Raw genomic sequence first — 72,089 nt, forward strand, 5'->3', positions numbered from 1 at the left:
CATGTGAACATACACCATCAACACCAAAGTGGGTGCAATCAGCCTATCTCATTTGTGTCCCAAATGTAACATAACATAAAAATTGAAAAAATCCCCCAAACCAGTTCATGCACTGAAATTTTGATGTTTTTAGCATTATGCTTAATTTTTTTCCCACCAATACAGATTGTGCGTCATGTTTTTCGATGCACAGGAGTGAAAATTAGGCCGCATACCAATAATTGTAAAGACTATTTACTATTATTTGGATGCGGCCTAATTTTCACTCCTGTGCGTCAAAAAATATAACGCACATTCTGTATGCGTGAAAAAATATGACACATAACAATAAAAACGGCGGCCATTTTATGCAGGATGTGATGTAATAGGATATCCTGTTTACAGATTATGTACAGTGGGTGTACTTTCACTTTCACTTTGCAGTCTGTGAATCTTCTAGACTGTGTGGCTGTGTTCAGAGTGTTGTCCAGTGATTTTGTGCTTTGGTGTCCTGTGTGCTATCTTACTTGTTACTTTGTGAAATAAATATTGTTGTTATATACTGTCTGAGTGTGTTTTGTTTACAATTGTCCAGTATTGTAGTGTATTTGTTGTTTGTGGGAGTCTGTTGTGGGTAGTGCTAGTGTGGGGATAGTTGGGCTCTTTTAGTTGTTAAGTTTACTTTTTTTTTCGTACTCCTACTTTCCCCCTTTTCTCCTTTCTTCTTCTTTCTCCCCTATTCCCCTTTTCAGTGCCGAGATGTTGGGTAGGCCACGTCTTGGCAGGATGGGTGAGGAGGAGTTGGGGGGGGGTTTATATGGCAGGCGTGCCATTTCCTCCCACTCATGATCGAGGCAGGGGGCAGGGTGATACAGAGGTATCACACTGAGGCTCGAAGAATCCGGTGGGGAAAGGTGCTGCATCACTTGCAGCGCGTGTATGGGAGCCAGAGGAATGACCACCAGCTGACGCACCGCTGGGCTGACCTCATCACCAGGGAGCAGGATCTGCTGGACCACCTGGGAATAGTGATTGGTGGCCCTGTTGGTGAGTACAAATCATGTAACTGTGCACGATTAAATACTCTGTAGTGACCTCAGATGCTTTGTACAATATCTGCCAGCTAAGTTGCTGACTGTGTGTAATGCTGCGGAAACATACAGGGTAATTGATGCACTATGTGAAGGATCACAATTGCTAGCTGTCAGGAAGCACATGCTCTGCAAACTTACAGGATACTTTTGCTTAATGTAATTTGGTGCCGCCTTTGTGTCAGACAACAAAACAAAATAGGAGCCATCATGTCTATATAGGTCACATTTGCCAGTGAAGTATAGATGTACTAAAATATTGGCAAACTTTGTTGACGCAATAGCTAGACTGACTTTAGAAACACTACATGATGCAGAAAATGAGTGCTGGCGTCACGTCAATTGGTGATAGCAATGTGGCCCAGACTTATGTTTCATGTGAGTCTGGTGAGTGTGTAAGGAAAGCGTTCACGGAAGTTCTATGAATGTTAGGTATTATTGTGGTCCTTCATCTTTTTGGATACATGTCAGATCTCGATTTGAAAACTTCGGGAAAAGGTGTAAGGTGCCCTCAGCTAACATCTTAGACTGGTTTTTGGAGTTTGTTGTGCCACATTCCAGTTAGGGATGGCAGTCTAAAGGAATGCACATGGGTCCATATCTCTATGTTTGGTGCTAATCACCATTGCTGGGCCACATCAAAAGAAGAAACTGCCACAACATGAGGGCTTACAAAAGTCCCTGTCCCTCTGTACATTGTACCTATGTGTAATAAATGTGTCATGGCCACATAGGCTGTTTGACTGGTAATGCAGACCTCAAGTAACCAGGCTTTTGATGTCTCTCTTGGATGCACATGATGAGACGATTGCACACCATTATTATTTCTGCTCACTAATGTAGGAGCATGTTTGCCACCACATGATAGTTAGGGCCACTGCTTGAGTATAGATATGTGTGTAACCTTCACAGGAGACCCATGCTATGTACATGTTGGCCGTGATATATCAGATGCAGTATCATCATGTCTGAATGGCTTTCATTACTTTTGTCAGCTTACACATTGTTTTTGTCTTTGAAATTATTGGTCAGTGCACACATTCTGAGCACATTTCTTCCTTCCATGCCTTACAGATGGACCGGCACCCTACACTGTGGGAGAGGTGGCTACATTTGAGGACCCTGACCACTCCAGTAAGTGTTGATATGTCTGTTATGTGTTGTGTTTGCTGGTGATGTGTGATGGACTCCTGTGTGTTTAACACATAGCAAGGTGTAATGCGCTGGCCAATCATTTGTCTTGTTCCATGAGTGGGATTTCAGTTTCTCAAAATTTGTGAGTTGGCCAATGCTTATCCTATTGTATTATCTAGGGATTGTAGGTCATTGCTGTAGACCCGCAATGAGAACTGGGGTGAGTCATGTGGATAACACTTGTATCAACAAGAGTCGCACTGGAACTCATCTCAGATTTAGTCAGCCTGTCAGACCCACATTCTCCCAGGTACTGCAAATCACTTTCCAACAAACTTCTGCTTCCCTATTCACCAAAGTACTTATTAAACTGTAGGTAGAACTTCCTAGCAGCATGTACTTCCACATGTGTTGCTACAAGTATGTGGAACTTGAGTGCAATGGCCTAGGGGTGCATGCTTATCATGATCATGGGTGTTCTTGCAACTCTGTGTCTGTTGTAAGTCATGCCTTACTGGAAGTATATGATGTGGACCAAGGTCTGCATTTCCTGACATGTGTGGCGCTATGATTGGTCAAGGGTTTACAGATTCCTAATTGTTGATAGACCTTGCCTGTGGTGTGTTTGTAGAGCCATACACGTGTTGAGCTTTCTATACACTTCTGGGTGTCCATGTTGTTTGGAATTGTTTGTTGTTTCTCCACCCCCCCTCAAAAACAGGCATGGGTTTGTGAATAGGGTACCTAGGACTGATGCTACCAGTATGTTACACATACATGTGAATAAGTGAATGTTTGGTGGGAACCTAATATACACACTCAGGTATAGCACATGAGTGCTATACTATCAAGTCCATTTACAACTTGCAGATCATGTGGCCTTAGATTTCCATCCCGTACACTGACATCTGTAGCCCAGGCATTGGCGGAGGATGTGCAGCATGATTGTTAGCTGACAACTGGCAGAACTCAGATGGCAAGTGTAGGAGGCTGGACTGGTTTGTAGTGAGTACCAAGGGGTACTTGCACCTTGTACTAGGCCCAGTTATCCCTTATTAGTGTATAGGGTGTCTAGCAGCTTAGGCTGATAGATAATGGAAGCTTAGCAGAGCAGCTTAGGCTGAACTAGGAGACGTGTGAAGCTACTACAGTACCACTTAGTGTCATATGCACAATATCATAAGAAAACACAATACACAGTTATACTAAAAATAAAGGTACTTTATTTTTATGACAATATGCCAAAGTATCTTAGAGGGTACCCTCAGTGAGAGGATAGGAAATATACACAAGATATATATACACAATAGCAAAAATATGCAGTATAGTCTTAGAAAACAGTGCAAACAATGTATAGTTACAATAGGATGCAATGGGGAAACATAGGGATAGGGGCAACACAAACCATATACTCCAAAAGTGGAATGCGAACCACGAATGGACCCCAAACCTATGTGACCTTGTAGAGGGTCGCTGGGACTATTAGAAAATAGTGAGAGTTAGAAAAATAACCCTCCCCAAGACCCTGAAAAGTGAGTGCAAAGTGCACTAAAGTTCCCCTAAGGACAAAATAGTCGTGTTAGAGGGATAATGCAGGAAAGACTCAAACCAGCAATGCAACAACTGTGGATTTCCAATCTAGGGTACCTGTGGAACAAGGGGACCAAGTCCAAAAGTCACAAGCAAGTCGGAGATGGGCAGATGCCCAGGAAATGCCAGCTGCGGGTGCAAAGAAGCTTCGACTGGACAGAAGAAGCTGAGGTTTCTGCAGGAACGGAAAGGGCTAGAGACTTCCCCTTTGGTGGACGGATCCCTCTCGCCTTGGAGAGTCGTGCAGAAGTGTTTTCCCGCCGGAAAGACGCCAACAAGCCTTGCTACATGCAAATAGTGCCTTTGGCGTTTTTGGACGCTGCTGGGGTCCAGGAGGGACCAGGAGGTCGCAAATTGGACCTGAAGAGAGAGGGGACGTCGAGCAAGACAAAGAGCTCTCACTGAAGCAGGTAGCACCCGGAGAAGTGCCAGAAACAGGCACTACAAGGATGCGTGAAACGGTGCTCGCCGAAGTTGCACAAAGGAGTCCCACGTCGCCGGAGACCAACTTAGAAAGTCGTGCAATGCAGGTTAGAGTGCCGTGGACCCAGGCTTGGCTGTACACAAAGGATTTCTGCCGGAAGTGCACAGGGGCCGGAGTAGCTGCAAAGTCGCGGTTCCCAGCAATGCAGCCCAGCGAGGTGAGGCAAGGACTTACCTCCACCAAACTTGGGCTGAAGAGTCACTGGACTGTGGGGGTCACTTGGACAGCGTCGCTGGATTCGAGGGACCTCGCTCGTCGTGCTGAGAGGAGACCCAAGGGACCGGTAATGCAGCTTTTTGGTGCCTGCGGTTGCAGAGGGAAGATTCCGTCGACCCACGGGAGATTTCTTCGGAGCTTCTGGTGCAGAGAGGAGGCAGGCTACCCCCACAGCATGCACAAGCAGGAAAACAGTCGAGAAGGCGGCAGGATCAGCGTTACAGAGTTGCAGTAGTCGTCTTTGCTACTGTGTTGCAGGTTTGCAGGCTTCCAGCGCGGTCAGCGGTCGTTTCCTTATCAGAAGGTGAAGAGAGAGATGCAGAGGAACTCGGCTGAGCTCATGCATTCGTTATCTAAAGTTTCCCCAGAGACAGAGACCCTAAATAGCCAGAAAAGAGGGTTTGGCTACCTAGGAGAGAGGAAAGGCTACTAACACCTGAAGGAGCCTATCAGCAGGAGTCTCTGACGTCACCTGGTGGCACTGGCCACTCAGAGCAGTCCAGTGTGCCAGCAGCACCTCTGTTTCCAAGATGGCAGAGGTCTGGAGCACACTGGAGGAGCTCTGGACACCTCCCAGGGGAGGTGCAGGTCAGGGGAGTGGTCACTCCCCTTTCCTTTGTCCAGTTTCACGCCAGAGCAGGGGCTAAGGGGTCCCTGAACCGGTGTAGACTGGCTTATGCAGAATTGGGCACATCTGTGCCCAACAAAGCATTTCCAAAGGCTGGGGGAGGCTACTCCTCCCCTGCCTTCACACCATTTTACAAAGGGAGAGGGTGTCACACCCTCTCTCAGAGGAAGTTATTTGTTCTGCCATCCTGGGCCAGGCCTGGCTGGACCCCAGGAGGGCAGCTGCCTGTCTGAGGGGTTGGCAGCAGCAGCAGCTGCAGTGAAACCCCAGGAAGGGCAGTTTGGCAGTACCAGGGTCTGTGCTACAGACCACTGGGATCATGGGATTGTGCCAACTATGCCAGGATGGTATAGAGGGGGCAATTCCATGATCATAGACATGTTACATGGCCATATTCGGAGTTACCATGGTGAAGCTAAATATAGGTAGTGACCTATATGTAGTGCACGCGTGTAATGGTGTCCCCGCACTCACAAAGTTCAGGGAATTGGCTCTGAACAATGTGGGGGCACCTTGGCTAGTGCCAGGGTGCCCTCACACAAAGTAACTTTGCACCTAACCTTTACCAGGTAAAGGTTAGACATATAGGTGACTTATAAGTTACTTAAGTGCAGTGTAAAAATGGCTGTGAAATAACGTGGACGTTATTTCACTCAGGCTGCAGTGGCAGGCCTGTGTAAGAATTGTCAGAGCTCCCTATGGGTGGCAAACGAAATGCTGCAGCCCATAGGGATCTCCTGGAACCCCAATACCCTGGGTACCTCAGTACCATATACTAGGGAATTATAAGGGTGTTCCAGTAAGCCAATGTAAATTGGTAAAAATGGTCACTAGCCTGTTAGTGACAATTTGGAAAGAAATGAGAGAGCATAACCACTGAGGTTCTGATTAGCAGAGCCTCAGTGAGACAGTTAGTCACTACACAGGTAACACATTCAGGCACACTTATGAGCACTGGGGCCCTGGGTTACCAGGGTCCCAGTGACACATACAACTAAAACAACATATATACAGTGAGAAATGGGGGTAACATGCCAGGCAAGATTTGGTGTCCTGTGTGCTATCTTACTTGTTACTTTGTGAAATAAATATTGTTGTTATATACTGTCTGAGTGTGTTTTGTTTACAATTGTCCAGTATTGTAGTGTATTTGTTGTTTGTGGGAGTCTGTTGTGGGTAGTGCTAGTGTGGGGATAGTTGGGCTCTTTTAGTTGTTAAGTTTACTTTTTTTTCGTACTCCTACTTTCCCCCTTTTCTCCTTTCTTCTTCTTTCTCCCCTATTCCCCTTTTCAGTGCCGAGATGTTGGGTAGGCCACGTCTTGGCAGGATGGGTGAGGAGGAGTTGGGGGGGGGTTTATATGGCAGGCGTGCCATTTCCTCCCACTCATGATCGAGGCAGGGGGCAGGGTGATACAGAGGTATCACACTGAGGCTCGAAGAATCCGGTGGGGAAAGGTGCTGCATCACTTGCAGCGCGTGTATGGGAGCCAGAGGAATGACCACCAGCTGACGCACCGCTGGGCTGACCTCATCACCAGGGAGCAGGATCTGCTGGACCACCTGGGAATAGTGATTGATGGCCCTGTTGGTGAGTACAAATCATGTAACTGTGCACGATTAAATACTCTGTAGTGACCTCAGATGCTTTGTACAATATCTGCCAGCTAAGTTGCTGACTGTGTGTAATGCTGCGGAAACATACAGGGTAATTGATGCACTATGTGAAGGATCACAATTGCTATCTGTCAGGAAGCACATGCTCTGCAAACTTACAGGATACTTTTGCTTAATGTAATTTGGTGCCGCCTTTGTGTCAGACAACAAAACAAAATAGGAGCCAATCATGTCTATATAGGTCATATTTGCCAGTGAAGTATAGATGTACTAAAATATTGGCAAACTTTGTTGACGCAATAGCTAGACTGACTTTAGAAACACTACATGATGCAGAAAATGAGTGCTGGCGTCACGTCAATTGATGATAGCAATGTGGCCCAGACTTATGTTTCATGTGAGTCTGGTGAGTGTGTAAGGAAAGCGTTCACGGAAGTTCTATGAATGTTAGGTATTATTGTGGTCCTTCATCTTTTTGGATACATGTCAGATCTCGATTTGAAAACTTCGGGAAAAGGTGTAAGGTGCCCTCAGCTAACATCTTAGACTGGTTTTTGGAGTTTGTTGTGCCACATTCCAGTTAGGGATGGCAGTCTAAAGGAATGCACATGGGTCCATATCTCTATGTTTGGTGCTAATCACCATTGCTGGGCCACATCAAAAGAAGAAACTGCAACAACATGAGGGCTTACAAAAGTCCCTGTCCCTCTGTACATTGTACCTATGTGTAATAAATGTGTCATGGCCACATAGGCTGTTTGACTGGTAATGCAGACCTCAAGTAACCAGGCTTTTGATGTCTCTCTTGGATGCACATGATGAGACGATTGCACACCATTATTATTTCTGCTCACTAATGTAGGAGCATGTTTGCCACCACATGATAGTTAGGGCCACTGCTTGAGTATAGATATGTGTGTAACCTTCACAGGAGACCCATGCTATGTACATGTTGGCCGTGATATATCAGATGCAGTATCATCATGTCTGAATGGCTTTCATTACTTTTGTCAGCTTACACATTGTTTTTGTCTTTGAAATTATTGGTCAGTGCACACATTCTGAGCACATTTCTTCCTTCCATGCCTTACAGGTGGACCGGCACCCTACACTGTGGGAGAGGTGGCTACATTTGAGGACCCTGACCACTCCAGTAAGTGTTGATATGTCTGTTATGTGTTGTGTTTGCTGGTGATGTGTGATGGACTCCTGTGTGTTTAACACATAGCAAGGTGTAATGCGCTGGCCAATCATTTGTCTTGTTCCATGAGTGGGATTTCAGTTTCTCAAAATTTGTGAGTTGGCCAATGCTTATCCTATTGTATTATCTAGGGATTGTAGGTCATTCCTGTAGACCCGCAATGAGAACTGGGGTGAGTCATGTGGATAACACTTGTATCAACAAGAGTCGCACTGGAACTCATCTCAGATTTAGTCAGCCTGTCAGACCCACATTCTCCCAGGTACTGCAAATCACTTTCCAACAAACTTCTGCTTCCCTATTCACCAAAGTACTTATTAAACTGTAGGTAGAACTTCCTAGCAGCATGTACTTCCACATGTGTTGCTACAAGTATGTGGAACTTGAGTGCAATGGCCTAGGGGTGCATGCTTATCATGATCATGGGTGTTCTTGCAACTCTGTGTCTGTTGTAAGTCATGCCTTACTGGAAGTATATGATGTGGACCAAGGTCTGCATTTCCTGACATGTGTGGCGCTATGATTGGTCAAGGGTTTACAGATTCCTAATTGTTGATAGACCTTGCCTGTGGTGTGTTTGTAGAGCCATACACGTGTTGAGCTTTCTATACACTTCTGGGTGTCCATGTTGTTTGGAATTGTTTGTTGTTTCTCCACCCCCCCTCAAACACAGGCATGGGTTTGTGAATAGGGTACCTAGGACTGATGCTACCAGTATGTTACACATACATGTGAAAAAGTGAATGTTTGGTGGGAACCTAATATACACACTCAGGTATAGCACATGAGTGCTATACTATCAAGTCCATTTACAACTTGCAGATCATGTGGCCTTAGATTTCCATCCCGTACACTGACATCTGTAGCCCAGGCACTGGCGGAGGATGTGCAGCATGATTGTTAGCTGACAACTGGCAGAACTCAGATGGCAAGTTAATGCCAGTTGTTACCCATCTTGTAGGTTTTGGATGTGCTATGTGTGATATGACCTTTGTAGGCTGGCCTGCCATGTACTTCCTCAGGGACATTCAATGATCTGTATGGTGATATGAGCTGTTACAAGTACAGTAGATGTATTGTCTGATTTACGTCTTGTGCCATTTCAGACAATGCAGTTCCTAATGTAAATTGTTTGCCTTTGTCTTCACAGCTGCAAACATGACACCCATCCAGGTCTGTGAGTTCCAGAGGTGGGCCATGAGATACCAACATATCCTGCTGGTAGAGTCGGGTTCAGGAGGATGGCCCGTAGATACTGGAATGAACGGGCCTCCGGAGCATGGAGGGATTTCCCACAGGGTGGCCCTACTTTGCCCACCACAGCCACAATCAGCACAACCACCAGTTCCACCCAGTTGGCACCACCCACAGCTGGGACTGTTGTCCCAATGTCTCCAGTTGTTCCAGGCCCCAGCAGTGCAACACCTTCAGGGCAGCCCACAGGCATTGGCTCTACACACCCACAATCCTCCTCCGCCGGTACCCAGACTGCCCCAGCTGCTACAGTTGACCCTGCAGCTTTCCAGGCAATGGAACGTGTGCTAAGGAAAATTAGTAATCTGAGCCGGGATGTTCGCCATATGAACAGGTGTGTGCAGTCCATAAAGCGGACCCTCCGGAGAGCCAACCTCTAGACTTTGGTATTTGGCCATGATTCCCTCCCCTCCCTCCTCTTTCCTTGTTCTCATACTTAGTGGGCTTAGGGGGCTTAGTGTTAGGTTAGTATAGGCTGTTAGTTTAGTTAGTGTTAGTGGGTGGGGGGTGGGAGCTCCTGAATCTTTCTATTTTTACTTATTAAGTGTGTGGGTGGGTGGGTGGGTGTATTATGTTGGGGTTCTTGTGCGTTTAAAAAATATATATATATCAAAAAATAAAAAAATATATATATTTGTTTAGGATAGTATAGTGTGTGTTTTGGTTAGTATCTGTTTTCCTCCATGTGTCCCGTCTCATAAGAGGGGTGGGGGGTTGATGTTTAGAATGTTTTGTGACATGTGATAAGTAAGTTTAGGTTAGGTTAGTTAGGGACAGTTGTGGGTAATGAGTAGTCAGGGTAGGTTAGGGTAGGTAAGACTTTTCCCTCAGTTTCCTCTTCTGTGATTACCATTTAATAAATATATAGTGAACCGTTTAGAGTATGTGTTAAATGCTTGTTGATCATGGCCTTGGCATTAGTGTACATGAATTTTGTACTATTACATTTGTGTCCTATGGTACAAACAAATCCCAACTGAGCTGTAAGATTGGCAGCTACCCTAGAGCTACCTTGCAAAGATTTCACCATTCGTTGCAACCACCAATCACAGTTATAATGTATCCCAACCTGTTTTTGTCAATAAGTATGTTTTCTAAGTCACAAACAGTGCTTCCAGATTTGGTATTGGGGGAACAGTTTTAGGTCTGACTGCAGTGTGATGTTCAAGGACACCCTTATAAGGTGAGTTGTCGTAAGCACTCTTGTAGTATTGTCTCCATGACTCACATAGATCATTTGTGACACTGTTCAGCATGATTACCTATTTGGATGTAAACTCAGACACCTTTATTCATGCAGTTTTTGGAGTGTTTGCTTAGATTTGTGTGCACTGTTATAAGTGTTAGTATTGCATGGTGACAACATTTTGCTGCCACTATTTTATGACTTAAAAACAGTTGCACCTGCAACACCAAAAGAATGCTACGACTGAGGACCTATACATGGCAGTGACAGAAATGCAATCCTCATACAGCAATCCTCAATGGAACATGCTACCCATATCACTGTACATTACCTACAAACAACGTCTGTAGTGCTGCATCTGCAATTGCCATAAATGGGAATTGAGTTAAGCCACTGCATGCATCAGACACAGAGATCAACATTCACATCTTCACCATGTGATACTCTCCCACTTAATTCACACGTACCCCTGCCACTGCCACAATGGAAAGGATGCCAGAGACAGCCAGCCCTCCCTAGGATGATGGCCCCAGTGACGACAACGCTACAGGATCTTTAGACATAGACGACTTACCATGCTCATCCGGGACACCTTGTCTGTCCACCACTCCCAGCCTCAGCCTGCCCACATCCAACCCTTCAACCTTTGGCATGTACATCTCAGCCAAATCCTGCTCCCCAAACCTGTGTCCCAAGGACTGGTCAATCAACAGTGTGCCCCACAGACAAGTGACCTGAGTCGACCTCTCACACCCAAGACAATGACGGTCCTGGGGTAACTGGGAGTGGGCACACCGTGCCAGGGGCACAGGGGTTAAGGGGCTGTGGGAGAGCACCTGTAGGCCAGGGGATGGGGCCACCAAAGGACGCAACTGGCCAGGAAACCATCTCCCAAGTCCTGGGAGCATACCAGCAATCCCAGGGCAAGATGGGCCAAATACTCACCATACTGGAGGAAAACCAAAGGCTGCAGAGACAATTCCACCTGGAGGCCATGCAGCAGTGGCAGGCCCACAGTGTCACCATGGCCTCCATTGAAGGGGTGTTCGAGGAGCTCACAAGCATCCTGCACGCTACCTCAACCCACCAGCAGGCCCCTTCCACTAGCCAGACACCAAGTGAGCCATCAACATCAGCCTCAGCCAGTGGAATGGAGGTCCTGCCAGAGGAACTGCAGGCCACTGGCATCTCACCCTCTGCAGCTGAGGAACCCCCCCTGGAAATGTGGTTGTCCATCCAGACATCCTGCAGGAGCTAATTCCAAGACCAAACCCACTGCCAGGAAGTGACCCTCTTCTGGACATTCTCCCTCGTGTGCCACTGAGTTACCCTGTTGGCTGTTCAATGTCATTACTCCATTTTCACATGGCCCTTAGATACTGGACCTGTACTGGCTACAGCTAGGCCACCTATTCTGATGTTTACTTCAACCATGACCACACTCATCAACTCTTCCACACTTTGTGCACAATAAACACCATAGAATAAAGGAACTGCCTCTGTGTCTTTATACTCACACGTACGAATGTCAATCCTAGTGAAATGTAATGTGTGGTAATTCCCCCTCACCAAAAGTATGTCACTCGGACAGCATAGGGATCCATTTCCTGCAGGTGACACCCTACCCCAGACAGGGTCCAAATTCCAGTTGCAAGGGAGTCACTAACCCAGCCACACACAGGAATAGATCAACAAATCCAACCTGCAAATAGACCAAGACAGGGACTCACATCAAGATAGTAGGCAAGGTGGGAGCCACAGCACACATGTAGTACATTGTTGTCATGCACAGTGTGGATTTGTAACTACAGAGGGGAAAACAGAAGACAATGTCACACCCACAAGATCAGGAATCACATGACTATTACACAGTAGATCACAGCTAAAATAGTTACATTACTTCACTTAGGGCCACATGTAGCAAGCTTTTTGCATGTCGCAAACAGCGAATTTCGCTGTTTGCGACATGCAAAAAGCACATCGCAATGCACAAACCCCATTTTGGGATTCGGTAACCTGGTTACCAAATCGCAAAACGGGTTTGTGATTCGCAATTAGGAAGGGGTGTTCCCTTCCTAATTGCGATTCGCAGTGCAATGTAGGATTGGTTTGTGACTGAGAACGCGGTCGCAATCCAATCGCATTTTGCACCTGTTTCAAATGGGTGGTAAGCCATTCGCAAAAGGGAAGGGGTCCCCATGGGACCCCCTCCCCATTGTGAATGGCACTGTCAATATTTTTTCAGAGCAGGCAGTGGTCCGTACTGCATTACAAAAAGAAAAACTGCTTTATTGAAAAGCAGTCACAGACATGGTGGTCTGCTGTCCGCCATTTGCAAGGGGGTCGTAAATTGCGACCCACATCATGATTATTCATGAGGTGGGCATTTGCGACCCCCTTGCGAATTGTAGATGGTGTCAGGGTCGCAAATTGGAAAGTTGCTACACGTGGCCCATAGTACTGTTAACAAAGGACAATGTCCATGAATGCCACAGCGAACAGTTGTGATAGGGAGTAAGAAACACTACACAATCTTCATTTGTAAAAGGATCTGCACAGGACCTTGCAGGACAAATGACACATCACATGCCTGTACATAGGAATTGTCAACCTACTAATCTGCATTCACCACACGTCAGTGAGATTTCATCAGTAATAAAGCTCCTGGTTGTCTCCCACCACAAGTCACACCGAGGAATAGATACACTGAACACCTCAAATGATGTACCTGACCATGAGCAGCACTGTCATGAGGCAATTTGTAAATAATCCACCTAACAACACACACACAACATACCTGTATGTTACTGGAAGTAATGAGTGATCAGCTCAGTCCTACATTCAGCTTGACTTTCCTCATCAGTATCCTCATCACTTTCCATGTCTCCAGCATCAGCCACTGGTCCAGCTTCCTCATCCTCATTAGCCAGTAATGGAATCTGTTGTGTCAGGGCCAGATTGTGTAGCATGCAGCAGGCAAATTTGATCTGGCATACCTGGAGGGGACTGTAGAGGAGGGCACCTCCAGAGATGTGGAGGCACCTGAATCTGGCTTTCAGGAGCCCAAATGTTCTTTCCATAACACTCCTCGTAGTCATGTGGGCCTCACTGAAATGGTGTTCCCGGTCTGTGGTAGGGTACCTCTCTGGTGCCAAAAGCCAGAAAAGGTTAGGATAGCCAGAGTCACCTATGTGCACAAAGGTAGGACCTGTCACCTTACTGGTAGAGGCACAGGGCTGAATGGGATGACAGTTGACATTACAGTGACACACATCCTTTTGCAAACATACCTATGAGCCACGATCTATCTCTCTGTAGTTGTGCCATCAAGTGTGGGGCATAGCTGTTCCTCAGAATGAAGGAGTCATGCACAGATCCTGGATACTTGGCCGTCACTTGGGAGATGTACTGGTGCTCGAGACACACATTGATGGAGTAGTAGTTTTTCCTGTTCCTGTAGAGTTGTTCATTGGCCCTGGGAGGGACCAAAGCAATGTGGGTGCCATCTATGGCCCCAATCATGTGGGGAATGTGCCCAATATGATAGAAGTCAGCCTTAACAGTAGGAAAATCCACATGTTGCGGGAACCTGTTGTAGCTGTCCATGTGTTTCAGTAAAGCAGACATACACCTGTCAACACAAGACTGAACATGGGCTGTGACATCCCTGCTGCTAAACCCACTGTAATCTGGAAAGAGTCAGAGGCAAGGAAGTGTAGCACAGACACTACCTGTACTGTGGGAGGGATGGCATAGTGATTACGTATAGCAGGCAAAAGATCTAGCTCCAACTGGTTACATAGTTCCGTTATGCTCTTACGATTCAGACGATAGGTCTGGATCATGTGTCGCTCCTCCAGGATTGAAAGGCCCACTAGGAGGTTGTACATTGGTGCATGTCTCCTTCTCCCAATACCAGGTATCTGGGATAGAAAAGAGAGAAAGTACAACTTGATGACCACTCAACACATGGTAGATAACAAGACCCTTGTTGAACACAACATACACTTGTGACAGACCCCAATAGTGGCCAAACCAATATGGCCAAGTACAGAGCCCATGCAGACTAACCTAGCTGTCCGTTACAGGGCCTGGACAACAGCATGTCGCACACATCATATGTCCAGTGGTCCATGTAAAAGCTGCATATTAGTCCAGCACGTTCCACGTATTTACAAATGCCACTGCATCATATGGTTACACTGCCTATGAGGTACCGAGCCGCTGGTCATGCCCTGAATTTGAGACCCACCCATCCTACACCACTGTGGCATGAGAAGCGCATTCATGAGCCCAGCCATGCTGGTTGAACATAGGCCTACAGTGCCTTTGGTACATATGTCTAGCATGACACACTTATTATTACTTTACAAACTATCATATGTGCCTAAATTGGCAGTAGCCTGTCCTGCATGCACTGTACAAATGGAAGTGACCTGTTTCCGCCAGCGTATGTCTTCATGGCAGCAGGCGGTCTTAACCGCCTTGCAACTCCTCATTGGATCACATTGCTGCCTATGGAGGACTGGGGCCAATGATGATCACCGCCGGAGTTGACGGTCATGTACACTGTGGCGGTAACCGCCATTTTCTACCACCTAGCTCACTTGACTCATGACACTCGTGCAAGTAAGACCTCCACTACATGAGCTGCTGTTTACTGTCTCTGGGGGTCACCATGCCACGTCCTGCAGGGGATGGGGCCCCTGCCTTCACCCAGGAGGAGCTGGAGAAACTTGTGGACGGGGTCCTACCCCTATATGGACAGTTGTATGGGGCAATAGAAGAGCAGGTAAGCCCAATTCTGTTGGCCTGTGTGGGAGGGGTGAGTGAGGCTGTTTAAGGCGTTTCCATGCCGCACCTGGAGGGATGCATGTAGGGTCCCTGGCGGTGGTGGTCCTATATGGGACCAGCCCAGTACCATCCTTGTCTGCCACCCCACTTACCAGCACCTCCCTCTCTATTGCTCCCCACCCAGTTGCCTGTGCCCACTCACCCAGGAGGGTGGGCGTCTCCTTCGCCACAGGCACCTCTGCCCCTGCCCCAGTCAGCCCTGCTGCCCTCGGTGAGAAGGCTATTGACCTCCTGAGGACCATCTCTGTGGGTCAGACAACCATTGTGAATGTAATCCAGGGACTGGCAGCTCAGGTACAGCAGAGCAATGCATCCTTTCAGGCTCTGGTCTCCTCTTTGATGGCAGCCAATGTCCCTTTTTCTTCTGTCCCCTCTCTAGCTACCTCTCCCCAATCCCATACCCCTCTCCCCACACCCATCCAGAGCACACAGTCAGACTGCCATTCTTCCACCTCAACAGACATGGTTCGCAGTGACAAACACAAGCACCACAAAACCCACCACTGGCATGCACACAGGCAACACCCACCTGCACACACAACAACATCCACTCCCTACACTGACCCCCACACCACCCCCTCCTTCACAGACACTACACCACTCACACCTGCTGGCACAACACCAACACTCCCTGAACCAGCCACTAGTCCCATCATACCCACAGTCACCACACTTCAGACCTGCATACATCTACCACATTCACCACATGCACACTCACCACAACTACCAACACCCCCACATGCAGCATACCCACCTTATCTGTAGGCACCACCCCAATAGACAGTCACCCATCCACGATGGCATCTCCCTGCACCTCCTCCCAAGACACCTACACGCCCGCAGTCACACACCCAACAGACACCCAGCACACATATGCCTTCCAACCACGCACCTTCACCCAAGACACCTACACAAACACACCTCACAACCATCAAACGTTTTTCCCATGACCACCTTTGTGTCCCTAAGAAAAGGTTCCTATATGAGTTTTCTCTCTACCCTACCACTCTCCCACCCCATGATTCCCCAAAGCATGCTGTGTCCCTCCCTGACCCCAGCCCTTACACCTCCCAGTCCTCCCTTGCCCTCCTTGGTGCTGCCCATGCCCCTCCCCCTGCCAATAAATCAACCCCCCCAAACCCAAACTCCCCCCTCCCAAGGACAAACCTAAGGAGCCACAAACAAAGGTGAAAGCCAAGCCCGACCACCACCCCATCACCCCTGAGGTGCCTGCCTGCCCCGTTGATGGCCGATATGGAGGCCACTTTGCAGTCAGGAGTCATGCTGGGGCATTCACAAGTGCCAAATGTGCGTGGTGGTATATGGACTATTTGGACTGGCCAGTTGGCCCTACTTGTACTTGTTTGATATTTTTATATCTTTATTTATGATAGATGTGGGCCAACCGCCTGTTGGTCTCGATGGAGACATACTTGTCCTGCCTTTCCTTCATGATGGATGTGTTGTATTAATGCGATTTGGTTTGTGTTTGTTTTGTGTATGCGATGAGATTGTGTTGCAGCATGTGTTGCGTGGTGTACTTGTGCATTATACTCAGTGTGATGTGTTGTGTGGCATTGTGTGGTTGTTGTGTGTGCATGTGTGTGGAGATGGATTTCTCATGTGCGTTGTGTGATGTGTGGACGTGGTGTGACATCTGACACAATGAGTGGCAGTTTTTTGGTATGAGCTGGTTGTATGTTACGTGTTTTCATGTGGAGGTGTGCAGTGTTGTTTCTTACCAATGGCTTTGTGTGTTTGTGGTAGGGATGTTGTTGTGTATGTCTGAGGCCTTGTGTATGTTTAGTTTAGACATTGGTGGTGATGTGTGTGTGTGTGGTGGTGTGTGGATGGCACATGTATGTTGACCATGGTGTGTGCAGTTTGTATGTGCGTGTGTTTGCGTGTTTGACCTTCGCTCGCCATACCGTATGGGTGCATACTAATGCCTTTCCCTCCAGTGTGTGGTAGGTGGGTGTACTTACAGTTGTTGTCTTCATCTCCGACACTGGTTCTAGAGTCGTAGGGCGATCAGGAGCAGTGGGAAAAATTCAAGTTCAGGTTTCATGGCGGCTCTTCCGTGTCTGTGTTCCTGAAGGGGTGTGTCTCCTTTTATGCTGGTCATTTCTGCCAGGGTTCAAGTGGTGGTCCGACTGCACAAGATATCCTGGCGGTGTTTAACCTGGTAATATGCTCGGTGGTAACATGGTCCCAGCCGGACTGGAGATGCCTGCTGCGGTGGTCCATCCTCACTGGAGGTACTGACAGTCTTCTCCGCTGGGCCTGCGGTGGTGCGACTGCTACCTCCACCATGGCAGTCCTCAGCCCGCCAAACTCATAATGAGGACCCCAGTCTCCCTTTTGTGTGACTTTCTGGGGAAATACACAAAGGCCAACTGCCAAATACTCCTAGTTATGTGACCCAGGAAACAGGCTGCAGACACTAAATGGTTAAAACAGGGAAATGACAACTTTCTAAAAGTGCATTTCAGAATTGTGACTTAAAATCCAACTTTACTATTACAGAGGGTTCTAAATACTATTCCTTAGACACCAAACATGACATGCCTACTTGTACCAAAACAAGAGTTATCACTCATTAAATGTAATAAGGTAAACCAATGCTATCATGTGGGAGAGGGAGTCCTGTGAAAATACATTGTAAGTTTTTCATTGCCAAGGCGTTTGCTACTTAAAATATGTGGTCAACTTCTTAAATACAATGCACATTGTCTTATGGGCTGTTTAGGGCCTATACCATGGGTGATATATATGTATTGAAAAGAGAGTTTTAGGTTTACCAAAAGTGTTTATGTTGCCAGATCAAATTGGTAGCTTAAAAGTGCACACATGCTCCAAAGGCAGGTCTGAGTCATGTTTTCAGGGGCTACTTTAGTGCTTCCATACCGCCAGCCCCACCCGACTAACGTAATTTGTTTTTTTTTACACTAGCCTACCCTTTGCACCGGCTTGCACCATTCCATAAATATGGTGCGCGGCTGGTGCACAGAAATGGGGCACAGAAATGGTGCAAGCCAGTGCTAAACTTTTCGGTGCAAAACTGCGTTAGTGCAGTTTTGCACCAAAAAGTATAAATCAGGGCCATAGTGTGTTGTACAATTTATCCACACCACACTCTAGTCCTAAATTCCATTCCTTCATTCTGGTGTATTATAGTCCACGAAGTTCCTTCTATTGTTAAACCTTGCTGGGTGGGTAGCTCTGGTTAATATCATGTTCCTTATCTCCTTTTCTGACCCCCATATACATGATTTTGGGACTTTTCTCTCTGTCAGATCTGAATCGTACTATCTTTTTCCCTTTTACTGGATTATGACTTCTTGAGCCTTTCCTTCTCCAGACTTTTCTTCTCCAAGTGCCACTGCAGCTGTCCCTCCACAACTGGATTCCTGTATAGTAACACCTGGTTATTATTCACGACTGTCTCTTTCCCTTCACATATCCTCCTACCCTAAGCTTCAAGCTATTTTTTTCTTTTAAGCTAAGCGCTTCCTTTATCGCAACTGTCTTTATTGATGAGATCCTGCGTGAACTGGTGCTCACTTGCTACTTTGCTTCCCATTATGCATGTTGCTAGTTTTGCTTCTCTGTCACTGTTCCTTGTTGTTCCACCCCCCTCTGTCCCCTTTGTCCTTTCTGTATTCCAGTGTTTTAATTCAGTCTGCATTCTAGGTGTCCCGTCCTTGTTTATGTGCAGGTTCTTGTCTTTTGTTCCATTGTTCTTAGTTCAGTCTGAATACATCTTGTCTTGTCCAGTGTTCTAGCTCCATGTATAGATTTCCAGACCCGCCTTAGTTTGTGGGCAGATTCCTTGTCTTGTATTTCGGTGTGCTGTAATCTGTGCTCCTCCAGTCCAATCCTTTTAACGCTTATTATACTCTGGCACTGCTTTTCCCTGAACTCTGCTTATGTATTCAACCAACTTTTTCCTTTTCTCCTTTCCCTTTGCCCTCATCTGAGTTTATGATGCAGCATAGATATGGCTGCTAATTTGTTGTCATGATACAGAAATTAACGTGATCACATTTGCATTTAAATGTATTAATATCTATCAAGTAAAATGTAAAGTGTTGCAATAAAAGACCATGTGCATTCACTGTGAAATATGGATAATGAAATGATGTGGTAAAGTCCTAAATGTTTAAGTTTAATAATTTGTTTTGATTCTATCTGTTTCTTTCTTTATTATGTTAATTAACAGATTTTACTAAAACAATAATGTAGTTCTATGCCACACCGACAGATATGATTTTACAAGTTATATTTTCCTTCCAAATGTACTGTGACATGGATCCTGATTAAGATTCACTAATGACAAGTTATGAATTTTGATGCTACATGTGTTTAATGTCTTATGAATAAAATGTTTCATTTAACTCTAATTGCTCAGGATAGCCATAGTGATTTATTAGGCCTCTGACTTTGATGAAAAAGTGAGAATCTTCCTTTCTTTGTGCAAATGTGACATTTCTTTCAGGCTTCGTTAACATGAAATGTTAGTTTATTTCTTGTAAATTCTGTTCACACAGATTGTTAGTTTGGAAAGAAGATGTCCTACACTTTGAGAGCCTGAGAAATTACCCTTGGACTTGGTACATGGAGGAACATAAATGATATACAGTTGTTTCAGAGTCGAACAGGAGCAGATGGATGCCTGAATGTTGCAGATGCCTAACGTGACAAATCCTGTTTGGTTAATGAAATCTTTCGATCTCAACCTATGAACCTCTAACCAAATCAGAACTTTTTGTGGATTTTTTTTTTTTTATAACCAACTTTATTATTTTGGATGAGAACACATAAAGTAGTACAAGCACATTAAACATGTCAAGCAATTGCTTTATACAAAAGTTCCGCACACCAGCGTAGATCCGTGCATTATGGTACATTTGTAAGAAGGGCTGAAGCTCAATATGGCCCGTAGTTGCATATGAAATGAACAAGATAACATCTTTTACTTTTCATAACTGATACCTCATACCTGGTACATTGTTCATTATACATCATACATTTTATTATGTAGTCCTCAATCATTGAGACCAGATTTTGTCAAATTTCTTCGGGCAGCCCCTTGCCAAGTAGACTGATCATTCCATTGTGGCGCACCAGTCCAGTCCCCTCCTCCATTGTGTCAGGGAGGGAGGAGTGCTCCACGTCCAGTGTGTAGCAGTGTCTCTCATGGCTATAAGCAGTGCTATGCCTAGGAATGTTTTTTGTGCCCTTGTGCCATCAGCTCCCTCCATCACCCCCAGGAGAATCATTAACGGGTAGGGTTCGAGGGCAAGCCCCAACACTCCTGAGAGCTCCCCCAAGATTTGCAACCAGTAGCGTACAATGATAGGGCATGACCAGGCTATGTGAAAGAAGTCTGCAGGCGAGTGTGTGCACCTATTGCATTTAGAATTGGCACGCAATCCTGCTCAGTGGAGCTTGGTAGTTGTTAGGTATGCTTGATGTAGGTAATATGTTTGAATTAATTGTAGTCTGGTAGACAGGATGAGGGTATGTGGAGCGATTAGGGCATACCTCCAATCCTCATTGTCCATCAGCCAAATCCATGTCTCCCAGCGAGAATGCAGGGGTTGAGGAGAGACAGAGTGGCATCTGGGGAGCCTGTGGTCAGGAGCATCTGTGCATGGTCTGAGATGCCCCGCGCAAGTTTCTGCACCCGCGTGGGGAAATGAAGGTCAGTGGCCGGCATATTAAGCATGTCTATGCGTGCGTTTGTGTGGTGGGCCGTGGAGGTATGTGTATACTGCAGAAAAGGGGGATGCGGAGTGCGCCGAGTGTTGCATAGTCCCAGGTTACGTAACCATTTTTTTAGGAGAGCAGAACGACTATGTCTGGATTGTGGGGGGAGACCGTAATTTCTAGATATAGGTCAAGAATGGCATTCATGTCGCCCCTATGATGGTTGGGCCAATGGGCATCTGGACGATTATATTTGTTAGTGTGGTGAGGAATGTTTCCAACCCCGTAGGAGGGGCGTATATACTAAGAAGGTTGATGGGCTGCCCTTCCACCATTCCCGTTAGGGCGATAAACCGCCCGCAGCAATCAGGCACGTTCGGTGTACCACCATCGGGTAGCTGTGATGGAGGAGTATCGCAACTCCTCTGGCTCCACCTGTGAAGCCCACATGATGAACACTGTTGAAGCCGTACCGGGTAAGGAATGGGCAGTTAGTCCCCATCAGGTGCGTTTCTTGAAGGAGTAGAATCAAAGGACGTATACGTTGGGAGTATCATAGAACAGCAGCCCATTCGATTTTATCGAGAAGCCCGTTGACGTTCCATGATATTATGGTGTGTGGAGCCATGGGACTAGGGAATAGAAGAGTAAAGCCCAGGTGAGCCCTTGAATGAAGAGGCCCCGGGGCCTAGTGACGGGACCTATTGCATAAGTATGAGCTTGTGCCTGGATCCTGTGTGTGTGTGTTTGAGGGTTTGGTACCACATGACAACAATATAATAAACAAAAGATATTTAACTGTGCATCCCCCAACAGAGTCACCCTCCCCACACTTCCCTCCCCAACCGGAAAAGCATCGGTCACCCTTTGATAACTGCTAAAAACTCCCCTCTTCCCCAGGATCTTTACGGCTATTCCATCTGCTGACCCCAGCAGTTGTTATCTCAAGCCCCCAAAGTCATTCAGATTAATGGTGACTGGCTTAGTCTCCCCCCTCAAGCAGAGGGGACTGGGTCGGCCGGGTCGAGCTACGAGGCGTTTCAGCCCAGTGTGGATCTGGGGAACCAGGGCCCTGTGATTTAGACAGATGCTGCGAGTTCCACCCTCTGCAGTGGGATTGAGTGCAGGAGCATTTGGGGTGAACATCCTCTCTTGTAGTCGCCCCATGTCCAGGTGGCTCCAGCGGTAGTGGTCATGGAGTCCTTCGCTGTCCTGGTCTAGGCAAAGTGGAAAGACTCTGGCCCATATTTATACTTCTTGATGCAAATCAGCACTAGCACAGATTTGCGTCAAAAAGTTTACCACCGGCTAACGCCATTCCAACGCACCAGCCAGGCGCCTTATTTATGGAATTACGTTAGCCGCCGCTGCGGCCTGGTTAGCGTCAAATTAAATGACTCTAACCGGGCAGCGGAGGCGTAGGGAAGAATGGGGGTTGTGCGTCAAAGAATGGTGCAAGTCAGGTTAGAGTCAAAAATATTGACTCAAACCTGACTAGCGTCATTTTTTGATGCACAACCCCCATGGAAATGACTCCAGTCTTAGCAAAGACAGGAGTCATGTCCCCCTGCCCAATGGCCCATCAGGCCCAATGGCATGTAGGGGGGTCCAAGTTAGGCCCTCTATGCCACTTTAAAAAATAAAAAAAAGAATACTTACCTCTACTTACAGTAGATCGGTCCCCCCATCCATGGGTGTCCTCCAGGGGTGGGCAAGGGGTGTCCCTTGAGGCAGGGAAGGGCACCTGTGGACTGCTTCCATGGTCGGAGACCATGGAAATGAGCCCACAGGTCCCTTAATGCCTGCCCTGACCTAGGCATTAAAAAATTACTCTAAACTGGTTTATTTTAAGGCCCTCCTCCTCCCGTGCGCAATTTTTGCATGGGAGTATAAATAAAGCGCAATGGCCTTAGAGTCATTTTTTGCCCTAGAACGCCTACCTTGCATCTCATTAACGAAGTAAAAGAATGACTCAAACTCCATGAATTTGGTGCTAGAAGGGTCTATCGCCAAAGTATAAAAAATGATGCAAATCTGGTGCAAACAGAGTATAAATATACCCCTCTGAGTGTACCACCCCCACCTCAAGGGCACCACAGTCCAGTGTATCCCCTGTGACGGATGGGCCACCAAGTAGGCCCACTGGGTGTCTCCGTATCCCGCGGTCACCGATTTACCTCCTGTGTGAGTCTTCTATCTAAGTATCTCGTCACCTCAGTGTCCCGGTCCCCCCTGAAATAATTTTATGCATAATCATTTGTTATTAGATAGAACTGTCTCTCTAATCAGAACTATTGTTACTGCTGATACCAGGTCGGATACTGTTGTTTTGGTACACCGTACTTCTGTTCTTCCTAGGTCAATGGGTTACGTCCATGGTTACTTATACATTTATACAAAAGAAAGCTGTGGCATGAGGCTGCATTAGAAAACAGAGCGGTTAAGCCCTTCATTTGATATGAAACCTCGGAGCAAAGGAGCACCCCATAAGCCCAAGAGTGGGGCTAGAAATGTGCGGGTTTGGTCCTTGTGGTGCCCCTGGTAGGGCAAGGGCCCAGCAATTTTGTTTGTATCGAATTTGGGTGCCTACTAGAGAAGCAGCAGCTCTCCAGAAGGTGCCCCAAAAGGTTCACCCTGCCACCGGGGGAGGTTTGTCACTATTTCAAACATTCCCAGAGTTGCTGCATTTGAGCAAATGTTCTGGATGTGGGGGGGCATGTTTATTGGCCCTAAAAGCCGCAGTGGCAGCACAGCAGAACTGAAAATAGGAGTCTTGCACACGTAATAATATATTTTAATAAAGGCATGTGTAGAAAATAATAAATATTAAAACATGCAAATCTCATTATTGATAATACGGTGATCAACAATGAAAAGTTGTATGTTTTAATGGATAATATTCAATGTTATTATTACTATTGATTTCAATAGTGTTTATTGGTTTATTATGCCACACCTTTGCTTTTATTAAAGTTATGAAACCTTCACAAAGCCAGTAGGGATGCCTTTTTGATAATGACACCTCCCACACTGTGTCTAGGATAAATGTGGGTATGGTGTCTGTAAGGTTCAGGTTTTTCTGGGAATGTGGACTGTTTATAGGGTGTCATCTAAGAGTTTTGCTTATATCTAATTGCACATGTTTAGAAATTAATGCATAGCACTCAGTAGGTTTCCTTTTAGAAGAAAAAACATTGACTGGACAATGATTTATTGAGTGTTGTTGTTGTGTACCAGCGAGGTGGGGGTAATAGCCAACACCAACTCCCCCCCCAGTAGTCCTGGGAGTGGTTGCTGCCCTGAAAGAGTCAAGTGCTCTATTGGGATACCGGGTTCCCAGTAAAGGGATAGTTGCGAACATATTAATTGTGATGGACTCACATCCTTTGAAACTAATAACCTACTTTATTACAGGTAACAAGACCAATGGTTACAGTCGGTGCCCAGTGACAATGTGTCTGACTTCAACCCTTCCTCGCCAGCTTTACCTTTGGGCCTTAAATACTGGAGAACTTTAATTTTCAAAAAGTAAACTATATCAGTAAAAACTTTGACCAGACTGACTCACCTTATGTATCCGATTTCCCTTCTATCACAGTCAGCTTGAAATCACAGCAAGGGTCTGGTCAGCTGCATAGCAAGAGCAAGTTACTTTTTCTAGTTGCTTTTGGTATTAAATCTTTAATAATTCCTATCTCCTACATCCCTTATGCGACATTAAAGATTTTGGTGCTTATTTTTTTCAATTTTTTTTTGTAAACTGTTTTGTGAATGTTTTTGTGTTCTTCTTGACTTTAAAATGGTTGCTACTGCTTGAACTCAACATTCACTTCTCTGGGGATTTGCCTGCTGCTTGTACCATAGCTACTAGGGTCCAGCAGAGTTTCACTGAGACTTGTGTTAAGACCTAGCTAAGTTGCTAAGGGTCTCCTCTTTCCAAATTAACAACCCACTTTCTAGTAATATGCACAATCTATGTTTTGTTTTATTAAATTTAAGTACATCAAGTTTAAATGCATTTTTTTAAAATAAAAATATTATGAGATTATGGAGTGAAAATACAATCAACCTATGCATATACACATATCTTTGTAGTGTTTCTATTTCATCTTTTGAGCTAGTGCAGTAATCTGAGGTGTAGTTTATTGTTCTTTCCAATGGTGTAAAATCACATAAAAAAGACAAACCATTGAAAAGACAAAAGTGTGGAGTGCCTAGGTGTCATTTATTCCTTATCAGATCCTAGATCCTTGTTTGGCATTATATGGCACAAAATTGTAGTCAGATCTCTGTGTGAACCGATGATGTCTGCGGTGTTATGAAAGGGATTATTCAGTGTAACATTGTCTCAAATAACTCACTAACAGTTCACAAACAAGAGTAGTCTAATTCATCTACCTGAGTATTAAGACATTTAGAATTGTGATCTGATTAATTTTCCCCTTTAGTATATCACCGGTGGTCCTGAGCAGGCCTTTGCCATTTGTTATGTTGTGTTTATTCGCTGACGGGAATTGCCTGGATTGTGCAGTGAACGCCTCCTACATTGCCAGGTTAAAAATACTTTCTCAAGCCGCTTTGTTTGTTCGGCAGAGTCATATTTCGTTTTTTTCCATCCCTTATGTTTGCTGCCACCTCTGCTTCAAAAACATGAGCCATCAAACAAACACAAGATCCTATTTATAGATTTCTTTGCAAAGTCCATTGTATATGTCTCTTTCAGAGCGGCTTAAAGGTTGATTTAGCTATTGACATTGAAGTGTAGAGTGTTTGTGTTTATTGTGACCATTGAATTAGGAGTGAAACACACAGCCTTTGTATTACTTCCAAAGTTATTTACTACAACTTTTCTTGATAGGAGAAAACAGAGGTTTTTTGCCATGTTTGTGGCTTTAAATTTTTTGTCATTAGTGTTAAGGTTTATACTTTTACTTATGTTTGCTTGAGCATGGAAATTCTGTTCCATGATATCGAATATCAGGGAGTGGTAGTACTAGTTACTGATTACTTGGAACTGTTCACCGCAGAGATAAGTATTTGTATAGCATTCCGCCCGCCTGCATTATTTTTTATTTGAATACGTGTGGGAACGCAGGGTTTCTTTGTCACTTCTTACAGTGGACTCACTAATCCTTTTTTGCCTGCTTAATGTGACGGTCGAACCAGTGGCAGCCCATCTATCTTGCTCAAGTCCTCCCCCCCCCCCCACAGCCATCCTTTTAAAAGTGTGCCAGTGCAGGTGAAGGAGGCTGATAAATTGGGTATCAACTAAGTAGACAATACTTTGGGTCTCCTCTAGGGCGCCTGCATTATTCTTGCCATAGAACACCTGGATATTTGGCACAGTACAATCTTTCTCACTGAAGGAACCATTGTAGGCACAACTGCCCTCCAGCCCCTTCCTTCTCAGGTCAAACCATATTGAGACAAAGACGGACAACTGTCCAACCCCTATCTGATGAGGTTTCTCACACAGCTACCCAAAATGTCTCTGGAGAAGGACAGCCATCTATGCTTCACCTGATAAAAACTATGAAAGTCTGAGCCACTCACTCACCTGACAAACCAACACCCTTACCACAGGAACTACACACATCAGACACCAGCAAGTGTAATGTTCCTCCATGTGGAAAAACCCTTGAGTTATTAGTTCCTATTGTGAGATTGCAAATTTCCTCAGATACTCCCTGACTATGCAATCACTTCCACATTTTAACAGGCCAGAGTACAAAATTGACAAGGTCAGCAAGAACTTGATAATCATCTGGTAAAACCTAAGTGCGTTATTACTTGTGTTGCAAGACACACAGGCGTGCATGCACCTTGTGCTACTGCACTATACAGGAAGAGCCTCCCCCACTCAACTCCGCTCCCCCACTAAGCCTTGACCATCCAAACTGGCTCCCAGTGGCACCCATGGCCCCAAGATTACACACAATCAGCTATTCACTTTGGACCTAGGAACCTTGCTGCAATCTACAAGGATGCCTCGCAGACAATCACACCTCCTTTCCAAATTATACTGGTCATTGCCAGTTCAAGAAGTACAAGTTTCTAATAGTGGTCCTGCTGATCCCAGATCATGCAAACCCACCCTAGAGAGAATATTAAAATGTATGCTACACGACTGCAAATCAGTGGCTAAGCATGCCACAGATATATCTGAATCAATCCTATCACATGATCTGGACATGATTTTCCCAAGTGAAAGATGGTTAAACCATGCCGGTGCCCCCCTTTATGGACATCCTACTACCCCGAACTCCACTATGAAGCAACTAGACCTTTTGCACTACACCATCTTCCACCCAACAGGTGATAAACCGACCTTCCTTCAACAAATAATGGAAACCATTACAGTATACTCTCTTCTACACCCAAGCACCATCTTTTTAAAATACTTCAACCTTTACTGAAATAAAGGTAAGGACCCACGGGTGGTCCACCCTAATAAATGTCCTCAATGACCGAAACCTTGTGTAAGCTTGTACAGCCTGACACATATCAAAAGAGCTATACCGGATCTTATCACCTCCAAAGAAGGTGCCATGAGCATTGAAATTATCCTCCCAATTGATTGGTTGAACCACCATCCCATCATCTTCCACCCCACAGCACGTGTACAGAAAGGAGTAAGCCAAGGGATCAAACCTAAGCACTGGAAAAATATATCACAATTGTGGACTGAGATGATATATTCGTGCTGCACTGATGCAAACACACACAATAAACTGCTTACTGTACAGTGACTAACTGATCATGACAGGACAATAACAGCCATGATGGACGTAGAAGCTCCACTCCACCTCAAAGGTCAAACAAACAAGCAGTCCAATCTTAGTTCAACAAACCTTAAATGAAGAAAAAGGGAGACTCTGACAGGTAGAACGAGTTTGGAGGACAGAATCCTCCTCTATTCACCTTAGATACCTACAACAGCTAGGAAACACGAAGACCACATAGAATGCCAAAGCATCATTTTTTAGAATTGCAAATTGAAAAGCCAAAAACTGGTAGGGCAAACACTTCGAAATTGTTAAACAGACCAGTACTGGCAATACCTCTAAAATTAGTAATACCTCGAAAGAAAACTCTCCTTTTTTTCAGGAGAAAATAAGAACGAAATTCTGATTGACAGAGTCTTTAGAGCATACAGTTGAAGATAACCACCACTCCAAACTGAGGCTCAGACCATCCAAGAGACTCACATCACTCAACAACTCCACGAAGACAACAAAAGAAGCCAGTTGGAGCCAATTCAATGAAACTGAGGTCCAAAAGAGCCTAGGCTCAATGAAACCAACCTCCCGTTTCAAAAACAGAGCCCCCTCAGCACTCACAAAAGACCAAAGTCATCTTCTCTCTGCCCTTTGGACGAAGATCGGCAATGCTTCGCTAACCCAAGGCACTATCCCAGGCTGCCAGAAGAGTGAACAAGTGAAACCCTTCTTGAAAAAAACAAGTGTGGATCTAACTGATTCAAATAATTTTTGTCCAGTCTCGAACATGCTCTTCTTAGCAAAACTGGTGGACAGATGGGGTATACAACCACCTCTGCCAACACATTAAACAGTTTAACATACTCAGAAGGTTTCAGAAACGCTACACTAACAGCCCCACGGAGCTGAGGCCACTGGTGTTGGTAAATCAAACTCCATTCGTTCTACTGAGAGAAAATGTTTGATGTGCTGTTTTCTGGGGGTACTGAATGGAAAAAAATAAAACTTACCCTCACACCTTGGTAGAAACCTTCCAGGGTGTTAGGGTAATTAGTTGTAATTAGTCTCATTAAAAATAAACTCTCACTCTAGAAGTTTGTTTTTGGAAAATGAAACAAGTGAATACCTTAAACATGGCAGCCACTCTCCAGGCTCTCAGTGCTTTCACAGAAGCCAGCATGGCAGTGGCCCCTCTGAAGATACAGAAATCTCCATAGGGCTAATGGAAATCTCTAACCATGGGAGGCATCAGCCAGTCATGATGGCAGAGCTAATGGCCACGCCACCATGCCAGACATCAGGCTACCTGCTATACTCTAGACAAGGCCCTAAGTCTACTCTTCTAGCGGGACAAGGTTCAAGCCTGAGTCCAAGAACGTTCCTATGAAGTTGGATAGGTCATTGTTCAAGCTACAACTGAAGTGGTTGGTTTTGGTGCCAAAAGCTCCAAGAAGGACAAAGCTGGATTCTACCTCAAGGAAAAGGAGACATCCTCATAAAGCAAATATCTCTTTACTTGCTATTCTCAGCAGCAATCAACTGACAACAGAGGAACATTTTGATGTCACTCCTAGCATGTCATATCTAAGGTCCATGTCTCATCTCTTTCTGATTGTTGCTCCTGACATGTTAGGAATCCCTTTGTTGCCTCGCTCTTATACGGATCCTTTCTCTGTATTCATTTAAATAGTTCTTTATTGCTCCTTTTACATGTCATTATATCTATTGTAACTGTTAGAATTTACCCTGCTTATTAGGTTTATTTATCGGTTTTCAACTTTGCTCTCATTATGTTGTTCTTAAAAACTTTCCCATCTGTTACATAATTTGTTTTATCCCTGCTCGTATAACAAACCTGAACTCTAACTATTAGAGTCTGTACTTCTTCGCCCCCCTTTGTGTTTTGAATCTCTCTCACTTCGCCCACCAGTTATGGTGCAAGTCTCCTCCCATATGCATGCGCTTCCCACTTTCTCTCTGAACTTGTTCCGACACAGCGCTGCCCAGAACGCATTGCCCTGCGTCTGCTAACGTCACTCCCAGCTCGGCTGCAATCTTATTCCTACTCCCGGCTCTCCCGTGCAACCTAATTCCTCCCACTCTCATTCGTGGATCCATAGACGTCTAGTTTTTCTTTATCCTCTTACTTTGAGCTCATTGACAAGCAGAACGTATCCTTCATAAAGAAAAGAAATGTTTTGGAGAGTGCAGACTCCTTTGTGCAGAATCCCATCAGGAGCCTTGGAGCACTCTCTCCAAGTTAGCAGTCTTCCTGTCCACTTTGCACATCCTTTTTTTATATATATATTTTTTATTGATTCAGTTTGTGCACAGCAAAAACATGCATGCATCAAAATATCCGTATTCCAAGAATTCGGTTGACAGTCATAACAATATGTAATATACCCGCACCAATAAACCCTTGCAACTGTCCAAACGTGGAGATGTATACATGAATGATCAATATCGAGTGAAAGGCAATGTCACATATGCACGAATGGGTAAAGAGAAATTTAACAGAAAAATCAAATATCTAACCAAAATATATATAACAACTAAGCCAAAAGTGCCATACCCTCCTCCTATGGTCTTACAGTGATCCAATGTAACAAGGTCCAATATTGCTGGCAACCTACAACATATGGCATTCAGATGTCAAGGCATCAATCGCCAGGGGACACCAGAGCATTACATTTATTGATGTACTCCACCCATTGCCCCATGAAGTTACACCTCCTGTCCCTAACAAATGTATCAGACCTAATTGAGAGCTTTGCCGAAGCCCAACAACCACATCCCTTTACCAGGCCAAAATGGGGGGGGTGGCTAGTGCTTTCCCAGACATAGCTATACACCGCTTCGCTGGGACAAGTGCTAACCCCTGAAAGCACATCATTTGTTTGGTTTTCTAGGTTATGATCTTTGTATTAAGGAGGCACCGAGTGGGTTCACATGGTAGGGCAGGATTTGTAATAGTTGATACGCACGAGGTGACCGCATGCCAGTATTCCCAGATCATTGGACATGTCCAGACTATGTGCAAGAAGTCCGCTGTATCATGATGGCATGTGGGGCATTGAGTGTTGGCACGTGGATACATCTTACCAATTCTTTCTATGGTGAGCTATGTATGATGCAAATAATTGAGTTGGGTAAATCGGAACCAAGCATTCTGCAATACTACTTTGAGAGAGCCTAGACACCTCTGCCAGACAGCGTTTGTTAACTCTATGTTTAATTTGTCTTCCCACTATTCCCAAAGTGTTTGGTGGTATGTACCATGGGGATCATGATTCAGTGTGTTATATACCATTGATATCGCCTGTTGCAAACTTGTGGTGGTCAGCGTCAATTCCACGTCAGATCCCTCTTGGTAGTCCACATTTTACCAGCCACCTCACGGAGGGCCGAGAAGAACAGCAATTGACCCAGGTTTAAGTTGCTACCCTTTAACATATCCTCAAATGTGTGCATTTTGCCTTCGACTATTATGTCTCCCCATTTTGTATATCCTGCTGCATCCAGTCCTCCACTGAGGAAAGGGTCATGAGAGGCTTGCAGCCCTCTTCACATACCTAGTGGTATAAGACAGCATGCTCTTTAATATCTCTCTTTTGTTTCTCTTGAAAGGCTCATTATCAACGCTCCAATGGCTGATGCTGACAGTTTTGCTGAGGAAGCCTCCGCTCCTCTGCCTTATTGAGAAGTTATAAAACTACTAGCTGATTCCTCTTGGAGACTAAAGTCTTCCCTGGAGCTTTCTTTAGAGTTCTTGTTCTCAGCCTGTCAAACTTCCCTTCACAACATATTTTCAGTTAGGCTCTCCTCCAGCTCACAACCGGCTTATTCCATGGTCACCATCACCCACTTTGAATGAAACATCAGCCAGTCTATTAAATACTAGAAATATTAGTGGTGTCAGAAACAAAGGACCAAGATGTGTAATCACATCCAGTGTAAGCACCCTGCCAAGCATTTTATTGTTCACCCTTCTGCTAATTCCAACAGTCACACTAGCTTATGCTAATTACCCCTGGAGGCCGTTGATTTCTCCATTCCCAATTTTCACATTAGGGAGATTACTAGTGATGATGGCAACCTAGTTTTCTCTACTATAGAGACTAGCGAGGAGGCAAAAATGTATGTGTATGTTGATCTGATTGTGAATGTATTTGTGACTTAGCCCTATGAACCCCCACATTGGGCACCAATTTGTCTCTTAATTCCCTTGCTCTAAAGAATTCCTCCTTTCTAGATCTTAATGGTGACCCACTATTTGATCTGGAGGAGCTTCAACACCGGAAGTGCTGTGAGTGATTTACTATTGAGCATTTAGCTAAGTTTACCAGACATTGGCTCCATAAAACCCTAGATCGACTTTTCATGTTTACGCTGAAGGTTCAAGGCTGGGGAATTACCTTAGAGGATAAAGTGTGCGCCACCGCAAAAGCAGACCCTCACCTGCTCTGCTTCCTCCTCCATTAAGACTGTGTAGAGCACTAAACACATCCTAAAATGTTGCAAGATCACATCCTTGACATAACTGGCTTTTTACTTTGGCTTCTGGACATGCTCAATCACAGAGTTTCATTGTCTGAATCTGTTGACCTACCCTCACTTGGAGGCTGGGAACAGCCAGCTGTGCGTTTCCTAGGTGATGCCTACGCTTCACTTTCTGCTGAGCATAGGAAATCTATCCTGTTGCGCTGTACCCCAAAATAGATGCTAGGGATGCTGACAAACACTGCAACTCACATAGTGGTTTATTTTTGGTGAACTTTTTGTCAAGAATATGGTTGTGTTTGTCAATATTTGTCTTCTTTGAAATAGGTCCACCTACTCGAAAGATTCTTCTTCAAGAGATATGTTTTTGGATCAGCCAGTGATAGGCAGGGGGCTTTTCACCAGCCATCAAACCCAAGCCTCTTAACATTTTTTCCCACTTCTTCAATAGAAGGTTCTCAGAAGAGAAAAATATGAAATAGAGTCTGTAGAAGAGCTGTCTTCCAAACTTTCCAAGTGTCAACCATTTCTTTCCCTCTCCAACACCTATCTTCTATCACAGTAGAATGGCACATTGCTTCTTTTCTCCCCAAGTGGAAAACTACTAAATCTCTAGTCAGGTTCCTCAAACTGACCGAGGCTTTCCTATAGACGTTTTTAGAGCTCAAGCGTGCTACCCTTCCCCACAATCCTTCCCTCCAGCAGATACTTCCCGAGCGGGTCTTATAGTTCGGGTAAAGCTGCTCCTGATCCAGCTTATGTAAGCTTTGCAAGTTATATTGTCTTAGTTCACAAGAACAACACAAAAGGATGATGGACGGAGTGCTGAACAATGCAAACACTCACCCCCAGTCACAGATCTGGGTTTAATCCATCGTTCTCACCATACCACCCCAGATTGGACCCAACCATATGCAAATCCGCCTTGAACCTGCTCCTCATGGGAACAGTCCAGCCCGAACTGCTAGGCCAGGTCCTCCCTGGACCGGAAACAAGCATCCTGGGACCGGTTTCAGGGTATCACTCTTCATCAGCCAGGCTAGCTTGTATCCAGTGGCACAGTGAGCAAGGGATCCACGTCTGGGCATACCCTTCCCACTATGGCAACTTTAGCAACACAAAAGGATGATGGACGGAGTGCTGAACACCTGAAATCGAAATGTTGTCTTCTCATAAATGTCAATCTCCACCAATGGCCTCAACAGTTTTCATTTTCTATTGCTTTACTCTTCACTTACCACTGTGCAGAAGCATCATCCATTGTAGTTCCTTCTATTTTATTTTTGGCTTTGGAAATTAGCTTCTCTCACAGTTTGCATAATGTTTTAATGGAACTTCCAGCATGGTAGAATACACTTTTTTTGCATAATCCTAGCTTTGTAACATAGGAAAATTAACACTACCAATGTGGATCTTTGAGAATCGCATTTCTAACAGCTTTTCAGAAACATAAACAATGGATTGTCGAATGATTCTAGCCCTTCTCGCTGGAAACAAAAATGCAGGTGTGTTAGTAACATACGTATAACTCAGGTTATGGTTCTTGAAGTTCCAGGGATAATGCATATGTTTTTAGTAGGTAGGTCTAATTTTCTTAAGTCTCACCTTTTGCCCCTAATACACTGAAATTCATACATATGAATTTCAGTGTATTAGGGACAAAAAGTGAGACCTAACTATAACATCCCTGTAACCTTTGTTTTTTCAGTGAATATATATATTCATAGCAGACAGTAAACATTGTGAGAGTGCTGGGCAGGGTAACCCGTGCACTGCCCATGCCAAATGCATTTCCAGTCCAGGGCCCACTGCACCTATTTTCCGCCACTTTGTAACCCCTTGCGCTGCATTATGCCTGTGCCAGGCATAATGTATGCAAGGGGGCGTTCAGGGGCTTGAGGGGCTGTAAACATGGTGCAAAGGAATCTCTGAGATTCCTTTGCACCATTTTTATTGGGTTTTTTAACGCCTGCTAAGTAGAGTTGTTAAAAAGAGGTTCCCACTGATTACAATGGGCCTCTGGGTGCTTTGCAGGATTAGCGTCATAATTTTTTTACGCTAATCCTGCAAAGCACCAGACTACTGTAAAAAATGATGACGCTAGTTACCCTAACTACAGCCATGGTGCGCCATATTTTAAATACAGCGGTACCATGGTGGCGTTAGGGGGGCACTAAGGAGTGCTAGAAAAGTGGTGCTGCACTGGGTGCAGCGCCACTTTTCATAAATCTGCCCCGATTTTTTTAACATAATGCAGTAGGCTGGTGTAGAAATAGTTTATTTTAATTGATTTGCTTGATTAATAACCCACACTTAATAACCCACTCGTTACAAACTTAATATTATAAGGTATTAAATACCACTAGAATATTTTTAACCAATGCTTTTACAAGATTTATAATCCACATATTAAAAACCTTATAATTGGAGCTGAAATTCTCTCAAGAGGGTTGGATCAAAGACAAATCAGACCATAAATCCAGGTTGTTTTGAAAAGAAAGCGTTGAGAATGGTATGGTAATCCTGATTTATTTTCGCAGGCACCACATCCATGTTTTTCTTGTTTTACAATGTTTTGATTGAAAAGCCATTCCTATGATTGGCTTGTTTTTCGAATTGGGATTGTGTATCAATTCCTAATTCCCTTTCTCAGGCCATATTTGCTCACACACCCATGACTGTCCCAAATGTGGGAATATTGCACACTCCAAAAAGTATTTTTTTCTTTTGGACCCATTTGTCTCATGCTCATGGATTATAATTGACAGCACAACACAAGGTCAAAAGAAAAAAAGAAAACAACTGAAGAAAAGCAAATTTTAGACATCTTTTTTTAACTCTCCCATTTCTTTCAAAGGCTAGCTGCAGATCCTCAATATGCCGGTAAAATCAGGGGCTATATTGTCGAAAGACAGGGAATTTGAATTTTCAGGCTTGGCATAGAGGACTACCTCTTTTTAATGATGCTTACCCATAATGGAGAGCGCAAACCCGATGAAACCAGGCAGACGAAACTCCATTTCGGGGATTAGAAAAAACAATTTCAATGAAAATCTGATTTTCAAGGACCAAAAATTATACTGCACCAGAGGTTAAATCCCAGATTCAGAGCATTTAATGAAAACTTATTAGAATTCTTAAAACACAAAGGCCCTCATTACAACATTGGCGGTATTGACCACCTACCACCACGGCAACGGCAGACAACATACCGTAGCAGTGGCTACTAGCCGCCCATCCGCATTATGACCGTAGACGGAATTCCACCAGAATGATGGCGGAATACCGTTGACGGTCATGATGGCGGTAAGGTGGCGCTGCTGTCAGCAGCAGCGCCACGCCAGCAATACACCGCCGAGTGTATCATGAGCAATGACACGGCCTGGCAGTGTTTTGCTGGTGGACTCTGCTGCTGACAGCAGCGCCGCATCCTGTCTCCTGCCAGAGGACCCCGTGCAAGCAGGTAAGTCAGGTTCTCCGACAGGAGAGAGGGGTGATGGGTGGTGTGTGCGTGTGTGGGGATGTTTTGTGTGTGTGGGGGGGTGTGTCTGTTTTTGTATGCGTGCATGCGGGTGTGAGTCGCGTTGAATGAGTGCATGAATGACTGTGAGTGTACGTGTATATTGTGTGTTGTGAATGCGTGTGTGTGACAATGTATGTTTGTGTGTGTTTCGGTGTGTGGGTATGTATGTGTGCATGCGTGGGTGGATATGGGTATGCGTGTGTATGAGTGTGTATGTCTGCGTGTGTGGGCGTGTAAATGTGCGGGGGCAGGATAGGGAGGGGGAGGGTGGGGGAGGACTCTGGGGAGGGGGTGTGGGGAGACCCCTATCAGTGCCAGGGAAGGAATTCCCTGGCATGGATAGTGCCTACCGCCATGGTTTTCGTGGCGGTATGCTTGCCTCGAAAACCATGGTGGTAGGCGTAGTCATAATCCCGAGGGTGGGTTGTGACGGCCGCCTGGATGGAGACCGAAGTCTCCAACCCAGCGGCCTTTACCACCCTGGCGGACGGAGTGGTACATTGGCGGTTTAGCCGAACCGCCAATGTCATAATTTGGGAAAAGGTACCGCCAGCCTGTTGGCAGTACCTTTCCCCAAATTACCGCCGATCGCCAGAGTAGTAATCAGGGCCAAAATATTGTAAGAGTCATTATTTTTTATTTTTGTTAAAAAAAAAGTAGAAGGAAAGAAAAGGACCAAAATAAGTATGAGTCACGGAACCGGTGGTCAGTAGTTTTTTTTTTACCACAGCCCTGTGGAGGATGAAAAAGAAGACAAGAGGATGAAAAGTAGAACAAAAGAAGGAAGCCGCAGAAGGAGAAAAGAGGTAAGTGCAAAAAAGAGGGGATAAGGAAAGTCTAGTAGGGCTATAAGGGGTAAAAATAGAAGTGAAGTTAGAGACGGGACAAGCTTCACCAACACCATGAGTATGGGGAGGAGGTAGGTTTTAAAGCAAAACATAAATGATGGGCATTAGTGGGAATATAGGGAGAAAACCCTTTCCCAGATTAAAAACATGATTGACATAGAGCGAGTGGAGGTACGTTCCCCCCCCCCCTGGCAAAAACAAACCTCCGGCAGGTAAAAGTAGAAGCACAAATTGCAAAACAGAATTTTTGCCAAGGAGAACATTCACAAGGGTGGTTTCGTCAACCTGGTACATGCCAATTATGCTGAAAAAACAGTGGTAGCTGGTCCAGCGAAAAGGACCCATCACAACTTTTTTCACCAATTACATACAGTCTACACACCCTCATCAAATATTTTAGTAATCTTCGAAAAGATGCATACCCTCATTGTGAAGTCACGACAGCATGTTGTATTTGAAAAACAACACTTGGCTTACCAATAATGCAAATGGTATCACCAACACAAATAATTCTTCCAACCATTATCCCTGGACAGCTCAGGAAGAATGTGACATGTGGAAAGAGAAGTACAAAATCAGGGGTGAAGAAGTGTGAGGGCACAAGATTGCATCTATCCTCTTTAGGAAGTATGTTCTATTAAGGCCTACTAAATAGCTCCAGGACTACGTGGTTTGGCAAGATGTTATGCTCAACCCCACCCCTGAGCTGCCGTTAATTTCTGACAGTGCTGGCCATTAAATTATTAATAATTGAACCAGCAAACTGTCAAGGTACTGGGCGACTTCAACTCATTTAGAATGTTATCCAGGTGTTAGGTTTAGTAAAGGACACAGTGGTCCTCACCACTTATACCATTGTTTCTTGTGCTCCCAGTCTAACCGGAAGCTGGGATACAGCCTGCATCTCTTCAAAAGTGCTGTATTTTGGCCCTAAATTAGGACTGGGGGGTACCAGTTTCAAAGTCACTGCACACATTCACTGTTTATGCTGATTTTGAATCCCAAAATGTGGCTATTTCGTTTAATGATAAAGTTATAAGAGGCTTTTAATTTACCACTCTCCCAGCCATGTCATTGCCCATCCCGAGATGAAGAGAAATATCATTAGCTCATACAAATGTAACAGAATAGCCATCTGCTGCTTACCATCACTGATTTTTACACTCTTAGCAGGAGGTTGGGGGATCCCCACTGGGAAAGAGTTGAATATAATCTCTAGACTCTAAGCACAAAGAAGGCAGAGGGTGCACCTAGCTAAGTGTGAGTCATATAGATGACATATAGGCTGGCTTGTGTGGTAAGGAATGGAGTCGATGGAGAGGAAAGCTAATGGGAGACACAAAAAAGCTTCCCTCAATCCATGGAATTTCCCAACTTTCCTTTTGAGAACTGGATAATCTGTAACCAAAAGCAATCTAATTTTTGGTGACAGAACACTGATATAAATGTGGGGCTTCAAAGTGTGAAAATTGCTAGGGACATGATGAGGGGGCCTGTCAATGACTATGAGGTGTTTACACTTGAAAGCTCATGCAGAGCCCATTTTCCTTCAAAACCTGCTTGGAAGAAGAAGCATAATGAAGTGTCCTGTGTATTCCCATTCCTTGTATGTCTGAGCTTGTGTCTGGAAAGCTGACAGAGAATGATGTGGAAGAATTGAAGCTAGGAGATAGGCATAATTGGAGGGAGAATAGAAATCTGACAGTACCTACTTGCTATTACTATAAAATAAAATAAATTAGGCAGGTCGTAATTTGTGATCATGCTCACGATTGGCTGCAAACACTGGGTTCATAACCTGCAAGAGACAGCAGACCACCATTGCTGTGATTACATTTGAAAACAGTTTTTTAAAGCAGTCCATATTCTCTAAAGTAACTGATGCTGCTTTTACAAAATCTATTTTGCTGCCACCCCTGTTTCTAAGGGGGAAGTAGTTCCATGGGGGTCCTTTGGGACCCTTTCTCCTTCCCAAAGTACAACCTTTCCCTTTTTGAACCAGGTGCCACTTCCTCTGATGAGTAGGTAAGTATCAACCAGAATAGCATTCACAAACCATTAAAACATACTGGGCCAGATGTACCAAACAGTTCTGCCCATTCTGTGTCTATGGGAAAATGTGTTCGTACATATGGCCCACTATCCTGAATCACAAAGTGGAAATAATACTCTTTTCATGCACCTTCCATTCAGTATGGGTCACAAAGCTCATTTTAATGACTCAGAAATATTTTTCTGGCTGACTCGGTTTTGTACATTAGAAAAAGAGATTTTGTAGTCTGAAACCCAGTGATCATGCAGATTTGTGGAATTGCAACAGCAAAAAGAGTATGTACATCTTGTCTCAAATCCTTTACCAAGGTGGCAAAGGGGTGGTAACATCCCCATAATTTCTGGATGCATACAGAAAAGCACAAAAAAGCAAAACAGCAAGTGCATTTGCACGTGTTATCGTTTTATTAGCATGCAAGTATATAAGTATATATCTGTGTATTTTGTTGATCTGAAAAAACAAACTGGCAAACATTTTCCAGGTTTGAGGCATACATTTGAAATGATGTTGACAAATCTTAAAATTAGACAATCTGCATCCATTGAAGGTATCCAACAGTCAGTGCATATTTACCAATTTACTTCAGATTATGGCCTGTATCTGTTCTCAATTAGACAGCACCATGTTGTCATGCCTTTATACAAACATAACCGTAAATCATAGCATCATTGTTAAAACTGCAATGTTCATCAACTTCACAGAAATGTGCCTCTACAAAATAGAAGGTCGGTGTTTCCTATAATACTGTTAGTTGAGAGAAAAGCTTCAGCATTATGGGGTAGAAATGAAATTCCTAACAATCTACTTCAATGTCAAGCACTGGTGTGGGTTGGTGAAATCTGTCTCCCTAGCTAACTATAACCAAAAGTTATGCGTACTACAGGCCATCTAGGAAATTTGTTATTACGACTAAAGGGCTCAGAATTAAGGGTCTTCATTGAAGATTGATTGCATCATAACTTTGATTTCACCATAATTTCTTTATACGTAATAATGCTTAGGCATATAACTTGCGCTAAAACTGGGGTTTGAAATACATTTGATGTAGCCTTTTAAAATGATAAAGTGTGGCTCTTTTTGTTTGTCCACCTTCCAGGGAAAAGTGCTCTAGAAACAATTAAAATAAAGTATTGATCATTACCCAAAAATCATTATCTCCAGGGAAATCACTGGTGATGCATGTTTCATAGCCAGTCTGTCTTCCCAGCTCAGATTAGCAAATTGGTCCAAACCTCTGCTTGACAGAGGGCCTCAGGAATTCTAGCTGAGTACCATTTATAGATGGTCCTTTAAAAGCATTTTAGAATAGTTATAATGTTTGGGGCTGTAAGGTTCTGGATTAAGAGAGTACTGATTTGTAGGTCACACGTGAGAGCATGCAGGAGTGTTATTTACAATCTCTCATCTGATTGATCTTTTTAAATTGACTGAGACGCAAAGGGAATTAACAATAATAAAGAATTTAATTTTAGTGAAGCCCTTTTGGCTACACAATAAGGGTCAGTAATCAGTGATTGAAGTCAAGAAATGTTATTGCCAATCAATAATCAATCCAACATGCATGTCATGAACACATTACAAAGATAGGTTTAGAGCTGGCAGGCTGAAATATCATAATTGATTCAGTCTTAATAGTTTAAGATACAAGGCAAAAGCATCCACTGGAGTACAGAAACTAAGAATTAGAAATAAGTTTTCTATAAAGAAGCTCCTGCTCTCTCGCTCCAAAACATGTAATTATTCTAAAATCGTATAATCAAAGTTCTAAGTAAGGTTTGAGGATGGTTTAAGTGGAATATTAGGGAAATTTGGAAATGCAAGAAGGTGTCAGCATAGTGAAGACTCCTGTAAACGTCTTCCAGCAAGGAAAATCAATGTTTAGCATGAAGCTTCATACTTGCAAGAATAGAGGAAGCAGAGAGGTCTGAACACCTTAGAGTATAAGGGAATCTACCTTAACTTCTAACAGTGTAAGCATTAATTAATTAGAACAAACAGAACCTTCAGCATCAATCATAGCTCTTCCCTCTCCACCAGGAACCAATCGTCTCTTTGTCCGTGGTGTGAATTTGCAACATCACCTGTTTCTCATCCTACAGAACTTTGCACAGTTACTGCAACCTTGGACATCCCCGGTTTCTGATATGTGATGAAAAGGAGACTGCTCTTGCCAAGATTTCTTTTCTCAGGCCTTACTATCAGCAAAACTAATACATATTACAACACTCCTTTTCTCTAGCTACTGACACCTTGAGATACACCTGCAAAAGAAAAAACATGCTAACCAAGCAAAGTACATTCTAAAATTAAGGCCTTTAGATAGGCTAACTTTAACCAAACATTAAATGTGCATTTCGAATATATGATTATACATGTACACATATAACTTTCAAATTAAGTGCAGAACATGAATAAAAGAATGGATGTGTAATTATGAAATGTAAATATAAAATGTGATTAATGAATACACACAAGTACATTCAGACAAACTTTAGTGCACAGATTTATAAAACTTCAGTCTTTCAGAGGTTACATTTCATTAATGCTTTTAGATGTTCACACACGTTAATATCATTAAGACACAGAACATATAATGTCAAAAGTAAATGCACATTTGTGCAATGATGACATATAAAGGATGGAGTCTAAACTGCACTGCTCCACAAGAAAGGTGTATGGAAGACATAGCATTTTAGTGTGGAGTCACAGGAGTCTGTGAGGTGGAGAAGGTCTAAATATTATGTCAGATTTAATGGACAGTGAAATGGAAAAGTTTGGATAAATGGTAATGGTGGTTACGGGTGGAAGAGGGAAGTGTTCCCTTCTTCTCACCTCCAATTTGGATGTGTTTGTTAATTGGTAGCCTGTCAGGATTTTGGTTGAAATAATTTGTGAAGTGATTGGAAAATGCTTGAATTTAAAGGAGAAAGCAAAATCCAAGGGTGTGGGGGTGAAGTGAGGAACCTACCAAAGTATTTACATTTGACATTTGTGGTTTTGGTTTCTGCAGTGGCTGAAGGCTACTGGTCAGGCATCAAACAACTGGGATCTACTTCAAAGGGCAGTATTTAGGTGAGGATTGGGCCATCAACCTCAAGAATCATCATTCTCTTGTGATATTGCTTCACTTCCGATTTTTATTTATTTACACCAATCTATTTATTTTACTACACATCCTCATATCATTTTTTTATTTTTCTGATTTGCATAGTTATTTTCACTACTGAAGTACCCACAACATTTTAAAAAGTAACTTCTTGCCATTAGACAGAAAAGTTCCTCTCAAGAACTGTCACTTTAAAATGAACGTTCATGGGGAGAAGTAGAATCCCAGATCTAACTATAATGGCTACAGTGCATGTGGTGAAGAAGAACGGTGGAGTTGGAGCTGTAAGAGAGGCACCGCAGAGTACATTTGCTGCGTGTTGGCTGATTGATCCCTGCAGAATAAAGGCAGTTACCTGCTCAGCTTGTGCGGTGAACTTGAAAAGGGCTCTCTCTTCCTGTTAAATTGTCACTGAGGAAATTTAAATCAGGGAGGAGCAGGGAAGCCTTCTTTTCCTCAAGATCGCTACCGCTCATGAGTCATCATCATAATTGTGAGAAACACCTGAGGGCAAGGGGTCTCCAAGATTCAGAACGAATCTTTGATGCTGAGAACTTTGCAAGAGGTGCAGGAAAATAATCTATAGATGATGTTTAAATAAATGGAGAGGAAACTTGCACCACTCATGGTCTGCCACAATGACAGAACATTAATTTGGGACCCTGAAGCAATGTGTGTGAGCTGAAGAGTGCACTCTACTTGAAAGAGGGACACCCGCCACAAAAACATACAATATGAGGGCTATGCAGTCCCTATTCTTTAACTTCTGAAATTGAACATGGGTCACTTAGAAAATGAGTTGTGAACAGCAAGGATTAGGATACTGGAGTAACATAGACTCTTCCCACGTACTGGAGTCGGAGATACAACACAAATGGTCATCCAAAGGGAGCAGAAACAGGCACAGAGACTATTTTCAAAGCACAATGCCTACCCACCAGGAGTATGGCTGGGAGGAGTTTTTCAACAGGTTACAGTTGTTGTGGAACTAGGAAATGGCCAAGAGAGAGCAAGAAGAATTAGAATGTCAGTAAAAAAGTTAGCACCTCCGGGTTTTGCATTGATTGTGACCTCAGTCATGCTATAACATTAAGGAGACACAATATGCAGCTCTTGAAAAAGGAGACCTCAATTTGGTTCACAGCAGGGCTGTGAGGTATTGTGAGGCAAGACGTATATGTGTACAAACACAGTGCAGTAAGGATCTTTATTGACGCTCAGGAGAGATCTGAATGAAGGGGCCTGAACACTGATTTTTCTAGTTTAAATTGCAGTCTGCATCTCTGGTTTTCCAGCTTCAACTGGCCTGCTGGTACTTTCTATTACAGGCTTAATGGGAAAGGTGGAGAGTTTATTGTGCCTTCTCTGTTTTTGTACACATTTTTGTTAACATTTATATTGGAAAGTATTACTGAAACCATAATTATAGCTTATGAACACTGGACAGGTCGTATTATTGATATAATTTTCTATAATATGAGATTCAGTTTAGAATATATTTTGTCTAAATTAGTTGCTGTTATTTAAAAAGTGCATTCAAACTGCTGAGTGGGCTTGTTATTCACCTCTATTTTCATGCATGTGCCTGGAGAGCCAGCAATTTATGTCTCAAAGGAACACAATGCTTAAAGCAAGGATATGATGGTAATGAGCCCCTGTGGTGTGTAGGGTTGAACGGGTCCTTCAACTCTCTCCTATGTTAATTTTAAGGACAAACAGTACACGGGGCAGCAGATGTTGTGGGAATAACATTTAAGGTTTTCTTTGATGCTTGGTAGAAGTAACTTTGCAGTACAGCTTGGGTATTAAGATGTGAATAGCCGAAAACTTTGAAGAGAAGCATCTCCAATACTGGTTTTTGTGGTGAAAGAAACTATCGTGTAAACTTTGCTCGAAAAGAAATCTCTAGATTAGGAACTGAGGTGGTCATTCCGAGTTTGGCGGTAACTGAACCGCCACGCCAGCGGCGGTGCAGACCGCCATTTAACGAGTAAGGCGGTGAACCGAATGCAACACAGACAACCCACTGCCAGCACCGTCACTGCCGACTAGCAGCTTCCAGAGTCAGAAGCCGACTCCATGCATGCGGAAGCCAATGTCCTGCCCTCCATATTCTGAGTAACCACTCCACCAGGATATCCTGTATGGCATTGACGCCATGAAAAAACTGGCAGAAACGAAAGTATAAAAGGAAACACCCACCTCCAGACACAGAGACGCTTCCGCTGCCGCCCTGGCAACCAAACTACCAGTCTTCCCAGCGTTGTATCTTGCCATACACCTTCAGGGCCACTTACAATGACAAAGACGAGAACCGTAAGTATACCTAGCACATAGCACATAGGGGAGGAAATGACAGTGATACACTCTCACATACCTCACACAGACAGCAGAGGCCACACACAGACACGTACAGACACGTACAACATACGTCAATGCCAAGTACCCAATACACAGACAAAGCCAAGCAGATACGTGTCAAACATACAGCACAACACACACCAACACCACCAACAAACCCCATAATCACACAACGACAACTAGACCACAAACACCTCAACATTGACATAGACGGGCAAGTTGTGCGACACCACACATACACACACACCATGAACGTCATGCAGCATTGGCACACAATCAATAGCTTTGAACACTCATCCAAACAATCACACAGGTGACACAACATGTACAACCAACATACAAGGAAATGTACACATGCAGCATGATACACACGAACGCACACAACACCCCATACAGTCACCTAAGCAAGCACTCACACACATCACAACGTCCCAAACCATCTGTTCAGCGCATGCAACAACACAAACACAAACCACACACAGACCCCACACACCTATGCACACATATGTCACACCACCATGTAGAAGGAAACCAGGACAAGCATCTCATCTTGCCAACCACAGCAATGTGGGCAGATGTATGTACAAAATAGAGAAACTATATACAAAATGTGCCAATAGCAAGTCCAATGTCGACAACTGCAGGACACATTGTCCATCAAACATTGGCCCAACTTGACTCCTGACTGCAAATAGGCCTCCACGACATGGGGGAAGCAATGGGACAGGCAGTCACTTCCGGTGTGCGGGGGTGGTGGGGGAGGCTTGAATGTGGAACGGGCACATTTAGGTTTGGGCTTCGAAGGGGTGCTTTGGCACTGGGAGGGCTGGAATCCTTGCTGGTTGGAGGAGCAGGGGAAGCACCAGAGGGGGCACCCAAGAAATTGGAGGTGGAAGGTCCTGAGAGAGGGACACAATGTTTACAGGGAAGAGGGGGTTGGAGGGGGGTAGGTAAGAGGTCAAGGGCAGCAAGGAAAACTGTCTTAGGTACACAGGGACAGTCACATGGTTGAGGGTTAGGAGTGGAGGTAGAGGGAGTGCTTGTATGACATGTCTCTGTGCTGTACGTGGATGCTGGTGTGTGCAATGTCTCTTTGTGTGTGGTGGCTGAATGTTGGGTGGGTGGGTGAGTGGGTATGTATGCATTTCTTGGGAGGAGGGGGCAGAGATGCAGGTAGAGGGAATGGGAGATGTGTGAGTGAATGTTGTGGTGGTGTGTGCAAGTGAGGTTGATGTGCTGTATGTGGCAGGGATGGTAGTTGTGGTGAGTGCGGATATGGTGTGTGGAGTGCGTGTCTGTGAGTCTGCTGTTGTGGTGATTGAGGGTATGACAGGAATGGTAGTAGGACCAATGTGTGATGATGCAGTGCTGGCAGGTGTGAGTGGAGATGTGACTGCAAGGGAGGAGGTGGAGTGGGAAGTGTCTGTTGTTGTGTCTACAGATGTGTGTTGTATGTGTGCATGCCTGTGTGCACAGTTTGTGATGCCTATGACTGTCTTTGCGCACCTTGTGTGTTGTAGTGAGTGTATGCTGGTCTGTAGGTGTGCTTTGGATGGGTGTAGGGAGAGGGGTTGTGGACTGGGAACAGGTAGATGGGGGGATGGAAGAAGAAGGGAAACTGGCTGCCATCAATGAGGAGACCAGAGCCTGAAACAATCTCAGGAGGCCAGACAAGGCACTGTTAATGTCTTCCAGGAACGCATTTGCCTGCTGCATCTGGAATGCTAGTCCCTGGATGGCATTCACGATCGTTGTCTGCCCCACAGAGATGGATCTCAGGAGTTCAATAGCCTCCTCATTGAGGGCAGCAGGGCTGACTGGGGCAGGGGCAGAGGTGCCTGCGGCGAAGGAGATGACCAACCTCCTGGGTGAGCGGGCACGGGCAACCGGGTGGGGTGCTACAGGGAGGGCAGTACTGGTAAGGGCGGTGGCAGACAACAATGGTGTTGGTGTGGTCCCAGAAGGGTCCGCTATTGCCAGGGAGCCGCCATTGGAGGAGGAATCTGAATCAGATGTGTTGGTAGCTCCAGTTTACCCCATGGTGCTCCCCTCGCCCTCCATCCCACTGGTCCCCTCGGCTTCACTGGTGCCAGCTTCCTGGAGCCCATGGGCTGCTGAATCCCAACTCTCCGTTGCCCTTCCTCCTTCGCCAGATGATGCTAATGCACACATGGACAGAGGAGGAGAGAGAAAAGGAGGGTGGGAGAAACAGAAACGGACGAAATGATGAGAACCCACACATCCGCTTCACATACAAACAATGCAGATAACAGTTCCTGCTTGCAAAACAATAGACCATATAGCATTAATTTCAAAGTAAAGTCATGCAAGCGATGTCCAAAATCATCTCAACCATGCAGCCTAAACACCTGAATGAAGAAACCTACTTGCCTATCAACTGCCACAATGACTAATCCTAAAATCCAGCCCAAGAACATACCCAAACACAAGTCATCCATCACAGGATGATACAAATCTTAGCAGAGAGGGACTGAGGACACTAACTTACTGACAGGAATGTGTGGAGTGGTACAGAGATCCATTGCTGTAGGAACTGAAGCAATTTTAATCTTCACGTAACATGCCTGTCGTTACCCATATACAGTGCCAATATGACCACCTCGTACTACTACAGTACACGCAGAGATGGAGGATGCAACCAGTGACATGAGCATACTTGAGAGACCCATACCTCCAGGTGAACGTGTGTCACAGTACCACCACTTCTTATCCTACATGGCTCAAAATAGCGACCGTCACACACTCCTACTTGATGGGTGTGACAACCAGGACTGTACATTCCCTAAATCACATCTGACTGTGTTATTTCCAAGTCCAAGGAGGGTGACAGTGCACAACCATGCAGTAGTCAGCTGACAGGCAATACTTACCCACTTGTGACTGAGGTGCTGCTTTCAAGCGCCCATCCAACTCAGGGTACGCCACCGCCAGTATGCAGGCCAATGGGGGGGTCAGGGTCCGATGTGCACCCCTCCCACGTTGGGAGGCCATCCCCAGCTGGGCCTCTGCAGTCTTCCGGGCCCAGCGTCGCAGGTCCTCCCACCATTTCCTGCAGTGGGTGCTCAGCCAGCAATGGATCCCCAGGGTCCCAACATCCTTGGCGATGGCTCGCCATAACCCTTTCTTCTGGTGGGCGCTGGCCTGAATAGGAAACAGTGAGAAAAGGTGGAACATGATGTAAATAATACCACTACAGCATTAAGCTTTGGCGACACACAACATGGACCATGCACACTACCAATATCCCACACATATCATGTGCATGCTACACGCCTGATTAGTCATTACATGTCAATGTGCACACACATACATCGTTATACACCACCCAACATGTCCAACAAAGGATGTTGTACTGATCTGTTGCCCTGGTGCACCGTATAACCACCCATACTGAAGTAGGACCCCCTTCCACCAGTTTCTCTAGTTCCTCCGTTGAGAAGGCTGGGGCCCTTTCCCCAGAAGTGCATGCCATAGTTGCTCCAAGAGACAGGACACACCAGCACACAAAGTGGAGGTCTGTTCTGCCCGTATGCCAGGAGTCAAGTGAGCTGGCCCACACATAATGGCAGTTACCGTTACCTCCGGCGGTGAACGTCATTGGTCCCAGTCTTCCATAGACATCAATGTTAACCAACGAGGAGTTGCACGGCTGTTCAGACTACCCTCCGCTATGACGACTTCCGCCGGTGGAACGAAGTCACTTCCAGCTGTCCAATGCATGCTGGACACGCGGATGCCATATTAGTCTGTGACATTACTGTCCTGAGTTCACACAGCGTAACTACCTGCATGTCCTCATAAATACAGACTTCAGGTCACACATTGTGGATATTGACACATGTAGTGCTTGTCTGTTGACATTAACACACTTGTCACAAAATTTGTCAGCATATATGAACACATGGAAGGTGTACCTGTACATGTCCTGTATACGTTCATTCCCACAGGAATCATGTGACATCGTCTGGTTAGGCATGGAGGGTGGAGTAATGTGTATTCACACAACATGACAGGAAACTTGCATGACTAAAACCTCATGACTGCTGTGTTTCATACTTGGTAGCCTACATTGTTGGAGGTTCACAGAGTGTTGTTTGTGTCACGCACAGATATCACCACTATGGAGTGATGAGGAATGCACCAATTTACTGGCCACTAATAGATCTTGAAACCATGGAAGAGCGTCACATTATCATGGCCTATTGACTAAACCATTTGTGCATCAAGGAACTGGTCGCTCAGTTGAAGCCAGACCTTCTGCCAGGTTTGAGGAATCCCCATGCCATTCCTCCAACAGTCCAGGTGTGGTTAGTCCTGCATTTCCTGGCGAGTGGCTCTTTTGAGGGCACTGTGGGACTGGCGGCAGGGTTTTCACAGCCCCAGTTCTGTAAGGTGTTCCAGGATGTACTGGATGTCCTACTCAAGCATGTGCACAGGTACATAAGGTTCCAACTACAACCAGAATGTTCCACTGTAAAAGCAGCATTCTACAACATATCAATTGTCCCACATGTAACTGGGGCCATGGATGGGACTCACATTTCCTTGGTACCTCTGAGGATCAATGAACAGGTCTACAGACACCGGAAGAGGTGTGTCTTGCAGATGAATACATTATACACGTGAACGCTAAATTCCCTGGATCAGTACATGTTTCCTACATCCTGAGGAACAGCAGTGTCCCGGCAATGATGTCACAGCTACAGGGAAAAAGGGCCTGGCTCATAGGTATGTGTACTGCTCTCTATGTCAGACATTTTTGCCCCTCACAACACAGTCAGCTTTCTGCCTAGCATTGTTACCTATGGTCATATTCCCTTTTCCACACAGGTGACTCTGGATACCCCACCCTGCCCTGGCTCCTGACACCTGTGAGACATCCAACTATATTAGCGGAGAACAGGTATAACGAGGCACATGGCAAGACAAGGCGTGTGATTGAGCGGACCTTCAGTCTCTTGAAAGCTAGATTTTGTTTTCTTCATGTGTCTGGTGGTGCCCTACAGTACCGAACGGGGAAAGTCTGCAAGATCATTGTTGCATGCTTCATATTCTGGCCCTCAGAATGCACATCCCACTGTTGGAGGAGGGGGACATTAATGCTGGAGCGGTGTTTGTGGCTGGTGTCTCCAATGCTGAGTGGGAGGCTGATGAGGATGAGGCACATGACAACAGGACTGAAATGATTTGTCACTACTTTCATTGATGTTTAGGTATGTCTGCATTGCATATCATCTGCACATGGGAGATGTATTGCTGAAGCCAATCCATAGCCAGGTTTTGCATGCATTAAGGTATGTGTGGGAACTAGAGCCTTACATGTTGATTAACAACCTTGAAGGGTAGGTGGCTTACCATGAGAGGTAGTGGAAATGCACAGCTGCTAAGTACATATGTGGAATGCTGGTGCCATTGAGGTACACCCTTATAGTTATACTAAAGGCTTAGGGTCCTCAGTCTGCGTAGGGTTGTCATGCTGCATTGTCAGCTGCTGTGTGCTGAATACATGTTCCTGACTACTCACAGAGGTGTACAATAGAGGATGTTACCTATCTTACATTTTTCCGGTCACACATGTGTGGAATGCCTATGCAGGCCCTTACATATGGTGTATCATAGCTGCTGGGACACTCATCCTGTGTTTGTGTACAACTGCTATTGATGTATGACTGTGGATTATATTCCTTACAACATTGTACCTCATTCCATTTATTTTCCTCTCATAAGGTGATATCTCTGTTTGCAATCTGCTTGTTGAGTGGCCATTTGGCATAGTTGACAGTGGATGTTACAACAATATGGATCACATACCTGCTGGAGTATCCTACTACATCTGTGACTTTGACATTATTGTTGTGTAGACATGTGTATTCTTTTGTTGTCCTGTGACAAAATTGCCAATACAAACAATGAAGAGACATGCACCATGACTTGTGATAGTTGGTGTTTATTAAGTGTTAACTATTACAGTCCTGAGGAGTGGGGTAATGCTCTATGTGATGATCAGAGTGGGTGGTACAGCTGTTTGGTTCACAGTTCCTTTATCCATTTGACCCAGGAAGATGTGACCTTGGTATTGAACAGCCAACAGGGATTAACAGTGGCACACAAGGGTGACAATTTGGAAGAGGGAATCACTTTCTGGTGGGGGTTTGGTCTTGGGTTGAGGTCCTGCAGGATGTCTGGACAGGCGACCTCTTTTGCGGGGGGTTCCTCAGCTGCACGGGTAGGGGTTCTGGTGGACTGCGGGTCCTTTCTACTGGACCTCCATTCCAGTAGCAGGTACTGATGTTGAGGGCAGTGGTGTTGACTGACTACTGAATGGGGCCTGCTGTTGGGTGGAGAATGTCCACATGATGTTATTGAGTTCCTTGAACTCCCCTAATATGGAGACCATGATGGCATTGAATGCCTGCCACTGCTGCCTGTCCTCCTGGTGGTACTCCCCCTACAGCCTTTGGGTGTCCTGCAAGGTTGTAAGTATCTCGCCAATCTTGTTGTGTGTTTGATGGTAGGCTCCCTGATCAGTCTTGTCCTGTACCTGCCTCGTCCCTAGGCCCACAATTACCCTCCCACTAGCCCTTGCCCCCTGTGCCTGTGCCTCTGGTGCAGTGTGCCCCCTCCGACTGACACCAGGACCGTAATTGTCTTGTGCTTGCACCGTTGACTCCTGCCCATATCCTGAGGGGCACACTGATGATTGATGTGACCCTGGGACACAGGTATGGGAAGGTGGGTTCTGCTGTGCACTGGATGCCACAGAGGAGCCAGTTTGAGTTGTGGGCATGGTGAGGCTTCTGGTGGTGGCCTGATCACTCATGCCTGATGGGCCAGGTTCGTCGTCTGATTCCTGATTTCCTTGGGAGTCCTCCACTATTGGACCTGCTTCCAGGCCTGGGCTTTCTGTCACAGCGCTCCTCTGCTGCATATCAGTACTTGGGAGACCTGTGTAATGAGAGGTATTGTGTCAGATGATGGTATCGTTTGAGCGACACACATGGTTGTATGCTGTCATTAACTGTATTTGCAGATCAGTAATGCTATTGACAGTTACCAGTCCACTGCTTGTGTTACCATCAGTCGAAAGTTGCAATGGGCCTATTTTGGAGTACATTATTATTTGTCTTGCTACTGTCATTGCCATGTACTGATATGCATTCCTACTACTTCTTAGTGATGGGATGTGACATGGTTTGTTGTGCAATTGCAGAGAGGTGATCTGGATGTATCAGTCAGGCAAGGGTAGGGAGTGTAGCATTATGGTAGTTGTGGTACTTGCTGCTGTGTTAGGCATACATGCACTAGGTGGGGCTGTGAGGGAATGGTGTCAGTGGGGAGCTGTGGCATGCAGGGATGGGTATGGGGTCCATGGTGGGTTGGTGCATGTTAAGGTGGTGTGGGGGGTGAGAGGGTGGTGGGGGTACATGCTGTGCACGGGTACATGTTGGCCGGTGAGTATAGAGGACTTACCTGTGTCCAGTCCAGTAGCTATTCCTGTCAGCCCTTCTGGGTGTAGTATGGCCAGGACCATCTCCTCCCACTGTGACATTTCTGGGGGAGTTAGTGGGGGTCCTCCCCCAGTCCTTATGACAGCTACTTGAAGCCTGGAAGCCATGGCCCCTACCCTCCCCCTAAGGTCGCTCCACCTCTTCCTTATGTCCTCCGTTGTGCTTGGATGGTTCCCCACTGCATTCACCTTGTTGACTATCCTCTGCCATAAGTTGTTCTTCCGGGCTATAGATGTCTGCTGGACCTGTGCTCCAAACAGTTGCGGCTCCACTTTGATGATTTCTTCCACCATTACCCTGAGAAGCTCTTTTGTGAATTTGGGTTCTTTTTGTGATGCCATGGTGGTTGTGTTGTGGGTGGGGGTGTATGGTGTGCAGGGATTCTGGGTGTGCTGTTTGTAGGTGTGAATTTGTGTGGTGGTGTGTGCGTGTGTACCGTGGTGTTTGTACGCAGTTGTGTGATGTGTGCTCAGTATGATGGTGCCTGTGGTATTTAGGTGCAGTGCCTCCTTTCAGTGTGCTCTTCTCTCACTCTGTCACAGTTTCCAGTCGTAATGGGTTCTGGGTATGTGTGGGGGTGTGCTTTGTAGTGCCGTGGACAAGTGGGTGTATGTGTCTCAGGTGTTTGGTATTGGTGTTGTCCACTCTAGTGCAGTATTAATGCAGTGGTGCCTTTTTTTCCCGTGGTGGTTTGGGCTGCCAATTTTTTGCCGCCGTGTTGGGATCCGCAATGCTGATTTGTGACTCGTAATTTGGCGGGCGGTATATTCTCAGCGTGGTGGTGGTGCAGCCGCCTCCTTCGCACTGTTGTTTGGGCTGACGGTATTGTTTTTTGGGTGTATTTTTGGCAGTGTTGTGTGGGTTACTCGTAATGAAGCGGTCTTCACTCCTCATCAACTGTGGTGTTTCGGCGGCTGTTTGCACAGTGGTCTTCGGTAATGACCGCCAAACTCGGAATGCCACCTGAGTCATACTGCTTCATGTAATCAGCAGGTAAAGCCTAAGATTTTAGTCTTGCTCACTCAAGAATCGTGACCAATTGCAAACTGTTTTTACCAATTACATTTTCTGCCTCTCTGCAGAAAGCATCATTAAACAGACAAAAGCAACAGAAAAAAGACTTGCTGAACTAAAAAAATAATATCTGAAGTTGTGGCTGGGACCACAAGCATGGCACTCATAAACCCTTAATTCATCGTGCACTTGCCTGTCCAACAAATGGAACCTTTGATGGAACGTCTCGAGCCGACCTGAATCTCTACTAGGGGATGGAGGTACATGTCCAAGACTGGACAACTCACAAGAGCCTAAAAAGCTCAAAGTAGAGAATAAAAAAGTCGGTCCCCTCTACCTCCGTCGTCACTTGTTGGAGGATTTGGAAGGTGCAGCCCAATGAACCTTAAAGATGAAATTGTAAGGACATCCAGAGGATGGTTTACATAGCAAAGTGGCAGCTGAATCCTGTATCTAGGAAGAGTGCATTGAGTGCCCCTCTGGAACTACCTGGAATGGGGCAAAGGCAGCAGAGGGTGTAAGGTGGTATGTGCCAATGAGGGCCAGTAGTGATGTTGCACAACTTGCTGGAACACTCTGTGATCTCACCATTACCTTAGAAGCATCAGCGAGAGGTGCAGAATGAGCTGTCAGGGCATGGCATATGGGTATTTAGCAATTTATTCAGTCCAAATTTCACAACTTGATGAGTCACAATCCAGACTACAAAAAGAATAATACACACCTATTTTGAAATATCACTGACATATGGATTCAGAGATCAATTCAACAGACTAGCTGTAAGCTCTGTGCTGTTAACACATGATTATTGCTAAGCCCTGGAAAGGATTAGGGACTAATACTTTCAGGAGTGAAACGCATATCAGCAAAGATTTAGAGGTCCCCAACCCTTTCAAAAAAATGTTTAACAAGCATTGGGAGGTCCCCATTAGTTCTAAATTTTGTAAATAGTTTCTTATAGTATGCACAATAGGTGGCCTATTCACAGAGGTAAGTTTGCAGGTACATTTTTGCTCATGTGTAAATTTACTCTTACACACTGCAGTACATTGTTTTTTTACCATTTGTGTTTTTGAAACTTTTGTCAAGACATCAAATAGGATAAAGAACAAGAAGACAGGTTAATATGGAGCATACATGTTTTGTGTGGTCTGAAAAGGTCATACAAAGCAGGATCTAGCATATGTACTCAAAACAACAATAAATAGGCATCAAAACATGCTGGAGCAAAACAAAGAGAAAATAAAGGGAGTAAAACTGGAAAGGATTAGGGACTAATACTTTCAGGAGTGAAACGCATATCAGCAAAGATTTAGAGGTCCCCAACCCTTTCAAAAAAATGTTTAACAAGCATTGGGAGGTCCCCATTAGTTCTAAATTTTGTAAATAGTTTCTTATAGTATGCACAATAGATGGCCTATTCACAGAGGTAAGTTTGCAGGTACATTTTTGCTCATGTGTAAATTTACTCTTACACACTGCAGTACATTGTTTTTTTACCATTTGTGTTTTTGAAACTTTTGTCAAGACATCAAATAGGATAAAGAACAAGAAGACAGGTTAATATGGAGCATACATGTTTTGTGTTGTCTGAAAAGGTCATACAAAGCAGGATCTAGTATATGTACTCAAAACAACAATAAATAGGCATCAAAACATGCTGGAGCAAAACAAAGAGAAAATAAAGGGAGTAAAACTGGACAGGTAAGGGGCATGGGTGCACAGTTGCTCAGTGAAATTAAAAGTTACACCACCATTAGAGGAAGGATATTGAGAATTGGTACTCACAGTTAGGGTGGAGCACTTACACGCAGAAAAAGCCAACATATACAACACCAACAATTGTGAGAGGGTGATGGAACTGTAGAATGTTCGAGGGGCGGTTCACAGATGTCCAAGAATATATTCTCCAGGTTCTATATTCACCATTTCTGAGTGTAAAGTTACTGCAAAGTTAAACCAAGTGATGAAAATGGAAATAGTGCCTTTTCACACATTAGAAGATGTTTCTACTAATGAGGTAGGGCTCTCCCTATGGCAGAGTTAATAGAAAGAAATGCAGTTTATTAACATTCTAAAAATAATACTTAATATTAATGTACCATAATGTAGTTTTTGTACCAGAACAAATAAAAGGTTGACAACATTATTATCCTAAAAGTACATATAAATTATTATTTTAAATATATTTAATTAGTGTATACTTTTTATTTAAAGATTTATTTTAAATAAGCTCATTTAAAGTGAAATTGTTTATATTTAATTAAAAGACTCATGCCCTCATTATAACCGTGGCGGTAAATCATGCTTACCGCCGTACTGACGGCCGTCAAGATACTGTGGCCGCGTCACAAATCCGCTACAGGTATTACGACCCACATCTCGTAATCCGCCACAATACAGACACCCACACAAGTCCACCACACCAAAGGTCAGTGATGAACTGGCGATAGTAAAACCTATACCGTCACACCAACAAGAATACGCCCACACTATCACGACCCACGAATCAACACGGCGGTCATTCAACCACAGTAATCCATTGGTGGTACACACCACCGCGCTCAAAATACACACACACTCACAAAACACAACCACATTGTACAAATCAAAATACACACACCTGATACACATAAACAAACCACACCCACACGCTCACACCACTATAAAACACTCACCCACATAACCCACAACTCCTTACAATGACATTTTTTCAGAAAGCAAAGAGAGAGAGAATAGCAAACACAACACCAGCATCCACAGGCACACAACACCATCACTCAGACAACATCCATGCACCTCAGTCAACACACAACAACACAACACATCACACAGCACAACAAACATCACCTCACACATCACCCACACCACATAATGGCACCTCAAAGACACCCCAGGTTTCCTGAGGAGGAGCTCAGGGTCATGGTGGAGGAAATCATCCGGGTAGAGCCACAGCTATTCGGATCACAGGTGGAGAAGACATCCATTGCAAGGAAGATGGAGCTATGGCGGAGAATTGTCGACAGGGTCAACGCAGTGGGACAGCATCCAAGAACACGGGATAACATCAGAAGGAGGTGGAACGACCCACGGGGAAGGTGCGTTCCGTGGTATCAAGACACCAGGTAGCCGTACAGAGGACTGGCGGTGGACCCCCACCTCCTCCCCCACAACTAACAACATGGGAGGAGCACGTCTTGGCGATCATGCATCCTGAGGGCCTCGCAGGAGTAGCTGGAGGACTGGACTCTGGCAAGTCAAATCTCTACTACTATATCCCCCCACCTCATGCCACCACAAACTCCTACCCCTACCCTCACACCCATCATCCCAACACCCCACAGATACCCCACTATCACAACCCACACATCCCAAAACCAAGCCCTGCATGTAACACCAATGCATGGACACCCATCACCAAAGCATGTCCAGTAGAGAGACTCACCCAGGCCCCAAAATCACCAATCACACAAGGGCCAAGGCAATAATGCAAGCACAGGAGTGGAGGGTAACTCACCCATTGCACAAGATGGCACACACAGATACAATAAATATCCATTTACACCCCAACAGGACCCCTACCCAATGTCACCGGACAGGGGGTGCCAGCCTTATCCAGTCCTCCCACAGAAGAGGCCCACAGTGACGACAGCAGCTCTGCACGCCTGCATCAAGATGACCAACCCGGCCCATCAGGGACCTCTGGACAGTCGGTTCCCCTGCCACAGTCACAAACCACCACTGGACCTTCCCCCTCAGGAAACACCACCACAGCACCCACCCAGCGGGCCCATCCCTCTGTCCCCAGGACACGTCAATCAGCAGTGTGTCCACCACTTCAAGGACCCCAGGCAACCCCACTAACCCAAGACAATCAGGGACCTGGGGTCAGTGGCGGTGGGCACACGGTTCAGGGTACGGAGGCACAGGACAACAGGGAAACTGGGAGGACTGCTGTGCGACAGGGGGAGGACAGGCCCAGGGAACTCACTTTCCATGAGGCACTCTCAAACATCATGGGAGCATACCACCATTCCCAGGAGACCATGGGCACGGTACTGGCCAAGTTTCAGGAGACCCAGCAGCTGCAGGAGGAACAGTACCTGGGGATGTGGGAGGACTTGAAGTCCATTAACACTACCCTGGTTACCATTGCAGGGGTGCTGGCAGACATGGCCAACACCATGAGGGAGACAGTGGCACACCAACGGGCCTCTAACACTACCCTGAATGATGAACAGCCCTCCACGTCCGCCGGTGCTAGTGGACAGGAGGTCCTGCCACAGGAACAACAGGCCACCAGCACCCCACCCCCTGCAGAAGGAGAACCTCCCAGCAAACGGTCCCTGAGATCCAGGCACAAGACAGAGAACATTGCCAAGATCCCGCCAGGAAATAAGACTGATTGTCACCCTTATGTCCCACTATGTCACCCTGACACCCTTGAACTGTCATCTCTCCACCTTCTATGCCCCCTTGGACAATGCACCTGTGATAGAAAGAGACTGGACTCCACCGTGGACATTCTTCCACCATCACCCCAGCCCACTGCACATACCCCTCCACTGAATATCACTTAAATAAACACCCTTAAATCACAATATGATCTGGATTCAGTTTGTACTTTCACAAGTGTATTATTACAACCTCTCTGATCAATAGCAATGTCAATGTTCATTTTCACATACCAATGTTCGACAGTTGAGGAGCAGCAGTAAACATAGCAGAATGCAGAAAGTGGTACCCAGATCTGTGAACTGGAAAGCCAAAGTGAACTGTCAGGGTCCATACACAGAGGTAAAAAGGCAGAATCATGCAATGTCCAACAGTAGTATGATATGAGAGGAGCGGTGCCAGTCTTTTACCTGAGTCTCACTGGAAGTATTGCATGATGATGTTGTTTCGCTTGTCTATATCTTCTTCTTCTGCCTCCTCTTCTTCACTGTCCACAGGCTCCACAGCTGCCACACGACCAACATCAGGCCCATCCTCCTGCAGAAAAGGCACCTGGCATTGCAAAGCCAGGTTGTCAGATGGAGGGCCCGGAACCTGGCCTTCAGAATGCTGAAAGTCCGCTCTATTATCCTTCTAGTTCGCCCACGTGCATCATTGTAGCATTCCTATGCCCTTGTCCTGGGATTCCTCACTGGGGTCAGTAGCCATGACATGTTTCGGCAACCAGAGTCACCTGCAAATATTGAAGGACAACTGTTAGACACACACCAACCCTTAGGGACTCTCCCATACCCAGACACCTATTCAAACTGTGTGGGGACCTTGGGCTCACCTATTAGCCACACACGGTGCCTCTGGAGTTGGCCCATCACATAAGGGCATTCACATGGGAGATGTACTGGTCTGCCAAACACACCATCTGCACATTCATGGAATGGTAGCTTTTGCGGTTTCTGTACACCTGTTTATTCCTGCGGGGTGGGACAATGCCACATGTGTACCATCAATGGCACCAATGATGTTGGGGATATGTCCCAGGGCAGAGAAGTCACCTTTCACTGTGGGCAAATCCTCCACCTGAGGGAAAAGGATGTAGCTGAGCATGTGTTTCAGAAGGGCAGACAACACTCTGGACAACACATTAGAGAACATTGGCTGTGACATCCCTGATGCCATGGCCACTGTGATTTGAAAGGACCCTCTAGCCAGGAAATGGAGTACTGACAGGACCTGCCCTAGAGGGGGTATTCCTGTGGGATGGCGGATAGCTGTCATCAGGTCTGGCTCCAATTGGGCATACAGTTCATGGATTGTGGCACAATCAAGTCTGTAGGTGATAATGATGTGTCTGTCTTCCATTGTCGACAGGTCCACCAGGGGTCTGTATACCGGAGGATGACGCCATCTCATCATCTGCCCCAGCGGATGTGCCCTATGGAGGAGAAGGGTGAGCAGAGGGTCATACACCACATAGCTTGCACAAGGGTGTTTTGAACTATTGTGATGTAATCAGTGTGTGGCACTATCTGTCCGTATTCCTGCCCAAAAGTGCGGTGACGCAGTTAGTTGGCCTGCCATGTGTCCCCCTGAAATGCCGGCTGTCTGACCTGTAAGCAGGGGCAAGGGGAAATGAGGTAACTGCGCTGGCTTTGTGCAGCGTCGTGGTAGGCGGACAAAGACCGCAGTGCAATTCAGCATTGGTTATCATTGGGCCCTATGGGTTCCAGGAGCCAATGACGATGTACGCCGGCGATGACAGTACGCACCGCCGCGGACATAACCGCCGTTTTCTATCTGTTCACTCACTTGATACCTGATCTTCAACAGGAGAGGACCTACACTGCAAGTGCTGCTGTGACCTGAGTCTGGAAGCGACAATGGCTACAGTGTCTGGGGAAAGGGCCCCTGTCTTCACCGCAGAGAAGTTGGACAACCTGGTGGCTGGGGTCCTCCCCCAGTACACGCAACTCTACGGTCCTCCAGACAGACAGATGAGTACACTGTGAGCATGATGTATGAAGTGGGGTGGATGGAAGATACATGTGGGGGGGGGGGCTGTGGCCAGCATGTGAGGATGGTCAGTGTATGTGCTTCTGGGCCAGGGTGGGAAGTTGTGGCCTACGAGTATGAAGAACTGGACTGGGGAGTTAAATCTATTCTTGTTTCACTTTTCCTCTAGGTCAGCGCCCACCAGTATTTGGCGTGCCATCGTCAAGGAAGTGTGGACCCTGGGGGTCTACCATAGACGGAGCACCCACTGCTGCAAAAGATGGGAGGACCTGCGCCGCTGGAGCAAGAAGACGGCGGATGCCCAGCTGGGGATCGCCTCCCAATGTGGAATGGGTGCCCGTCGCACCATGACCCCCCTGATGTACCAGATCCTGGCGGTGGCATATCCTGAGTTGGAATGGGCGCTTGAGGGCATCACAGCAGCCACAAGGGGGTGAGTACAGTCTCATTCAACTGACTCTGCACGCTGTATGAGGTGTCTGGGTGGTGGAAGTGGGCTGTGGGTTCCCCTAGGCCAGGGCAAACTTGCTGGGTAGGTCCATTGTTAGGCAGGCTCTGTGGCACTCCAATCTCAAAAGTGGTAGTGGCCATCTACACCTAGTCAGACTCCTGTGGGTTCCAGGTGTGCATCAAATGGGCTTAGGCACAGTCCCCCATGGGCAGGTGATTTTCCAAAAAACAGTTAGTGCATGGCCTAGTCCATAGGGCTGCTCCCTGTGTGTTGTGCACCTTCACCCAAACTCAGCAGACGTACACCTCCTACAACCACTACCTCTTCCTCCACTCCCAAACCCCCTCCATCTTCCTGTCCCAGTGTGTCAAAAAACTTTTCCTAGCTACCATTGACCTCTTTCCTACACCTCCCCCCCATACTTCCCCTAGGGACAGGATGTCCAGATCCCAGCCCAGCACCTCAGCCACAAAATCCTGGAGCACTGTGGTCCCTGCAAGTCCAGTGACATCGAAGGCGGCACTCATCAGGGCTGCCAGTGTGCCACCTAGTGAGGCCAAGGATCACCCTATTCCGCCACCTGCCAAGGTGAAAAAGGGGCCCACATGCCGAAGGGAAAAGCCACACCTCCCACCCAGCAAGGCCTCCTCCAAGACATAAGAGGACAGTGCTAAGGTCCCAGCAGCGAATTCCAAGGTGGGGAAGGGACACAAGGCCAAAGGGAGGTCAGCTCAGGGCACGGAACCTCCGGGTGAGGGACTGGTGTCACCCCTTCTGCAAGACAGAATAGCAACCTGTACGGCAGTGGCCATCGCCGCAACTACCGCCACCTGCACGTCTGCTGCCTCTGCTACTGTCCCCAGCATCATCCCCATTGGGCAGCCGTCTGAGACTGCAGGAGACATCCTGGTGTCTCCCTCCACAGGTGCTGACACCTGCACCACCGGCAGCATCTACGCCGTAGACACCGCCGCAGCCACCGCCACCTGCCCCGCGACGTGCCCAGCCAGTGCCACCACAGCCGACATCAGCATCATCCCCAGTGGGCAGCCGTCCGAGGCTGCAGGAGACGTCCTTGAACCTGCACACACTACATGAGGCACCACAACCAGCTCTGGTTGGCAGGGTAAGTTGCCGGAGGGTGGAGTGTGTCTCTGCCTCCATAGAGTATCATGCTACCTGTTCCCAGAAATTCTCATGGCTCAGACACCCAGGTGAGGGAATGGGAACTGCCACACCCCAGGTGCAGCACTCTGGGCACCAAGGCCCCTCCAGAACCAGTGGAGAACTGCATCCACTAACCCTGTCCTTGGCAGGATGAAGCACCCTGGGAACAAAGCCCCCTCCAGAACCAGTGGAGAAAAGCATTCACTAACTCAGTCCTAGGCAGGATGAAGCACTCTGGGCACAAAGCCCCCTCCAGAACCAGTGGAGAAAAGCATCCACTAACCAAGTCCTTGGCAGGATGAAGCACTCTGGGCACCAAGCCCCCTCCAGAACCAGTGGAGAAAAACATCCACTCACACAGTCCTTGGCAGGATGAAGCATGCTGGGCACAAAGCCCCCTCCAGAACCGCATCCACTCCAGAGACTGTGGCTTTGCACTCCCCAGGACCAAGCAGTGGGCAAACCACACACTTGATAGACTGTGGCCTTGCTCTCCCCAGGACCAAGCAGTGAGCATGGATCCCCCTCGTGGAGCAGGTGGCGTCGTCCCATCATGCGGCTGAGGTGCCCCCCCTCCCCTTCCCCCTGAGGTGCCTGTGTTTTTTTTTCGACCTGATGCCCCAGCAGTGTTCTCTCCGTTTTGAAGCAGGTGTCATGTGTGGGCTTTGCCCAAGCTTTTTGGGACCACTGGTCCACGGACTTTGAATGGAACAGTATACGGACTTGTGTACTTGCTGTAAATATTTGTATATACTGATCTTTTAAAGTTATGTTGGCCTATCTGGATTTTCGATGATTACACCTGTTACAATCATTACATTTGGTCCTTGCGTTCTTTCAGGGGGTTACGTGGAGTAAATGTCATGTTGCTGCATGTGTTTAGGTGTGTGTTGTTGGGGGTGTGGGTGAGGGTGTTGCGTGTTGCGTGTGTGTGTCACTCTCTTTTTCCTCCCCCCCCCCTTCCCTGTGTGCTAGGTGCAGTACTCACCATGGTCATTGCCGCTGTCTTTGATGTTCCTGGAAGAAGAGGAGGTAAACCAACATTGGTAACACCTGTAACTCGGGCTCCATGGCGTCCTGGTTCCTTGTTGGGTGTCGAGAGGTGAGTGGTTTCCCTTCCAATTCCTGTTTCTGCTGTGCTTTTGATGGGGTTGGTACCGCCCCGGAAAAGCCGGCGGATTGGTGCCTTGTAATAGTGTGGGCGGTACATTGTGTTCCGCCTGTCTGCTGGCGGTTACTGCCGCCGTGTTTGTTTCTACCGCCGTGGCAGTTGGTGTGCTAAAGTTGTTGTCTGTGTTGTCAGTTTCCGCCATGTTGTAAATCAATATTTTTAACCGCCGGCCTGTTGGCGGTATTACCGCCGCTTTATCGTCGACCGCCAGAGTTGTAATGAAGGCCTAAATGCTGTGTAAAGAATTAATTTGAATTCTTATATTATTTTCAAAGAATTAAAGCTATATTTAACTTTCAGTTTTAACAATGTATACTAACATATTATTTTTGTATGATATATAATTGCTTTAGTATTAAATAAAAACATAAATATATATTTCTTCAAGTGGAAATATGTTAATTTATTGTAACATTATTTCCTATGCAGTGTGATTTTAAGTTGATGCCTTCAAAGGGATTGTGTTGTTGTACCATGAGAGACAAAGAGTGGCTCTGGATTTACTCCAAGGTTGAGCTGGATTATAATTACAACTGTTCTGTGTAATTTTTAGTGGTAGTTAATTTAGAAGTGCAATTTGTGAATTGCAATGATCTTACCCTTTTGTGGGTTGGTATTTGTCACTCCCTGTGCCCCTCCTTGAACACTAACTTAACCACTCCTTACAACCCCTAGATCCCCCCGTTTAGCATTAAGTATTCTCCAGTTTCCAGCCACTCCCCACTGTCTATCAGTTTATCACTGTCTAACATAAGCCTACATGTGCGGAGACCTCTGCGCTTGTGGTGGAGTCCTCCGGATAGAAAACATATTAGAGGCAAAGGTCAGCACATGTAGGTTAGTGTTAGCATTTCATAGTTCATGAGTTCTACAATTAAAGTACTATTAATTGTATACAGAGAGCAGTTTGTTAATCGGCCCCTAGAAGGTAACTTGAATGAAGCTACATTCCTTGTTAATGTAAATGCAAAAGAAACCTACATTGGCAATAAAGCTATCAGGAAATTTGCAGGTGATTACGAAAAACCACAAGAGTTGAAATGACTCAATAACAAGAAGTTGTTCTGTATTAAACCTTTGGTGCTACAACAACACTGTTCTCACAGTTGCAGCCTCAAAGATTGAAACGATGTCAAATATTAGCATCCACATTTCCATTTAGGACTGAAATGGAACAGGGCCAAATTAAAAACACAAAGACTCTGGAAAGTTTTTGTGGAAAGGAAAATGATGCTGTGCATAACATATGAAAAGCAAACAGAAGTTGAATTAATATTGTATTTTTGTATGTAAGTATGTATGTTGTATTTCTATAGTGCAAACCTAGCAAAACGATAGCAGGACCCTGTACAGGATCAAAGGAGCAACAATTTTTACCTCTTGCGAGGTTTCCCCATCAGTTTGGAGACGGTTTCTGAACACTTTTTTTCCTCTTTTCGATTCCCCTATTTTTCCCCTCCTTACTTTTCTATTCTCTCCTTCTCTCCTTACTCTCTCCCGTTCTCTCTTCCTCTTTCTCTTCTCTTTTCTCTTGTTAGTCTGAGTTTTCCTGAGTGACTGAGGGGCTTCTATCCCCCATCCCTTCCATTCTCCTTTTCCTCACACCTCTGCCTGTCACCCCTGCTTCCCTCTCGTGACCCACAGTACCTGTTGCTGTACCTTCAACTCCTATCATCCAAATGTCCACCACAGGTCTGGGGACCCCCCCTCCCAACTGAGGACCAAATAATGGAATGTTAATGGCCTCACACATTATATAAGACGTAAGAAGGTCCTGTCCTATCTACAATCCAAAACGCAGACATTGCCCTCCGACAGGAAACTCATCTCTCCCACCTGGAATCAGAGAAGGTGCACCGCAACAGGGTGGGCCAGGTGCTCTATAGCAGCAGTTCCCCGCCGCCAGCAGGGGTTCTGGTTCCTTTAGAAAATGTGGGGTAACAATACTCCTCTGCAGATCCTTACAATTCAAAGTCTTTAAGACCTGGTCTGATCCGGAAGATTGTTACGTCCTTGCCAAACTCAGACTGGATGATCGCACTATATGCATTGGTTCCAGATATGCCCGTGCGGGCTCCAAATGCCTCTTCTTTCTCCATCTCAACCGTTTTGTGACGGAGATTGGTGCTTCTCAATACCTTCTGGGTGGGGACTGGAATTTGACTAGTGATGCTGTACTTGATCGCATGGGCAGGCTAGAAATATGCAACAACACTGACAGAGTGCTTTTAGGGGACATATTATCAGATCATGGCCTGATAAATCACTGGCGTCTCTCACACCCAACTGACCGGAAATATACTTTCATATCACCAGTCCATCGTACTCATTCTTGGTTGGACTCATTTTTTAACCACTTACAGAATGATCTCCCTGGTCAGGAAGTCCCAGATTCTGGAGGCTGCTCTGTCGGACAACTCCCCTGTCCTACTTGCACTAGACTTAGGACTTGCCTCTCCGAGTCGGAAGCTGTGGTGTCTGAACTGTGTGCAGTATAGCACACCATGGGGCAAAGACCAGTACCGTTCCCTTGTCTTTGCCTGTCTGGACAACAACAAAGGATCGGTTTCCTCTCCCCAGGCTCTGTGGGTGGCTGCAAAAGCAATTTTACAAAGACAGCTAATGAGAGACACCGCCAATGCCAAAAGGTGTTCTCGTCAGCGAATATACTGCAACCCCCTCCCCTCTTGTACGTTGCCACCTCGAGTGGACCAAAATGGAACTCAATGCCCTGTACACATCCCAGGTGGAATACGCGCTGCAGCAGATGAAGGGGCAACACTATTGAGCAAGGAGAAAAGACAGGTCACCTCCTGGAAGCCCAATTACCCCAACAAGAATCAGCACTAGCTATCTCTGCTATTCAGGCCACAGATGACACAACCCTCGCTCACCCTCAGGCAATAGCCTGTGAATTTACGAACTTTTGTCGGGCTCTATGCACTCCTGAGACAGAGGTGGATCACACACGTCTTGCTGCGTTCTTTGCAAACGCCCGTATTCCTAGTCTCACCGACAAGGGTAGAGGACTGTTGGAGGGCGAAATAAGTAAGGAAGAGATAATCCAGGCAATTTCCAAACTCCCTTACCACAGGGCTCCGGGTCAAGACGGATTCCTAGTGGAATTTTACAAATGGTCAGGAGCGGAAACGGTGGATTCACTGTATGAGGCCTTCCGAGGAGCGGAAAACACAGGCGCCCTGAGCCCCATTTCTATTAGAGCATCCATAGTGGTCCTCGCAAAACCCAGGACAAACCCTCCACTTTGCAGCTGCTATAGACCCATCTCCCTTTTCAACAGAGATATTAAGATTCTGGCAGAAGTCCTGGCTGCTTTCCTTTAAAAAGTGATCCTGTCCCTCATTCATCATACCCAGGTGGGTTTTGTACCTGAACGGTCCTCCAGAAATCATCTCTGTACCCTGGCACATACTCTTTGGATCACCAAGGACTTGAGGGATTTAGCCCTGGCCCTCTCCCTGGATGCCGAAAAAGTGTTTGACAGGATAGAGTGGTGGTACCTCTTTGAGACCCTACGTCGCTTCACGTTGGGAGATGAGTTTACAAACAAAGTCCGATGGCTTTATGATTCCCCCACAGCACAGGTCAACTGTGGGGGATTCCTTTCAGAACCATTTTCTATCCAGCGTTGAACTCAAAAAGGCTGTCCACTGTCGCCATTGCTGTTCCCTTTGGCTGTTGAACCCTAGGCAGCTTCTATCTGACAATCGCCTCTCATTGCTGGAATTCCCATCCACGGCAGCTGCTCCACAATCTATCTCTGTGCTATATATTGCTCACACTTACGGACCTCACCCATTCCCTTCCGGCATTGCAATCCCTCTTAGCCGACATGAAGGCACTGTCTGGGTATAAAATAAACTGGGACAAAAGCAAAGTGTCATCTTTGTCCCCAGTAACCACATGGATTGCAATAGAGGACCTCCCAAATCCACTGGAAACAGTCACACCTCAAATACCTGGGGCTCTACATTTAATAGAGGCCTGGACCATATGTTGGCAAACAACCTGGAACTACTGCTTATCCTCACAAATCGGGACTTTGAGAAATGGTTCCACTTGGGGGAGGGTGCAGGCAGTCCACATGGTAACCTTGCCACGCTACACCTATGTCCTTCAAATGCTGTCCCTACAGGCCCCCCTCCCTGTGTTGCGAGTAGTGGACAAATGCATACATGCCTTCGTGTGGGAGTCATTGCCCCCACGGCAATCCAGTGCTGAACTTATAGCTTGTAGTGCATGTGGCGGTCTGGGGCTACCCTCCATAGAGCATTATGCACCTTTCCCATCTCGCCTATCTGCTCCCTGGGACATTGGAACCACTGATGTGGGTAGCAACCAAATGTACACTGTTGAAGAGCCCCCAGGGACTCAATTTGCTTAACGGCGCTGGGGATACCATGATTAGCCGCGCCAGCCCTAATGATACAGGCCATGTTGAAATCTTGGCTTCAGGCTCACTGCCTTCTTGGAGTGGACCCGCAGATCCACAATTGTGAGCCAAACTGGGGTAATGCCAGTTTGCTCATCGGAGGTGAGACAGATGACTGGGAGGGTTGGTGATTGGTAGGAATTTTACATATAGACCAGCTTGTGGTAAATGGGGATCTTAAGCCCTTTACGGCTCTCCAAGACGAATTTGGCTGCCCAAGACAACAATTGTGGCGATACCAACAGCTCCAGTACTGTTTTATCCGCTGCATGGGTGTTCGCCCATGGACTCTCCAGCCTTCTCCTGTGCTTTCCTACCTCAAGTCCTTGAGTACCTCCTGGGGAGTAATGTTGGGCATCTGCAACCTGATGAACCACTACATATTCTCTCTACCCCTTTTAACCACCTGCCGAATGAAATGGCAGGTGAACCTACAGGTGGAATATGAGATGGAAGACTGGGCTGACTTATTAGAGGCACGAGGACGTGGTGCACAGGAGGCTTGGACGAAACTCTGCCTTTGTAAGATTCTACATGAATGGTACTGGATACCTCAGAAACATAGGGCTCCAGGACTCCTATCACATGTAAACTGCTGAAATTGCCTTCATCCACATTGTGACCTGCTTCACATCCTATACGACTGTCCCTCCATCTAACCTTATTGGGATGCAGTGGGGAACACAATACAAGAAGTCACATCAATCCCAACCTCTCTTTCCCGGCCCCTGATCACCCTGCATGACACGGGTGAGATGCAAGACCTCTCTCGCCCGCAAACTCGCTTATTACCCACAGCACTGGCCACAGCTAAATTGTGTGTCCTCTGACACTGGTGTGCGACCATGCCCCCCTCTCATGATAAATAGCTTACTGCAATGTATCAAGCTGCCTCCCATGAATGATTTATATACAGACTTCAGGACAGGAAAGGAGGTCTTTCTCCAAACCTGTGCCCCTTTTCTTCATAACACTGAGAGTTGATCGCAGCCAACTTGCCCCCTCTGCATTCTCCTAGACTTTAGCAGGCCTTTCCAATCTGCGCTGTACCTTCCTTCTTTCAAGATCGTATCCATATACATTAGGTCATTCATGTATGGCCTCCCACTGGCCCCACTCTTCTTCCTTCCCCTGGTCACCCTTCCTTCCTTTCTTCCTTCCTTACTCACTTACTTGCTTACTTCCTCTCCCCCTTCTCTTTCCTCCACTCTTCCTCTGTCCCTTTCATTTTTCGCCTTCTTTGCACATTCCTCCCCTCTTCCTAGCACTGGATGCAAACACCTTGTGATGGGTCATGCCTTCCGCCTTACCCCCCCTTCCTCAGCATCATCACAATGTCACATCCCTAGCTCCCAACCCTACACCCTAGGATGCACATAGATCTGTACCCGGGACAATAGCCTAGGGGTTTCTCTGGTAAGGTACGGACTTCGCGTCGGCCCTCCGCTTTAACCCCAACTTGAGTCAGAATTTCAGTGATGCAATGGAAAATAGACTGGTCCAACTGACACCCATTTTTGACCCCAGATTCTGATGTTGTACCCTATAACACTGTATCTGTCTATTGATATCTCTGGTTGTTGACGTCATAGAGGGTTTTATTTTTCCTCATTGTTTCTGTTTTGTGATGCGTCAGATAATCAAGAAAAGAAATGCAAACAAAAAAAGGGCTAAACATTCAACAAAAGCAATACAAAACATCTGTACTGAGGTACGGAAAACAATTGCTGTTCAGTCCTTTTAAACATTAAGGCAATTTGAAAGTCATCTAAGCTTAGCTAGTTAGGGCAAGGAAAAATGCTTCCAATTAGCAAGTCAAAAGTTAACATGTGAACACATGTGGATAAAAAGTCAAAAGAAAGAATTTGGAAAAAGGACATCTGGGGCAAAAGATGACTAACCAAAGTTGGCAAAAAGTAGGTAAAAGGGGAAGGTGTCAGAATGCCGGAAGCTTGGTCAAGAGTGATCTTCTCTGGGCCAGGGGAAGACGTTCTAAGTCTCAGCAAAGCATTGTAAAGAAAGGGTAAGGATAGAGAGGACTGTACCTCTCAGAGTCCAATAAAAGCCAAGTGAAGAGTGCTGCTGATCCAGCTAAGGAATGGTATATTAAAGTTCATAGTGCAAGATGATTCTCTCATATATCACTCCACTTGACTCCTTGAAGGTGTAATTATCCAAAGTCAATCATGCAACATGTAACTGCAGCATCAGAGAAGACTCCTTCTACTGACATGAGAAAGTCATCCATCTTAGCTCATCCATACGGGTTGAAACAAATGTAGACATTTTACTTTTACCGTTCCTGAATGTACTAGACTCAAGGTTAATTTCTCAGGCTCACTGTGTAAAACAATCGGACATCTACTTCCAAGCTAGCATTTCATGGGAACGAAGGATGAAAAGAATGACGTTAGCAAGAATGACTAAACATTTTTGGCACAATCAGGAACCTGGGCCTTGCAGGCCTCACTTAGGTTAAGCAAAGTAAATTAAATGGCATATTCAATTATCTAAAATAATGCACGTATAACTTATAAATTATAAGAAGCACTGTCAGTGTTCATGTTACAGTAGATTTTAACTGGTTCTGTGCCGCGGACGCAATGGTTACTTCCTGCGGCACAGTGCTCCTGTGCCAAGGACATAACCATTACGTCCCGGCACCAGAGCTCGGAGGGAGCACTAGCGCTCCCTCTGTGGGCTAAGGGCAGGGATAGAAGGGGAAGCCCTTTCCCTTCCACCCTCAAACCCCACACCCCCCTCTAATGACGTCAGCGCACGATTGTGCGCTGACAACATTAGAGGGTGCTGGTCGCGCTGGAAGCCATTTGCTTCCAGCGCCTGTTAGGAGGAAGAGGTGGGCAGCAGGAATGCCCACTAGACACCAGGGATTTTATTTATATGTTTTATTTGTGGTTTATATGTGTCGGGGAGTGGCCCCTTAGGCAAGGGTCGATCCCCTTTGGACGGCATATATTTTACGGCCATTTCTGCCCCTCTTTAGGGCAGATCAGCCTATTATTTTTAGGCTGATCAGCCCCCAAGGGGGGCAGAAACCACAGGAACGTCAGTGATTTTTTAAATTTGTTTATTTCTGTGCCGGGTGCCCCCTTGGGCAAGAGTCGCCCCCCAAGGAGGGCATGGAACAGTTGGACATTTCCGCCCCCCTGGGGGGCAGATCGGCGTATTTCTTTTAGGCCCATCTGCCCCCAAGGAGGACAGAAGCCACTTAGGCACCAGGGATAGTGTGTGTGTGTGTTTATTGTATGGGGGGGCAGCCCCTTGGGCAAGAGTCACTCCCCTTAGGGGGTCATATTATTTATGGCCATTTCTGCCAGATCGGCCTATTATTTTTAGGCTGATCTGCCCCTGGGGGGGCAGAAACCAATGGAACGCCAGTGATATTTTTTCTTTGTTTATTTCTGTGGGGGTGCCCCCTTGAGCGAGGGTCGCCCCCCACCCAAGGGGGACATAGAACTACTGGCCATTTCTGCCCCTATTGAGGGCAGATCGGCCTATTTTTTTTTTTAGCCAGGGACAGAAGCCACTTAGGCACCAGGGATACTGTGTGTGTGTTTTATTTTGTTTGAGGGTGGCCCCTTGGGAAAGAGTCACTCCCCATGGGGGCACACTACGAAAGGTCTTTTCTGCTTCCCTTGGGGCAGATGGGCCTATTTATTTGTAGGCCCATTTGCCCCTAAGGGGGGCAGAATCCACTTAGGCACCAATTTCAAAATGCTTGATGGTGGGGTATTTGTCAACTGGCGAAGTATTTGCATTTGCGGTTATAACAGTGTCTAGGTAAGTAAAAATTTACTCCAAAGGAGTAATGTTGCCAAACATTAATGACATGTTTGTAGGTGATGTACTAAATGCAGGATTGTGTGTGAAATTGTCCTTAGATTTGAGTACAAAGATATTTCTGTTGTCTTATGTCTAATTTGCTTTTCTTTTTTTCTTTTTAGTGGTATACCATTGGTGATTGCTGTGTCTGTGTAGAGTAGTTGCTGGTGAGTAGGTTTTTCTGGCAAGTGAGTGGCAGAGTTTTTCAGTACATAACTCTTTGTGATAAAGCCACACTTTGGCCCTCATTATGAACATGGCGGTGGCGGTAACAACCTCTAACAGGCGTGCGGTCAGAACTGCCAAATAATGAACCAACTTAAACACAGGCATCCTGAAAACCACTCACTGCCAGCAGAGGAGTGCCAACAATGACAGCAGAGCCCGCCCATAGGCCAACGGAAGGCCCTACCCGCCAATCAAATAATGAAGCACTAGACTGCAGTCAGTTACGGGGCAGAACCCCAGCCACGCAAAGCCAGAGGGAAACAAACCAAATATAAGGAAACGCTCACTGGAGACTCACACAACACGCCAAAGCAGAAATGGATAGATAGCTGCAGATCATGCCAGCCCTGCTCCTTGCAATATACCTCCACGACCGAGACTGCAGACGAAGACGACGACGGTAAGTACGGCAACCTACTAAAAAAGGGAAGAAAGGGCACAGTTACATACCTACCTTCTCCACCCACCCTGCAACCCTCCCACAACCCTCCACAGCAGCACAAGCCATACACTCCACAGCAAGAGGTACTTACCCAATACAAGGTAAATCCAACCTACCCAAAGTACACACATGTGCTCAACACCCTCAAACAATGAAACGATAAACCACGGATCCAGAGTGTGCCATAAACAACACAGGCCACACATTAACTTTTATTGAGCTCAATGAGCAATATAAGTGCAACATAAGGCCAATGGCCAGTCCAGAGTAAGTAATCGGATGGGCCACATTGGCCCCAGCTTGACTTCCACAAGTGCAACGGTACTCCACCTCATAGGGGAAACAATGGGGCATCCAGGCACCTCAGGGAACAGGGGCAGAGGGTGGTGGGGTGGAGACTTATAACTGGGAGGGGGGGGGCCTAGATTTATGTTTGGAAGGTGTAGGGGGCTTGGGTATTGTGCTTGCAGCTGGTGGAGTGGACTTGGCATGGGGTGCGGCAGATGTTCCTGAGCCAGCAGGGGTCTCTTCCTCACAAGGGAGGTAGCACGGGAAAGAGAAGGGAGGACAGGGGTGGGCTGTGACGTGGGAGGGGTGGATAGGGAAAGGAGGTGTGCACGTTTAGGGATGAGACGGGGTGGGCCAGTGGGTTCAAATAGGTCAACCCCAGATAGGAAAAGTTTCATAGGTGCAATTGGGGTGGACCTGGAGGAAGGCGTGGGAGTGGAGGTAGAGGGAGTGGCTGTAAGAGGTGGAGGTGTGTGTGACGTGGGTGCAGGCGACTGGACAGTATGCTGAGGTGTGGTGGATGTGTGATGGGTGGGTGTTTTGTCGTGTTTCAGTGTCTTGGGAGGAGGGGGGTGGACACAGTGGGACAAGACAGGCTGCCAGTGTAAATGTATGTTGTCTAGGTGTATGCAAGTCTGGTGAGTGTGCTGCATGTGTCAACTAAAGTCGTTGTGGTGAGTTCAGGTGTGGTGTCTGGGGTGCATAAATGGCTGTTTGATATTGTGTGACTGCAAGAATAGGGTCAGCAACATTGAATGAGGGTGCAGTGCCTGTGGGTGTGCATGTAGAGGGGACAGACAGGGAGGCGGAAGAGGTCGACACACGGGGAAGTGGATGTTGGTGTGTGTTCATGTGTGTGTTGGCTGTGTGTATGCCTGTGGTGGGAGGTGTGGTGCTTGTGTTTTAAAGTGTGCTTCTTGTGTGTTGAGGTGTGTGCCTGCGTGTCAGAATGTGCACTTTGGATGGGTGAAAGGAGTGGGGT

Source organism: Pleurodeles waltl, chromosome 8 (assembly GCF_031143425.1).
Source record: "Pleurodeles waltl isolate 20211129_DDA chromosome 8, aPleWal1.hap1.20221129, whole genome shotgun sequence".
Lineage (NCBI taxonomy): Eukaryota > Metazoa > Chordata > Amphibia > Caudata > Salamandridae > Pleurodeles > Pleurodeles waltl.